Source organism: Panthera uncia, unplaced genomic scaffold, assembly GCF_023721935.1.
Source record: "Panthera uncia isolate 11264 unplaced genomic scaffold, Puncia_PCG_1.0 HiC_scaffold_1566, whole genome shotgun sequence".
NCBI lineage: Eukaryota > Metazoa > Chordata > Mammalia > Carnivora > Felidae > Panthera > Panthera uncia.
This window is the reverse complement of record NW_026058213.1, coordinates 1-52,313: the sequence shown is the minus strand read 5'-3', so window position 1 is coordinate 52,313 and position 52,313 is coordinate 1. Positions and strand designations below refer to the sequence as shown.

Below are 52,313 nucleotides of genomic sequence, written 5' to 3'. Positions count from 1 at the left end.
TTCACTCCCGGCCTTCTCTATTCCACTTCGGCCCCTTCTTTCAGGGAATCTAGTGAACAGCTCACCCAGCTCGCCCCCCCCTCCCGCCCTGCTAACTCTCCACGCCCCGGTTTGGGCCCCCTTTCTCGGTGAAGGAGGTGCACAGCTGACCATGGTGTTTCCAGGGCCCTGACCCACGCCATGCTCGCTGCACGTGCCAGTTCGGCCAACTTGCTGGGGGCTCTGGGCTCCCTCCCCATCCCCCCAAAGTGAAATAACACTGAAAGTAGTGGGGGCGGGGGTGGTGGGAGGAAGGAGATGAGGAAACGCCACTATATCCCCTATAAAAGCAGCGTTGACCCCGGGATGCATTTGAGCACATGTCTGAGCCGACTAGGCTGGCAGCATCTCCACCACAATCCCGCTCCCGGGGAGAAAGCCCTGGCTGGCGGGTGAGGCGTGAACCCCGAGGGGTCGGCGAGGATGCAAGCGAAGGACACTGGGTGGAAGTCTTGGGCCTCCGAGGAAAGGAAGGGGTGGTGTTGTTTGCGCAGGGGGAGAGAGGGGGAGCCAGACCTAATCCCTCCCTTGCCCCCCTCCCCTCCCCTCCCCCTCCCGGGCTATTTCCTAGAAAGCTGTATCAGTGTGGCCACGCTCGGCGCAGACACCTCGGGCAGCTTGTCAGCAGATGCAGGGGCGAGGAAGCGGGTTTTTCCTGCGTGGCCGCCGGCCGCGGAGGAACCAATGGTAGCCCTGCAAACCGGCCCCCCCCGCCCCCCGCCGGCCTGCGGCAGCCCTGGGCGTCTCTCCGCTGCTCCCCAAGGCGCCTGTAGCGCCCCCAAGAATGGGCTGGTTTCTGCTCTAGGGTCACATTCTATCACGTCGAAGAAGCTGCCCCCTCCCTCCTAACACCCACCCCTTCCTCCTCTTCCTCTCCACACACAAATGCGGGCGTGGGGGCTGGGCGGGGGGGACGTTGTTCTGGTCCCTTTAATCGGACTTTTGAAACAGCCTTGCAGTGATCAGGAACTTAAACGTCCGGGATATAACCTTTATCTCTGGATATCCGAGCTTGCTATTTTCTAAAATCGCTCTCCTTATTTTTCACTTAAGGGGTCTGTTTCAACATTGCACGAGCCTACCCCATCTTCCAGTAATCTACCCGTCATTCTCGGATCTTACATACATGGGCAGGAGTGTAAGGATCAATTTTGAAAAAGCCCAAGTTGGTCGTATTTTGGCATGATACAACCTACAGAATGTGCGAAATTAGAGGGACTAAAGAGGAATCGGTGTGGGTTTTTTTGTGGGTTCCCCTATCGGGGCCCCTGGCATGCCGGGCTGGATGGAGGGAGAGGGCCTCGGAGAGCTAAGGAGACGGGTGGGGGGGCGGGGGACCGCGTTTGAAGTTAGGTCGGGCCAGCTGCTGTTCTCCTTAATAACAAGAGGGGAAAGGAGGGAGGGAGGGAGAGATTGAAAGGAGGAGGGGAGGGACGGGAGGGGAGGGAAGGGGAGGAGGAACCGGAGAGGGGAGCGAGGCGAGAGGGAGGAGAACTAACTGCCCAGCCAGTTTGCGTCACTGCCTCTCAGAGCAGAGAAGAGCGAGCAGGGGAGAGCGAGACAACTTTGAAGGGGAGGGCAGGCAGAGTCAGCAGCCCCCGAGGCTCTCCTCTCCCACCGCCCATCCCTTTCCTCTCTTCTCCCCCAGCCTCTCTCTCTCTCTGCCCCATAACTTTTCTCCCGAAAACCCCCTACCTAGCCAAAGGAAGGAGGTAAGGGGAACCCTCTCCCCTCCCCCCTCCAAAAACCCCCAATTTTCCAGTCCGGAGAAAGCAGGGAGCGAGCGGGCACCCGGCTGGCCATGGAGCTGCTGTGCTGCGAGGTGGACCCGGTCCGCAGGGCCGTGCCGGACGCCAACCTGCTCTACGATGACCGCGTTTTGCAGAACTTGCTCACCATCGAGGAGCGCTACCTTCCCCAGTGCTCCTACTTCAAATGCGTGCAGAAGGACATCCAGCCCTACATGCGCAGGATGGTGGCCACCTGGATGCTGGAGGTAGGTCTGCAGATAGGATACTCGCTCCCCCCACCCCACTCCACCCCAGCGCAGGGAACCTAAAACTTGGAGAGGGCAGGCTCCGCGCTCGCCTCCCCGCTCCTGTGCGCGAGGTTACCCCGAGCCCTTTGGCGAGACGCGTGGCTTCATTTCTGTTCCTTGCAGGATGCAAGGCTAACTGGGGGAGGGGGAAGGGGATAGGGAAGGGAGGAGGAAAATCTGGGATAAACGAGGCTGTCCTGGAGCGGGGGTGGGGGAGCATCCCGCGCGCGTGTGCCTGCATGTGGCTGCCTCTTCTTCCCACCCCCAGCCGACCTGTCTTTTGCGAGGCCGCCACTGCTTTCGGTGCAGTGAAGAAGGGAGTAGGAGCGTGAAATCGGGACCCAAACGTAAAAAAAGCCAAAAAGCAGCCCCCCAAAAGCCAGAGAAAACTCGTCCTAGCCTCAGGTCCCCGCATGTGGTCGCGACTCCGCGTTGGCACTTAAGGGGGGGGGGGGGAGAAAGAGGGGGGGGGGGGGGGGAGGAGGAGAGAACCGGAGAATTCAGGAGCCCCGGAAGTCGCATTGAAGAAACATGTGTTTTAGGGGAACCCAAAAGAACCACTTCTTTACCCTTGCTCCAAATCTTTGCCGAGCAAGCCGTGTGCCCACGTATGCACAGCTCTGGACCTGCCGTGGTTTCGCCATGTTGCTTTGCAAACTCCGGTTGGAAAGGCTGGAAAACGTCGCCCGCTCCCTCCTCGCACCCCATTATTCCGGCCACCCCACTTGTAATAGTGCCCTCTTCCCCAACCCCCACCTCAGGAAGGTTACTTACAGTTTGGCTTTCCAGTTTCCTCGCTGCGGAGATTTGGGTGGGGTAGGAAGGGGGGGGAGGAGGTGTGTGTGGGGGGAGATGTCGGGGCACCCCTAAAGGAGAGGTCAGAGTCCCCCGTGCCTCTCTCTGGAGGCTCCCCGTTTCTCGGCTTTCCCCCAGCTCGTCACCACGATCCCCAGTTTCTGCCCTTGTGGGCCGCAGCCGGACACTCTTGCCGCGGCGCTCACCCCTCCAAGTTTCCCCTCGGGATCCAAAGCCCCAGGGGTCGAGATACAGACCTTTCCGGCACCCGAAACCTCCGTTTCGGGAAGCCTGGATCCTCTTTGGGGTTTTCACGCCAAAAGGGCTTTTCTAGGATATTTCTTCGATTTTTCATTATTTTTTGAAACCGTCTCCCCATGCTCCCGAGTCCAGCCGCCGAGGCTGCGGCTCTTCCTCCTCTCCTCCCTCCCCCTCTCTTCCCCACCTCTCCCCCCCCCCCCCCCCCAATAGCGGCGCCTGGGCCGCAGGGACCCCCCCGGACATTTTTTCCAATTGTCGGGAATGATAGAGCAGGGTCCGGGGATCCGAATGAGGCCAAGAAGAAGACCCCCGGAGCCTCCAGAATATTTTTATTGATTTTTTGAAAAGATGACGAAATCCAAAAAAGAGAGTGTGAGCGAGTTAGAGTGAGCAAAGAAGTCAGTAGCCAAAGGGAGCGTCGCCGAGCCGGGCGGCTACTGCGCATTTGTTTGCCTCCTGGCTTCGGATGTTCAATTCACCTCTTTTTTTTACCTTCTTGGGGAATACCCCAGCACGGATGGACTATTTAGATTTACCCCGTTTTCCTTCTCTTTATTCTTATCACATAGCCTACTCCCCTCCCCCTCCCCACTCAAAAATTAAATATTTTTGCTTGTTTCCATAGGTTGTGCCTTTCATTTTTTTTTTTTTTTTTTGTCTTTTCCTGACACTATTCCCTCAACCCCCCAACCCTTCCCCACTCCCATTGTAGGTATGTGAGGAACAGAAGTGTGAAGAAGAGGTCTTCCCTTTGGCCATGAATTACCTGGACCGCTTCTTGGCTGGGGTCCCAACTCCTAAGACCCATCTGCAGCTCCTGGGTGCTGTCTGCATGTTCCTGGCCTCCAAGCTCAAAGAGACCATCCCTTTGACAGCAGAGAAGTTGTGCATTTACACCGACAACTCCATCAAGCCTCAGGAGCTGCTGGTAATGCCTACCTCCTTTCTTTTCTCCCTTTCTGCTCTTCCTTCCTTCTTTGCTCTCTCCTGTCCTGATAAGCTTCTGCCCACTGCTCCCCAAAGGAATCCTTAGGATCCCAAATTACCACATCGTTGGGATTTTCACACTTTAGGAGATACCGCTTTTAATACGAATTTTTTTGTGTTCCTACTGTGTGCCAGCCACCATGCTAAGCCCTGAGGCTACATCCACAAATAAGATCCCCGCGACATTTGTGTTGGGGGAATTCATTTGCACTTGTGTGTGTGCGCGTGTGTGCATGCATGGGTGTGTGTAGGGGAGACTTGGAACACGGTGATCACATTTTAATTAAATTCCAAATTTTCAACCACTGAATTTTGAGAAAATAGCTCAACTTCCCACATGGTAGGCATGTGTTCCCGTGGTAAAAGGGTGTTGTGGTGCGTCTCCTAAGAATCCAGAGTTCAAAGGCAATGTCTTATCTATCTATAAATTTTCAAGATACCTGCACATAGTAGCTGTTCACTAAATATCAGCTCACTGACGTTTGAGCCAAGTCAGAATTTGTCCTTTAATTGGAGGAATCTGAGGCCTGGTTCCCGGGGAGGCCGGCGATGACCTCTGTATGGTGACAGGGGTCCTGTCTTGACTCAGGTTTTCTAACAGCAAACCTTTTCCCCACCCAGTCTAACTCATTTTCCCCACAGCTTCACACTCAAGGCGTCCATGTGGCAGCAGTGTGGAATGGTAGAGTGGTTCCCAAGCCCACCTTCTGTGGTCTGCACACCTTTTCTCCGCACTGTTTGGAAGAGCCCCCTCCCCCACCTCCTTCTGATCGCCCCTCCCCCTTCCTACTGGGAAGGCCTGCACAAAGTCCACAGGGCTAGGACTGGCTCCCAGAACGGAGCTCTTTGTGAAAAGGCCTTCCTTTCTGGGGCTGTGCTGCCATCTAGTGGCAGACATGTGCAAGGATGGGGGAGGAATTGCGGGGAATGTAGAGAGGGGCATGAATGACTTCACCTTTGAACCGCTGCCAGATTTCAGCTGCTTCTGGTTTGGTCCGGGAGGCCCAGAAAGGTGCTTTCTTCTGGGAGATCTGCTTCCTTTAATAATAGTACAAGACGAGTGGTTTATTTCACACTCCCCTGTGAGAAGAAAGGGCTGGAATTTCAAGCCATCTTAGAAGACACTGGTTGTGTAGTAATTTTACCAGTTTTTTTTTTTTTTTCCTCTTTTTAAACCCCAATCCTCTGTAAAAAGCCAAGGGGGACTTTAAAGCATGTAAAGGAAAAGTCGTTAGAGTTCATCACCAGTTTGTTTTTCTCAACGGGAAACCAGGAAAATGAATCTTCCATTTGGCTCATTTGTTTCAACGTGATGGTGGGTCGTGGTGTTCTTTGGCACCCGTTTTTCCAGGACCGGCCAAGCCAATTCATGTTGCTTCACAAGCACCCTGCCTTGTCCCCCTTTCCCTGTCTCTTGATCCCAGAAGGTGGGAGGTACAGGAATCCTCCTATTTACTTATGAGAAATCTGAGGCTCTGGAAGGGGAAGGGAGTCCCCTCAGATCACACAGCCACCTAGTGCTACAGGAGGGGACTGGGGCTCTGGTTGCTGGTGTAGCAAATGGAAGAGAGCCGGGGATCTTAGGGTGAATGGGAGAGTAGCGTGCACTGGCACGGTGGTCTCTTCCTGTCTCTTCTGAAGATGATTAATGGATAGGCCTGTTTTCCCTCTGATCGCACGTAGTTTTAAAGTTTCCTTTCTGGCCTGTTGGACTCTGAACACAATTCCCCAAATGTATCTCAGTAAGGGAGAAAAAAGGATTTTCACTAGGTGGACCAATGGTGAGAAGTCCATGAGAGAGGGGGTCATATTGTCCCCCCTCAGCATTTGGACTGAGGGGTTCCATGACTTTGCCCAGGCACCTTCACTTTGCCCTGTTCAACCTCCAGCTGCAGCATGGGGTTGCTAATGACCATCCTGGTGGGTCCTCCAGTCTCGGTGACAGAGGCCTATGAAACATGTCACCAGGGAACATGTCCCAGAGTGCCAGGGAAAGGGCACTCTCCTGTCCGAATGTCATTTCCCCAAGACTTCTGCATTATGTGTCGAGGGGAAAGTTTTAAAGCTGAGAAAAGTGGCACTTATTGGCACCAATTACAAGTAAATTGGTTGCCAAGGAGTTGAGCCAAGGAACCTTATTTTGAGCTTTATCTGTGTGCATCATTTTCCCCTGAGGATTAAAAAAGACTATTAATCCAGCGATAGAGACCTGTACAATAAATTACTATCTAAGGGCCACAATGACCTTGGCAGTGCCTTGTAAGTTCAGCTTTCTGGGGGGGCGGGGGGGGGCAACAGGACTGCATGGAAGTCCATGTTGGCTGGGGGGGTGGGGGGAGCCGAAGAGGAAAAGAACTAGGAAAAAGTAGAATCTTGGCAACAGCTACCTGGGCTCTCATTATTTTTGGTGGAGCCTCACATTTGAGGCAGAAGAAGAGATGCCAGTGACTTCCAGGCTTTGGGGGGTGGGTGGGGGGCTTGGACAAATGGGCCCACCTCAGGATCCAGCAGCATCCTCCTGAACATCATTAGAACTGGTCCGGACCCCAGCCCCTGGTCCCTGACACCAGGTCAGCCTTTGGGTTTTATACTCTTGTCTCCCTCCCTCCCTCCCTCATCAGGAGTGGGAGCTGGTGGTGTTGGGGAAGTTGAAGTGGAACCTGGCGGCTGTCACTCCTCATGACTTCATCGAGCACATCCTTCGCAAGCTGCCCCAGCCCAGCGAGAAGTTGTCTCTGATCCGCAAGCATGCGCAGACCTTCATTGCTCTGTGTGCTACCGGTAGGAGCAGGCTGGAGCCGGAGGGGGCCTTGTGGGGGGCGGGGACACAGGCTGAAGAGCCCTTTGGGGGGGTGGTCAGGGAGAGACTGATGGGGGTACTAACTGGCATGGGCTTAGGGGTTCAGGAGAGGGGTGGTCCCAAGTAATCTAGAGTACAAGGTTTTCATGCCCAGGCTGTGTGTTCTTTATTTTATCTGAGCTGGTGTATTCTTTTTTTCTACTAAACTCATAAATGGTTTATGAGGACAGGTGTGGTAAGCGGAAAAAAAAAAGTGCCTGTTAAAATATTCTTTATGATGTCTAAAGTGCTCTTTGAAGATTATATATACTGCTCTCTGGTTGTGTTTAAATCTTTAATCTTTTGAGGAAAAGGATGCTTGGAGATAAGGCCAAGAGGAAATTTGGGGGTGGGGGGTGGGGGCAAATATAGGTTAAAGGAACACTGTCTTGATAAATACGCTGCCTGCCCTGATAAGCAGTAAGGGAGGTTGAAGGAGTTCTCTTTACTGTAGGGCACTTACTGCTGGGTAACTGGTGGATGGGGGAGTGAACCTGGCTGGCTCTCATCAAGGACTCACCTTCTGAGCACTAAAGTTCTGCTGCCCTCCCTTTAAGTGCTGCTGTTTTGAATTGGTTGCAGCCTTTACCAGCAAGCGCAAGTGGCTTTTTCATATTAAAAGCTTTCCACCCACCACGTTGATCCCACAATTGATACATAGTTCTTACTGGCCCATTTGCTTTGCATTTCCCTAATAAACTAAAGGCAGTGGTTTGACAACTGTCTCATTAAACTGAGCCTTGGCCAGTTTCTACTATTTTTGTTCCTTGGTAGTGGCCATGGGAGAGACCCTGAAACCTTAGTCATAGGTAAAGACATAGGTAAAGAACTGACTGGGCAGGTCTTTTGTTTTGTGGTGGAGGGGGGGTTGGGGGGGGGGTGGGGGGGGGGGGTATCCAGAGGGTTCAGCCCAAGTTCGCTAAGAGTTGTTGAATTTTAGAGATGGGACTCCTGGGTTACCTTTTTCCAATGTTTTGTTACATGTTATTTGTAAGTATGTACAAATGGATCACACAATATGCAATAGTGTATATGCTCTGTGTTCTCAGTCAAAAGTTCAGGCTTTGCTACTTATCACTGGATGACCTTGGACGGCTGCTTAACCTCTCTGAACTTGAGCTTCTTCATCTGCAAAACACACCTGTTGATACATGATCTTAACAGCCTTTTCAGGGTGGTTAGGAAAACAAAAATCAGAAAGAGACAATGTGCAAAGAGGTACTTTATGAACCAAGGAACGTGTAGACCATGTGTTGTGGTACTAATTGTGAAAATGCCACCATCTCCATGTTTAAGTGTTGCAACTGCCTTAATCCAATTCAACAGGACCCCTTACTCTCTGCCTTCCCTGGCGTGAATGTAGGGTTCCCAGCCACCCCCATTTGATTCTAGGGCTTAGATTTTTTCTCACCGGTTTTCTGTAGTCCTGCCCTTCCAGATCCAGACTGGGCCCATGGCCATGTTAATGTGTCCTGTGCCCCTTTATGAGAGAGTAAGCTGTCCTTCCTGCAGCCCTGAGGAGGCCATTCTTCAGAGCCCCCGTGGATACCTTGCTGACTTTTAGACAGTAGCCATTCTTTTGCTTCCTCGCTTCTCTTGCTGTCTGGCCTGGGGCCCTAGAGGTCAATCCCTCATTGACTTGTCATTTTGTCTCCCAGGCCCTGCTGTCCCTTCGTCTCCATTGTCATGATTCACTGTGGGGGAGGGGTCAACCAGTCCTTTTTTCTCTAGCCCTAGGACCCCCGACCCTCTGACCCGAAGCTCCCCCATTGCCCAGCTGTTAGCCAGAATTCTGCTTTGACCTTGTCTCTTGACTGACAGATCTTTTGGGGTCTGTCCACCCATTCCCCATTCTGATCTCTGATTGGGGTAGGGATGGTAGGTGGAATTATCCAGGCATGGGCAGATCCCCAGCTTCTGTAAAGGCCCATTCTCTAAAATTGGGGGGCCCCATCCCCCCACTTCTGGCCTTCTTGCCCAGATCCTTGGGGTGGCTGCCAACTTTGGGGCCAGAATAAGGAGCTGGAACTCAGGCACTGAGGACAGAGGTCCAAGGAGTGGCACAGGAAGTCACGAAGACTGCCTTTGGGGAGCCATGAGCTAGCTCTGGGCAAGGGCTAAGAAAGGATACAGGGAATAACTCCAACTAAATGAAGACCACGAGCCATGTACTAAGCCTTAGGTGTGGACTGGTCAGAGCAGAGGGGGCTCCTCAGAACTTTCCTGAGTCTAGGAAGGATGGCTGTGTCTCACAAGGCTTTTCTTTCTAGATCTGTGCTTGAGTCTGTATGAATGACCAAGTTACATAGAATCCTCACTTTGTGGAGTTTTATACCAGATGGCCTGATGGTATAAAAGCCCAGATCTACTTTTCTTGGAGGAAACACCTTCCAGTTAGATGAAACGCCTCCTTTTGGGGCCAGGGTGTGACAAATGGTTGAGTGCCTAGGACTGTCTGGCAAGCGGCAGGCACAAGGTAACTGAGAACCAAAGGTAGGTGATACCGAGGAGGTCCAGTTTGCTCCTTGCACCTCACGCCTCTGTCCTTGTCCCCCAATCCTGGATATTCTGCCCTGAAGCCCAAGAGGCACCTGTGGCCGGGGTCTTGCAGACTTACAGTGGGTCTGGAGGAGATGGTAGCCAATCCTCTAGGCTGTGTGGCTAGTTTATGGGATAAGTTGGTTGTGAAAGAGCTGGCAGTAGTTCCTCAGTCTGTGCGGGGAGTGCATGTGTGTGTGTGAAAGGGGAAGAGAGAGCAGGAGAGCAGAGAGGGGCCATGAGAAGGGGAGCGAGGCTGCAGTTTTCCTTAGGGGCTAGAGGGTAAGATGGTGGCAAGGCAGAGAGATGCCCTTCTCTCCCCCCATCCCCCCCCCCCAACCACTCATCTCAAAATGGCTTCTGGCAGGAGAGACTGCCTCCACCTGCCTGGTGTCCCTCTCTGGGCCAGTCATGGTTAGTGAAGGCACTGGAGGGAGAGGGAGACCTTCATAACTGACAGCCCCTGGCATTCCCTTTCCTGGAGCTTTTGATCCTGGGGAAGCAGGACTGGGCCTTAGTGCCCCCCTGGTCGTAGTTGTGATGGTAGAGTCCCCCAGGTCTGCAAATGAGGAAAGAAGTACCGTTTAATACGACTCAAGATCGCACTCTGGCACTGGAGGATTCTTGATGCGGGATCTCACGCTCAACAGATGATTCCAGTTAGTCTAGAAACGCCAATGATACTGAGTTTGAACTTGGTGTGGGGGTGGGGTGGAGGTGCTTAACCTCCCTAGCTATGCATGGTATCCCACATCTCCCTCTTTTTGCCTCAGGCCCCACCTCAAGGTGTTTTGCTTATTAGCTCTTTGCAGCATGCACTTGAGTAGCCCCGCCCAAGGCTCCCCACCCTGAGGCCTGAGCCCTGGAGCCCCATTGAAGCCCCAGTGAAGCCCCAGTGATGATAACTGCTGTATTTCCAGCCTTCCTGGCTTTACCCAAAGGCATTTCATAACCTTCTATCATAAGATAGAATTATAGCCGGGGCCCGGAGAAGGTAGGTGGGTTGGCCCCTTACCCCAAAAAGGTTTGCCCTGGCGGCTGCCAGGTGGGAAGAATTTAAGCCACCTTCCTGTCTCTGTGTTGCCCCCACAGCTGACAGGGCGCGGAGCTGAGGGGAAGTGGCGTGGGCAGCCGACAGTGTCAGTTCTGCAGGCGCATCCCGTGGGGACCAGCAGTGTGGCAGGGCTATCTCACTTCCCTTCTGGCCGGACAATGAATGAGGAGTAGGCTGCTTGCTGTTCTCCAGCCGTCTCCCTCCCCTCCTCCTGCCACCTAGGCCTTTGGAGTTATATTAGTGTTCCATGTCACCGTGGTCCTTCCCCACAAGGACAGGGTGTGCTGAACCTATTCCAGGGGTGGTAGGTGAGGTGTGTGCTGCGGCCATCACCTGCTGGCCAATGAGCATCTGGGATTCTGGCCTTTTAACCTTCCACCTTGCTGCAGGTGGGAGGAGGGGGAGAGATGGGGGAAATGGGAAAGGGGGGGGGCTTCCCTGTTGGTCTTAAGCCTCAGACCGAGTATCTCCCGCCCCCTAGTGGTGGTCAGAAGCAAGGCCATCACTCTTCTGCTTCAAGGCCTCCACATCGTAGCCAAAACAATCTGCACTAAACTTACGTGCAGGGCCATCTAATCTGTGGTTTTAGACCTGCTTAGCTCAGACTCTTTCTTCAGCGAAATTTTACCAAGACCTGCAGATAGCGAGATGATGAATATGGAGCCCTCTCTGCCCTTGCCCAGATTAAGAAGCCCAGTGGGGCCCCCAGAGTGCCTCTGGTGGTCTTGGGAGGTTAAGTGGGTTGTACAGGCCACACAGATCACTGGTGCCATGGCTAGGAGTCTCTGACTCCTGAGCTAGGGCTTGCTTTTGGGGGCTTTTCTCCCACTTCTGATAGGAAAATCACCCTGTGTTCCTTAGTGGGATGTGGGAGGTGGCCTTGAGGAGCTGTTCACATTCTGGTAAGTTATAAAGAGCACTGGGTCTACAGTCCAGAAGTCCCGACCTTAACCCCAGGCCCAGCACTGGACATGGGACAAGTCACCTAACCTCTCAAGAATTCATTGATTCACTTGTGAAAGGAAGTGTTTTGAAACAGATGAGTTTTACGGTTTATTAATACCTCACCACTACTGCTACATGGATGAGTAAGCAACCAGTAGAGCTGGGGTTCCCCCAAGGTGTGCCCCTTGCCTCCACCACCTCCCCGGGAGGGGGGAACATCATGTCAGAGGCTTCCGGTATGTGGGCATTGCTCTTTGGCTCTGGGCAAACCGCAGCTGAGTGGATATGGGGCACATCGGGGAGACCATTGCCAACTTCTGTATTCCATTCATCGTATGGGGGCCTCATTTTCTCCCACTCCTGACAAACCAGCATGAGGCTTCGGGGACTCAGTGAGGTCATTTCTGGGACCCACAACACAAGTGACAGTGAAAGATTCTCCAGGCGGCACAGAGCCTTTCTTCTTGGCGGTCTTGGTGCCCTTGGCCTGCTGTCAGCATCCGCCTGTTGCCCAGGGATGCTGGGCACCTTCCTCCTCTCCCCTGCCGATGCTAAACAGAATCTCCAACAGTCAGAATTCCCCTTCACGGTTCCGTTGGAGGTTCCCGTGGTCAGAATAGTGATGGTGATGACACTTGATAGCTTACCACGAGCCAAGCACAGTGCTTTTACATGGATCATTTTAGTTGAGTCCTCAGAACAACCCTACCGGGTGGGTATAATTATTCTTCTAATTTGCTGGTGAGAAAATGGAAGCTCATAGGGTTCAGGTAACTTGTCCATCTTCACACGGCTGGTAGGTGGTGGGTCATCGGCCTCCACATCTCCATCTTACAGTTCTTGCAGCTGCTTGGCCCAAATCCTTCTCATGCCCTCGGAGAGTGTCCTCCTAAGTATCTTCATGCTCCTGTCCCCTTGACCACCCCCTTTCTTTGAGAAGTTTTTTTATAAGCTACCCATGTAGTATGTACTTAGCCATTTAGAAGGCACCATGCTGTATTATATTACTATGCTTTTCAACTGGGGCGGCAGATTAATCCATGCTGCCTGGAACGGGGAGGAACCCTTTGTGCTTTGTCAGAATGGATCACTGGTCAATTCATTGCCTCTCACTCTGCTGCAGAGGAAGGAGGGTGCTCAGGATGTCACCTCTTACCTTTTCAGGTGGGCAACTGAGGCTAGAGAGAGACCCTTGCCCCTGAATATGCCTCTGCACGAAGATACAACCTGTTGGTATTTTTGACCAAGACATGTAGAGATTTCTAAGAGATTTTTACTTGGTATTTTCTTTTTGCTGAAATAGAATAATATTAAGAGAAAGGATTATAAAATTGCTTACCATTTCTTCCATCTAACTGCGGGAAAGTTTAAAATGTTTTCTGTGAATCCTCCTGCTTCAACCACATGCATGTGCATGTATGTACTTTTATTTAGATGTTTCTGGGAGGTTGTATTCTTGGTCATAGCGTGCATGCCATCTGATTTTTCTGTCCAGCCCCCCTGCCCAAGTGGATCTGGTGAACACTTTTCAAGCCAAAGTTTATGGTTTCCAGGAGTGGCTGAATGGGCTGGGTGAAACCTTCCACGGGTGAGCGTGGAGGTTAGCTAACTAGAGCTAGTACGAGGACATGACCCTTCAGATGTTTTATTCTGGTGTTTTCTTCCTCTGCTGTTTCCCCACCAGCAGAGAGGGGTTGTCCCTGAGCCTAGTCCTGGGGCAGCCCCTGATGCCGTGAGGAACTAGCACTGCTGTCTGTGGAGAGAGATGCCTCGTGACTTTGTTGGCTGATGGAAGCTATGCTCTGTTCTAGTGATTCTCGCTTGTCCTTTTCTCGGGGGTGGCTCTTCTAGATCCTTAAGGAAGAGCAAAGTAGAGCTGGAAGGCACCTGGGAGATGAGCCAGTCTGCTGTCTCCCAACTTTTTGACCTAAGCCGTGAAGAAAGAAAATACATTTTATAACATAACTCAGGATGTACATAAATGTACATCAGACTGATACAAAAGTTTTTCAAGAGGATATTTACTTCTACTACATGATTACTTCCTGATACTTTCTATCTTGTTCTGTTCCGTTAAACAGCAACAAAAACAACCCACAAATGGGTTTCATGACCCAACAATGAGCTGCAACACTGGAAGTCAGAAAAACACCGATCCAACCCCACCCTTTATTAGACAGATGGAGTGTCAGGGACTGGAGGAGGAAGTGACTCACCCAAGGTCCCACAATGTGGATCTGGTTTTCAGTTCTAATGTCACCTCCTTTGGACTTACCCAGAGGAGAGCCTGGCAGGTGCTCAGGAATCTAGTAGGAGACCCTGGTTTGCCACTGTGGTGGGTGGCAGAGGAGAAGAGCAGTGACTGGCCCAGCTTCCGGCAGCTCTTCCCTTGCTGCGGGAGCACTCCCCAGTCTGAGCTGCCAAGAGGCAGCTGTGTTCTTGTCCATGATGCTCCCCAATTCCAGGAGGCAGGGGACCGTATCCCTAGGAGGATGCCCTTCAGCATTTTCCTAGCAAAACAAGAAGGGACATAGAGTCCTTACAGCAACCTTAGCACCTGCTGCACCCCAGGACCACCCTGTAAATACCCCCTGGCTTCCAGAAGTTAATTAGTTTGCTAAAATTGGAAGTGAGTTTTGCGTGCAGCAGCGTGACAAAAGACAGGCATGTATGAGGTGTGCTTCCCGGTCTGAGGCCTGGGACAGAGGAAAGGGAGGGCCAGGGATATCCTCCTGTCCTTCCCTGCCAGATGCTCCCACCCAGGGCCTTTGTGGGCTCAAGGCCATGGGCTGGCTGCCTCCTCTGCATTATGAATGTCACAGGGGGAAGCTAACGAGGTTATTGGGCAGAGAAACACTCCTGTGAGCCCATGTGGAAGAGACCTACAGCAGAGCAGGAGGCAGGGAGGCCGACTTTGGCACCATCCATGGGGCTAGAGAAGGAACTGAAGGGGTTAGTGGACAGCAGGCTTTGGCCAGAACACGGTAGTATACATCCCTCAAGAAGTAGAAATAGTGAGCGAGCGAAGGAAAGAAAGCCAAGGATAGAAACAGACTGACAGGCGGCCAGGCTCGCTCTGTTCATGGGATTCGGCCAACATGGGAGGTGTGTGCGTGGTTCAGTGCTCCAGCAGTGTTTCTGACAACACCAACGTGACGCTGGACAATGGGATCACCTATAAAAGTGCTTTTATGGAATATGCTGGTTGTAATAGGGCATTTACAGTAAAAGGGGAAATGTTAGGTTGAACTTTGTGTTTCGACCTAATGTTTATGCTGTAATTTGAAGTGTGACACATGTCCTCCCTCTGTCCCTCCCTCCCACCCCCCTTCTTGCACTGCTTTGTACAGTAAACTCTCTGGAGTGATGCTAGAACCAGAGGTAGCACACTGGAGGATTTACCCCACTCCAGGACTGACGATAGTGAGTGATGGAAGGAACCTCTTTAACCTATCAACATAAGGCACTGGTGAAGGCAGTTTAAGTTCTCAGAAGTCTGCCCTTTTTTATCCGCAACGTTAGGGCATTCGTGCCCACCGTATGTGGTGGATGTGTGGATTAACTGGGACATAGCCCGGAAGGGACTGTACATGTGGGTAGTTAGCAGTTAGTAGCAGCAGCAACGGGAGTAAGGTGTGGGTGTCCTTGTCTCCTCCTTGATGGCTGGGCAGTGGCTGATCTCGATCCCCCAGCCTGAGAGCTTGTGGGAGTGCTCAGAGGAAACCGAGGCATTTGGTCTCCCATGCTGAGGCCTCACAGGAGCCTCCCCTCTCTTTGCTTGTGGAGAACTGGAAGTGGATGAGGGTTTGAGCTCCTCCGATCGATCTTGGTGTACATCTCATTAGCAAACCGCTCTTTTTCTCCAGCAAGAAAATGCGATCTTAGGGCCCAAGAACCATAAAATCTAAACCAAGTCATCTGTGTGATGCAGTGGTTAATACTGGGTGCCTGCTTTCCCTCCTAATATTCTGAGGGCCCTTGGCATTGGGTTAGAAGCTGAGGATTGTGCAAAACTTGGCCCTCAGCACTGTCTCCTGCATTACTGCTTCTCTCACTTCCCTTTTTTCTTTTTTTAATGAAATCATCTGTTGTTTTGTTATGGGCCATGTCAGTCCCTGTTGACTTGCCACAGAATATGGCAAGATCACATCAGGATTATTGTTTATAAAATGTTACCAACTTACACTTTTCCTGCCTTCCACCGTCTAGATCCCCTGGTCTGTCTCACTTCTGTGGCACACAGGTTACCTTGTCTGGACTCGTCTCAGACCTCCCTCCTCTATTCCTGCCATGACCCCCAGAGGAGACTATGTTTCTTGCCCCTTGCATATGCTAACCCCTCACAGGATTGTGGAATGAGGGATTGGGGGACCTGAATCCTCTGAGAATTCACTGTGCACTCAGATAGGCTTTCTACCGTCCCTGCCTCAGTCTTCCCATTTTAGCTCTGGACCTGCCACAGGGATGGCAAATAAATAAATAAAGGGCATCTTGTGAAGGAAGACTGAAAAGAGACTGTGTCTGTGGGGTAAGGGGTTACCTGTGCAGCTGATCTATCACCACCCTATATCTGAGTATCTTCAAGCTGGGGAGCTCCCAGATCCAGATTCTTCCTGTGCCTTGACCTTCTGCCTCTTGTCCTCACAGACTTTAAGTTCGCCATGTACCCGCCATCGATGATTGCAACTGGAAGTGTGGGAGCCGCCATCTGTGGGCTCCAGCAGGATGAGGACGTGAGCTCGCTCACTGGTGATGCCCTGGTAGATCTGCTGGCCAAGATCACCAACACGGATGTGGTAGGTGGATGCCATCTTGGTTAAAACCAGATGTCTCTTTTCTCAGCCCAGGGAGGGAGACAGTTGGCCTGACGATGATGTGTTGGAGATATTTTTCTTTGTTGGTGGTTTCTGTTTTCCAAGATCAACATCCAAGGTAGTACAAAATCCAACAGATGAGGCTTCCTCTTAAGGGTTTGAAAGCCTGTGTGCCATTAAATAGAGAAAAGAGCCTAGCAGGCAGATAACAAGGTGGGAGGAGGGCTGTTTACTAATTTTCCTTCATGGTGTGGGCTTCCCCATGGGTCTGAATCGTTGCTTCATTTCCATTTATGTACATGTCCTCAGGCTGCCTCTCCCCCACAGTGTGCTGCTCTGCTTACAGCCACTAAGGTGGAGACACAGCATGGAGAGGGGACTAGAGCCTGGCTCTGCTGCACTGGGGGCGGTGGGGATCTAAGAGGTGCCCTGCCACGAGAATGGTGTCTGGCCTTGACACACCTCTCAACCCCACCCGCCTCTCACTTCCCTTTTGTTTAATGTGGTAATGGATTAAAAAGTACTTCTGAAAGAATAAAGAGCCATAGTAATTCAAAGAACTATTATTAGCTATAGATTTTTCCATTCTTGTGCCCCGTGGACTGCCCAGAGGCTGCAGTTCTGCTTGCCAGAATTTGAAGCTCTTTAGAAGAAAGGTCTTGAGAGACCAGGGTCAAGTGAGGCTCTGATTCAGCTGGTAGGAAATTGCAGTCCTTAGAAGGTCCGAGCCGGGGTGGTTCTGGGAGGTCAGCGAGGCAGTTCCTGCGTCTTCCAGTGGGGACTTTTTCCATGCGGAGGGCTGAGGGAAGCAGCTGGGGGTGGGGCACTAGCAGAGCTGGGACTGGACCCAGGAAGCTCAGACTCCTCGCCTGGGAACTCTGCGCTCCACCCTTGTGGTTGCTCCCAAAGCTTTTTGTTTGGGGAAGGGCCTCTGCTCCAAACCAACTCCGAGAGGTGTGTCAGCTCAGAGGCCCTGGAGAGTCCACACGAAGATGCCCCCTCTGGATGTTCCAGGGAGATTCCGAATGCCCTGCTGTGGGAGTATATTGAGTTAAGAGAGAATGTGGTTTGTGGGCCTGTGGCTGATGCCCCACAGGGATGCTGAGCAGAAGGCTGAAGCTCAGAGAGTGTGAGGCTGCAGCTTCCTGGCTTTCTCACCTACGTATCTGTATTTTGCCTTGGCCTTTATCACCATCTCAAGGAAGTAGTGCAGGGAGGTGTTAAAGGGCCTCATGGAACCTAGGGGCCTGCTGTGAAGCAGTTCTTAGGCTTTTAAAATTCTAGGTCCAAAACATAGGCTTTAAAAACATGGTTTCCAAAATAGAGATTGAAAAGACCCCTCCAGGCAGCTTCACGTGCAGAATGCTTTTCTAATCCTCCAGAGACAAATCGTGGACAGGACCTAACATTTATAGAAATGAGAAGCTTCCTTCCTTTTCTGAATATCTCCTATTAAGGCTGCCTTACAAAAAGGAGTCCCGAGCAGCAACCAGCTTAAGACCAGCTCTTCCTTCACCCCCGAGAGACAAGAATGTCAGTGACAACAGTTTGACCCCAGGCACTGTAACCTCTTTAAGATATTTATAGATCTGCTCCAATTGGCCGGTTGCCCCATGGGTCTCCCGCCTTCTCCACATGTCCTTTTATCACCCCTTACTGGTTTCAGATGGACAGAGGTCACTCCTGAGGTGCCACTTGGGGTGCTTTTCAAGAGTCTCTTGGGAGTCTCTTGGGAGTCTCTTGGGGTGCTTTTCAAGACTGCAAATCAGTTTCTCAGGGCAAACTGGAGAAAGTGCTTGCCCCTTTCAGATACTATGTAGCCAGTCCATCCAAGTTAGCTGTCAGACTGAGTTAAATGGATGCAAACCTGCTCAGAGGTCTCTTAGAAATCCCAGCTGTTGCACTGGACTTGCATGCACATGTTACATGTTTACCGGTGGGCCCTCAGTTACATATCTTAATATTTAAAAACCAAGCATGAGGGGCACCTGGGTGGCTCGGTTGGTCAAGCTTCTGACTTTGGCTCAGGTCATGATCTCACAGCTTGTGGGTTTGAGCCCCGCATCAGACTCTCTGCTTTCAGCGCAGAGCCTGCTTTGGATCCTCTGCCCACCGTGCCCCACCCCCCCCTCCCCCCACCTCACCCACTAGCACTGTCTCTCTGTCTCTCTCTTTCTCAAAAATAAAATAAAAATTAAAAGCAAAAAAAGCCCCCAAAAAACAAAAACCAAGCATGAGCAGAGGAGAATGTAAAATCCATAGCACTTTTTCAGGTAACCACTTGAGCCCTCCGTGAGTTCTGCTGGGTCTCCTCCCATCTGTCTGCCTGTGCTGTCTGAAGTGCTGAGGCTGAGAGTGAAGGAAAATGAAAGGAGTGGCTTTAGAAAGCATTAGCATTTGGAGGGAGGCAAGTTTTGTTTCCTGAGCTCATTTACTATTTCATGAGTCGAGAGGTGGGGTGTTTGAAGCACTTGACTCTCCGTTCATTCCTGGGAATGTTGACTAAGGGCTCACTAGCCGCAGGCTTGCATTATGAGGAAAGCCTGGATGGCTTGGAGGTAGAAGTGGAGGCAGGTGGGTAGTGCATGGAAGATGAGACCTGATGTTCCTGGCCTGAAGGAACTTAGCGATCCTAAGACAAATCGAGAGTGAAATGTGCAAAATCCTAGCAAATTAAGATCGTAAGGAAATGAATGCTACAGTGTTATATACTCTAAATGTAGAGGAAGGAGCTTACTAGGCCTACTGTAAAATGCAGGCCTCCTGGCAGAGTCCACTTGATGATAGAAAATGTCCTTGGAATGGAGAAACAAAATGTGGTATGTATTCTCCTTAGATGTGTTCTCCTTAGTGAGTGCAATGGAATATTAGTCAACCTTACAAAGGAAGTGTAATGCCAACACAGGCTACAATATTGAAAACATGCTAAGTGAAATAAACCAGACCCAAAAAGACAAAAATACATGATTCCACTTTTGTGCCATACCTAGAGTAGTCAAGTTCACAGAGACAGAAAGTAAAATAGAGGTTACCAGGGCCCCGGCGGCGGGGGGAAGAGGAAGTTATTTAATGGGTATGGAGTTTCACTTTGGGATGATGAGAAGGTTCTGGAAATGGAGAGTGGAGGTGGTTGCACAGCAAAGTAAACGCACTAAATGCCACTGTACACCCAAAGAATGATGCAGATGGTAAATGTTACATTCAGCTTATTTTGCCACAATTAAAACACACACACACACACACACACACACACACGCACACAATGCTCTCAGACCCACACTGTGAAATGCCCACAGGTTTGTGTTGAGCTCTCCCATGGAGAAGTCAAGTACACAGCACCACGTTTTGCACATGGGCTCTGGTGAGATAGGACAGACAGGAGTCAGAAAGAGCTGACGTGTCACGCTGGAGTCCCCACAGTGGTGCACTCGCCAGCGCACCTCGTTATTTGTGATGTCTTCAAGCTTACGGTGTTTTCTGTCTGTGCATTGTCAGGGGTCAAACTGCTGAGAGCACATCCCCCCCACAACCCCGATTCCTCTGAGACAGCCAGTCCCCCCTGATTCCTCTGGGTCACTGGCTGGAGGCAGATAGCTTTGACAGGAGGGACCCATGCAGCTCTGAGAAGGTTGGTCTTTGTTGCTCCCTCTGGTTGCCAAAATAAACCGGAACGCTTCATTCCAAAGAGAAAGCTGAGTGAGAAGCCTGACAGTTTTACAGGGAATAAAAGTCTCAGAGGGTGGTATATTTTAAGTACTTTTTCCTTCCAGTTATAAGTGTTGCTAAAAACAGACGCCAGTCAGCGAGGCAGTGCTGGCTTTGGGGGAAACTTCTACCGGGCCTTCCGTTGCCAGGGGTGAGTTTGAGAGGAGGGACCGAGCGTCCCGGTTCCCCAGTGGACCTTTCCCGGCTTCGCCAGGCAGACTTGGGGATCCTCTTCCGTCCCCTCCGCGCTCGGCTCCTGCTTTGTGCCAGCGTTTATCTCTCTGTTCGCTTGTCTATAGAGCCTCTTGAACAGGACCCAACTTTTACTGCGCTCTTTATCCAGAGCCCCTGGCAGAGTCTTGGGAAGGATGCTGAAGAGAGGGAGGGAAGCAGGAAGGAAGGAACGGCAGACAAAGGCCAGGCAGATGGGCTTCGAGTGGGTTTCTAATTCTTTGGTCTCCCCCAGGTCTTTTGGAAAGCCTGAGATTTCTTAGCACTAATTACATGTCAGGGTCCTGAGCAAATCACATCACCTTCACGTGACACGGTTTTACAAGTCGCCTAATAAAAAGGGCAGAACTTGGGCTCCCGGGCCATGACGATGCTGTGAAGCTACCCAGAGATCTTTAACAGAAGAAGATCTAGACGCTAGTCACCTGATCGTTAAGGTCATCCTTTTCTGCCTGGGTTACAGCCAAACTCTGTCGCATTCTTAAATATCACCCAGAGAAGATTCTAGAACATCCCTTCCTTAGGGTCATCCTGGCATGCTAGGATCTTGGTTGTCCGAGAGCTATTAAAAACCCATCAGCTCTGCTGTGGAAGAAGTCTCGATTTTGGCTACATGCTCTTCACAGGGTCCCCAGCATCGTGTCTTTGTCCTGCTTAGTGAGAGGCACTGACACCTTCACAGCACCTTCTCCTAAAGACTCCTGTAGGACTGGGGCTCTGCAGACTCCACAGGGCCTGTGGTCAGGAACCCTGTGAAGAGTGGCTGGAAGGGAGGCTGGGGGTGGGGAGGGGGACGGGATAGAAGTGGAGGCTGATGCTTCCCTCTCCTGCCTTATTTTTTCTGCGGGCCTCATTTGGTATGCAAGGAAATAGCCAAACAGCCTGTGAAGAAAGGAAGAATGAGATAGTTTCCTAAGTTGTCTCTGCCTGAGTTGGCCGCGGGTCTGGGGTTCATTCAGCCCTTTGTCCCCCTGTTGAGTGCAGTGCGTGTGTGGTGACAATGGAGTGATGCAGTTACACTGAGGGCTAATGGTAGGAGTTCCGTCAGCCCATTCATGGAGGCTGAGGAGGGTGCAGGGCGCGGAGCCCGAGCCAGCAAGCAGAGGAAGTCGGAGGCCCGTGTAACGAGCTGGAGATCACAAACACTGCTGTCAGGGCTCTGGGGCTGGGGGGGGAGGGGGGGCATGCAGGGCCAAGGGAGGGGGCCTATCATCATCGAAGTTGGAGGTTTGCCCGACCTCCAGCACTGTGGAGTGCCACCTGTCCGGGCTGACAGACGAGCATTATGGCTTTCCTTTTAATCAGCTTAATTTGGGGCATCTTAACACAATGACTGGTGCTTTCGGAGGCTGCCGGAAAGCAGAGGTCCCGGAGCCGCTGCACTTTGCATGCACGTAGCATCTTTTCACTGGAAGCTCTGTTGGTTCCCCCCCACTCGTGCCCCCCTCCGCCTCAGCCACTTGGGCTATGACTCCCTCTCTTGGAGATTCTCTGCCCTATATGTCTTTACTTAGAGCTGGGAAGAAGCACAGGGTGTCAGGGGAAGCAGTTCTGAAGCTGGAGGCTTGCCCATTTAAAGCCAGGCTTAGCTTTTAACTAGATGTAACTGGGGGACAAGCAGGCTTTAGTTCTGTTCTCTAGCGGCAAAATGAGGGCATGTGGCTGTCTGAGCTCCAAAAGCCCTTCAGACCCCCAAATTCCCCGATTCTGTAATCGCCTGTGTGTGTTGTCCCACAGTTCTGCCCTTTGGAAATGACCTTAGTTCTGCTCCTCTCCGGCTCTGCCTCCTTTTTCTTTCCAGGCCCCGCTGGATTTGTGGCAGGGTACCCCTCCCTTCAGGTCACCACTTCCCCCACCCCAGGCCCATGCACTGTCCTGCCCTTCTGCTCGGGAGAGCAGGGGCTCCTTGGGCAGGAGTGTGTGAAGTAGGCATGTCTGGCCGCAGGTAGTGGTGCCACCACACATTTTCCTCTTCATCAGCTCACTGGAAGTCCTCATGCTCTTTGCAGGCCCAAGAAGGGCTCCTAACAATATGCTAAAGGCAGGCATTAAAAATACAGAGAGTGAGTTCTGTGTCTGAGCAGGAGGGTGCTGATTTCTCTGTTCCCACCATCACAGACTGTTCGACACTGTTCCTATGAGAGGCTCTTGCCCTGAAGTTTTTCATCTAGATAAGGGTGGTAGTATCTGCAGTTAACAGTCAAGCTGGTAACAGCCAAGTTGTGAAGAAGGGGAACCTGGAGCAGGGTTAGGCAGAGGCCCCAGAAAGCTTTCCAGGAGCGGGGACATGAGTGGCCCCAGAGACATTTAACTTCCTGCTCTGTCCCAGGTGAATCTAGAAGAGAACAGGGAATGGGGTTCAGGGTCCCTCATTTCTGGGATAACTGCTGTAGTCATTACTTAACTCTTCAAGTAAGAGGTATCAAAGGTCAAGAGCTGGCCATCATCAGTAACAGTATAGATTAAAATTAAAACAGGGTTGAAGAAGTGTTTTATACGAAAACTTCCTTCAGTTTATTCGGGAAAGCCTATACACGTGCTTTTGGCTGGAACTTCTATAAATGTGACACTTCATATCTTGAAGGCCCTTGGCTCTGATGTCCAGTAGAAGTGACTGCCAAATGTCCCAGCCTTCCCTGTAGGATTTTTCCAGAACTTTCTTTCCGGTTTCAGGCCGCTGGAGGGGAAGACTAAATACCAGAAACAGTAGAAACATTGGTGACCCACAAGGGAAGACTCTGTACGGCCTGAAATCAGGTTCTTTAGCTTTCCTGAGCTCTGTCTCATTTGGAGGACGATCTTTCTCAGGGATGCTTGGTGTGGCCAATGCAGTGATGATCATGGAATCCTGAGATGGTCGTACCTTGGGGGTGGAAGGTGTGCTGATCCTGATTACCTCCCCATGGCACCCAAATACAGGAAGGAATGCTGGACAGGATTGGCCAGGGGGCATGAGGTTTCCTGGGGAGGGGAAGAGGGGGTGGTGGTGTGGGCAAGGTTTTCTACACAAACTTGACATCAGGAAATCTTCAGCAAATGGCTGTGCCATGGGAAGCCCTCTTTTTAAAGAGGCCTCATTCCTGACACCTGACAGGCATTTCTTTTTTAATTTAATGGCTCAGAGCTATTGTCTGCCCCTTCCCCCTTCTCAATCAGTTGAGAATCCTGCCGTCCTCCTTAGATAACAAAAGCTCTTCACTTGATCTTAGCCGAAAGGCTGAGAAGTGAGGATAACAAAAGCTGTTTTACACTATACCTGCAACTAATATGACACGGTATGTTAATTATACTTCAGATTAAAAAAAAAAAAAAAAAACTCTTTATGCCATATGCTTTGGATAGGATTTGTCTTCCATGGAGGCAAACATATGGTTACCATCCTTATGGTGTGGAGGGGTTCTGACTCATTCTCCCTGCCTCTTAGAAAAAAACTTGTTTATTTTTTTTTTATTTAGAGAGAGAGAAAGAGCATGAGTGGAGGAGAGGGTCAGGGGAAGAGAGAACCCCAAGCAGGCTCCATGCTCAGTGTGGAGCCCGATGTAGGTCTTGATCCCATGGCCCTGGGATCATGACCTGAGCCGAAATCAGAAGTTGGACATTCAGTCAACTGAGCCACCCAGAAAAGAAACTTTTGTACAATAACCTTCAACAGCTCCTGAAGGACCTCTGTAGTGGAGGGGCGTCCCATAAGAACTGGCTAGATTCAACTTCTTATTCTCTGCAAGGAAAAAGAAAGAGGAAATTAATACTCATTTAAATTCTGCCACCCTGCATTTCTGAATGAGGAGGGGGCTGAAGGAGCCGGAGATGTGAGACGGGGTGTGTGAAGATGGTATTATGCCAACACGGCCTTTAAGAACAAGTCAGCTCCTTCAGATGGTGCTCAAATGGAGAACAGAGCAACCTAATTCCAACTTTGGAAGGAAGACTGGCAGAGTGGGCCCTGCTCTCCATCTCTGACACAGAACCTTCCCAAGGGACAGTCGACCATGGTTTGCTGATGGTCACTTGTTTGCTGTGTTTATCCCCACACTAGCTTTGACTTTATTTATGATCAGTTTTCTTTAGATTGTGTGCCTTTACAGTGTTCAGAAACCCTCACTGAAACATAAGTGCCCTTAGAAACATTATGCCTTTAGGGGCACCTGGGTGGCTTGCTCAGGTCATGATCTCACAGTTCGTGTGTTAGAGCCCCCGCATCGGGCTCTGTGCTGACAGCTCAGAGCCAGGAGCCTGCTTCGGATTCTGTGTCTCCCTCTCCCTCTGCCCTTCCTCCACTCACGCTCTGTCTCTGTCTCTCTCTCTCTTTCTCTCTCACAAAAATAAATAAACATTAAAAAAAATTAAGAAACATTATGCCTTTGGCCTTCACCCCCAAGCATGTTGGGCAAGTGGTAGGTGACCTGGGAGCACAGCCCCTGGAGGCTGAGTCTTGGAGGAGGAACAAAGGGAAGGTAGAGAGGGTCAGACAGGGTGGGGGATGTGACCATGCCACAGAAGTTTGAGAGAGGTTGCTGGGTGCTTGGTTGCCAGTCCCTGAGTCCTCAGCTTGTTTGGGGTGGCACGCAGACCTCTGCAGCCAAGTTCTGTATGTCTTGTGGCGCAATCCACCTCCTGTGGCAGACGCATGGTGCTCCCTTTACCAGTCTGAAGCACATGCTTCTCTGTACCACATCTTAAAGAAATCTAAAGAATTCTTCCAGACTCCAGGCCTGGAATGATCTTCATTCCATAATAAATTGTCATCATTTACTGAGTTTAACAACCTATATATGTGATCTCAGTTGACCTTTACCCTGTGAGCATTTTTTTTTAAATTTTTTTTTTTAACGTTTATTTATTTTTGAGACAGAGAGAGACAGAGTGTGAACAGGGGAGGGGCAGAGAGAGGGGGAGACACAGAATCTGAAACAGGCTCCAGGCTCTGAGCTGTCAGCACAGAGCCTGACGCGGGGCTCAAACTCACAGACTGTGAGATCATGACCTGAGCCGAAGTCGGACGCTTAACCGACTGAGCCACCCAGGCGCCCCTACCCTGTGAGCATTTTTGATCCTTACTTTACAAGTGGACGAAACGTAGCCGCTGCCTACAAGTGCGGTGTGTGGTCGCAAATATTACCGTCCCTCTTTTCATTTTTCTTACATTTTGGGGGATAGCTGTTGTTCCTAACCTTCATTTTCGTAAAAAGCTGTAGTTTGAAATGTGGGATGGACAAGATACGAATGGAAAATTTGGGGGGTATGGAAACCGTGTCCCTGAGTAGTTAGTTCCAACTCTATTTTAGATCTTCGGAAAATAAAGATAATGCTTTTGTGCTTGGCAAACAGTAACTTCTGGGCAGTGAAACTTGCTCAGTGAAACAAACAGAAGGGAAGCATAGATTAAGCTGTGGAAAGACCCAAGCAGAATCCAGTTAACGTATTTTCCATATGTATATGCTGCTTGAGTGCAGAAAAGCAGCCTTGCAAAGGAGTGGGGGAAGATGTCTGGTAAGAATGATTTCTTTAGCTCACACCCACCCCACTTGCTGGAGCAACCAGCCCCTCCCTAGTGACAGCCAGGAGTCGCCTTGGCCTTCCAAGGCACCCGGCTAACAGAAGCATCTGCCTGGGGCAAACCCACTCTGAGTTTTCCCTACCAAATATAGACTATAATATCAAACAATGCTGCAAATTCTTACTTATTTCCAAATTGGACAGTTCAAGTGTCCGGAGTTTTGTAAACATTCTGTGTTGCATTTTTATGAGAATTGAGGGTGGTAAGTAAGCAGAAAAATGTTTTTTTTAAGAACTTAGACCTGGTTTGTGTGAGTACAGTTCAATCCATTCTCTTTGTATCCATTCTTCCAGTGCTACCCTTGCCTAGTTCTGTAGCTGTCTGTGGTGCTGGCCTTTCCTCTCTCCGTCACCTCCCAGTGTCCACAAGCAGAAAGCATCCAGTTGGCACCTTGATTACCAGGTGCTGCGTGTCCATAAGTGTCTCGTCACCTTAGCCAGGTTCTCATGTGCATTCGACTCTCCTGGCCTTCTGCTAAAACATGGATTCTGTTATAGGTTGATCAGGAGTGGGCTGTGATTCTGCATTTGCAACAAGCCTCCCAGGTGGTACTGACGCGGCCGGCTGGGGACGCCCCATGAGTCAGTGTGGTCCCAGGGCACCATGGGGACACACATCTCCTTTACTTCACGTTTCTTACCACTGGGAAACTAGCATGCAATATGCAAGGCTTACATTGTGTACATTTTCTTCAGAAACGCTCTGCACATTGTTGATCTTGCTAACAGCTCTGGTCTGACCCGTTCTCCTTTTAGGACTGCCTCAAAGCCTGCCAGGAGCAGATTGAGGTGGTGCTGCTCAACAGCCTGCAGCAGTTCCGTCAGGACCAGGGGGATGGGTCCAAGTCGGAGGATGAACTGGACCAGGCCAGCACCCCTACAGACGTGCGGGATATTGACCTGTGAGGATGCAGTCGGGCCGAATGGGAGAGACACGTTCACATCTGCTCTCTCCTTCTCTCTGGTTGTGTTTTGTTCTTTATGTTTTAGGATGAAACTTAAAAAAAAAAAAAAAAATTCTGCCCCCACCTAGATCATATTGAAAGATCTTTTAGAAGTGAGAGAAAAAGGTCCTATATAAATGGAATAACTAAAAGCATTTGGTGCCTATTTGAAGTACAACAGAAGGGAATCCCTTGTATATGCGAACAGTTATTGTTTGATTATGTTAAAAGTAATAGTAAAATGCTTACAGGAGACCCTGCAGAGTAGCTAGAGAAAAATGTACGCCTGCAAATATGGGAACAAATTAGAGGAGGCTTTTTTTTTTTTTCATGTTATGAACTAGCACGTACACACCCCTTTTAGGATAATTTCAAGGAACTGCGTGTGCCATTTATGGCGTCATTAGATTGCGAAGCAATGAACTCAAGAAGGAATTAGAAATAAGGGACATGATGGAGGCAGGGAGGACAAAATCTGTTAACGCGGTCGAACCATTTTGGACGTGGAAGCACCTTTGCTCTCGACCACCTGTTTGTCACTAAGTCAGGAGCATAGCTGAATCTCTAGTTGCGAACTCTTGCTGTCTACAGTAGCTGCTACCTAAAAGAGGAGGTTTTATTTTGCCAGTCGGACGCAGGTGATGGGGTCCTGGGTTTCACGTGTCTTTTTGACATCATGCTTCTTCTTCCAAACATGGTTCGTGGCAGACACCACCGTGTTTTTATCAAAAGGGGCAATTTCGCTTTGGGCCATAACCAAAACTCCTATGAAATGGAGGCAGATGGAGACCGAGGGTGGGATCTGGAATGGAATCTTTTCTCTTAATGTATTGAAGAGGGTAATGTGACCTTGGCATCCTTTATTAAAAAAAAAAACAACTGATTTTTGGTGCTGATTGGCATGTCTGGTCCACAGTTTAGCATTGTTATAAACCATTCCATTCGAAAAGCACTTTGAAAAATTGTTCCTGAGGGATAGATGGGATGGTTTATGCAAATCATGCTGGATAGACTCCTCCCTTGTCCTGTGCCCCTCCCCCTCCAGCCCTCAGTCAGGTGACTATTCACTTCTGGTATCTGACATTCTTTGGTACACAGTTCTGGTATCCCTACCAGGACTCAAGAGACACCCCTTTCCACCAACATCCCTGTCACAACATTCCTCCATAAAGCCTACAAACAAAAAGCTGTTACATTTTGATGGCACAGAAGGATCTGAATTCCCACCTATATACTTCTCCTTTGGACATGGAAAGAAAAGTTATTGCTGGTGCAGACAGACAGCTGAATATGAATATCAGAGTGTGGCATTGTGTTCCCTTTTCCGTTTTTTGTTAATTTCATTGCAAAGTTGTATTCAGCGTACTTGAATTTTTTTTTCCTCTCCACTTCTTGGAGGCATTCAGTTAGCAAAGAGGTTGGAGCAACAACTTTTTTTTTTTTTTTTTGCACAATTATAATTGACAGGTAATGAAGCTATTAAAATATTTGCCTTTTTGAGTAAAAAAGAAAAATCAGAACAGGGCTGCTTTGAAGAATTATTTTATACACAGATTCTGCCTTGTTTCGTAGTATGAGGGTTGAAGATGGAGAAAAATCTAAGGGTCTCTTATTTTTCATTTTATTGTGTTCAGTTTTTTATTATTATTTTTTTTTTTTGCGCTGCTAAGAAGCTAAGATCATTCATCCTTATTCACATTAACAGTACCTAGCTGTAATGTTTCACAGAGTGTGCTGCTATTTTATAAACATTTTTATAATATATTATTTTACTGCTTAAATCCCAAGTCCTGAAGTAGATGGTTGAGATAGGAGTTCTTCGTACTGGAAAAGCCCTTCCATAGTTTATTTTCTTCTGGTAGCGTATTCATGGTTGGTTTTTTTTGTTGTTGTTGGTTTTTTTTTTTTTTTTTCCATTTGGGTTTTTTGTTTTTGTTTTTTTTTTCCCTCTCTCTCTCTCTGATCACATTCTTCAAAGACAGAACATTCTTTACCTCAGGTTTACTGGACAAAATCAATAGCTACAAAAGAAAATGATTCACATTTTTGTTTTCATAATACCTCACAGCCGCATAGTTTCTGCTTGGGAGCCATTAGTGTGGGGAAAGAAGTCGGGGAGGAGGCTTCAAGCCCCTCTCAGTGGAGGGTAGGGTGGTTTTGGGTCCTGGGTCTCACACCCAGGGACCTTTTCAGTCATGAAGGTCATCAGGCTTCCATTTTGACTCCGGTATCCTCATCATGATGGAAAAAATACAATAGAACCAAGGGATTTCCCTTCCCCCTTCCCCCCCAAGGCAGACATTCAGCAAAACCTTTATGCAGTGAACTAGGAAGTCATAATTTGCACTTAGGTACCAGGTATCTGGAGACAGATTGAAAAGAATTCCAGCAGGCTATTTGGAGACCCTCATCTTGTGGCCCTTTCGTAAAGCAGGGCTTTCATCTGCTTAGGGTCCTTTCATCTTGAAAGCTTCCCCTCTAGCTTTCCCCTTCCCTGACATGGGCATCCCCAGTGTAGGATAATCTCAGAGGCTCTTCTAGATCTGAATCTGTGGGCATGTGAATCTGCAGCATGTGGTATCGTGGGGGTTCCTTCTCCCCTACCTGTCTCAGACTGCGGCAGGCTGGCACTATGCACAGCCAGCCCCTCTGCTGAGTGGCACTACATGGACTTCAGGCTTTAAATTGCATTGAATTGGCAAGATTGGGAAAATAGGTCAGATAAGTATTGGATTGGTAGTGGAAGGGAGGTGGAGAGGCTGTGTCTCTACAGAGATGCCGTTCCAGAGGAGTCAGTCTCTCTTGAAGTATGTTTGGAAGGGTTCAGGATTTGGTGAGTTAGCATGACCCTAAAATTCTAGGGAGTTTCTGGTAGGGCGGTGAGTTGTGAATTCTGAAGTTTTGGAGAGGAAAGCTGAGCAGCCAGTGTTTTGTCAAGAGCTCACTTTGCACAGGATACTCTTTGGGGCCGTGAGGAGTAACACGGGATGGAAGGATACGTGGTCCCTAAAGTCCTTGGGAGTATTGGAGCCTAAAGAAAGCGAGGTATGAAGTCACTTAACAGTGACTGTCCCTGGCTCAAACAGAAGCAGCAAATGAGAGAACCTGATGAATAAGGAAGGGAACAGGCCTGCAGACTCTCCCTGCAGTCTGTAACTTCCTGGGTGCCACTGGGGTGATCTTTTTCTCCTTCTTGCCCTCGGGGCCTGGTGTGATGGGAGGTGTGGTGTGGCTGATGGGGAAGGTGCTAGTTTGTTTGGCTTTTCTGCCTGCTCCCTCCTTAAAAGAAGGAAGCCTAGATTTGTTAAAGTAGCTGATGCCCTCTCCTTAGATCTTGGTTTCCTTGGTAGGAGTTTTTATGTGACGGAGTTCAGCTCTCCCCCACAGATTTTTTTTTTCCTCTTTCTCACCTCCCACAAATGGGGTTCCAAACCTATTGGTCTTTTTCTACTTTGTTGTCTATCTGTTCTTCCTCCTCTCTGTTTCAGTTTTTGTTTTTTTGTTTTTTGGGGTTTTTTTGTTTTGTTTTTTGGTTTTTTTTGGTCATTGCTATTACTGTTTTTCTCCATCAGTGGGGGCTAAGTTGTTCCCCTAGCCTGCCAAATTTTATTCCCTCCCCTAGTTTGGCCAAATCCCGGGGGCGGGGGAGAAATCCTAGTATGCCAAAAATATATGCTAAGCATAATTCAATTCCATGCAGGTTTGTAACAGCCAAGAAGCCCTGCAGGGTGGAAGCTGGGGACAGGTCCCTCAGTAGAATGTCTTCCCGTGTTGAGAGGAGGGCTCCTCAGAGCAAGGAGCTTGTCTTAGGGGAGGCTTTATTAGGAGAACTGCCCCAGGACCCCACTGAAGAGTTCACCATGTCTTAAAGCCAGATCCCCTTTGGTCTATGTGCTCTGTACAAGAGGCGGGTCAGGTAAAGCAACCCTCACGCTGTCGTCCCTTCGCCAGCAGGATGGGCTCCTCTTCATGGGGAACTGTCGCTTTCCTGCAGTCTGGCACCCTTGGGGCCTTCTACACTACCCCAGGGGCTCTGAGGATGAGGTTAAAGAGCATTAGGCAGGATTGGATGACTTTCTCAAAGAAGGTGGGGGGAATTTTCTCTCCATGGGCCATAGGGGGCAGGGCTGGGAGAAGAAATAGACTTGCACCTTATATCATGTAAATAATGATTTTCTAGTTCAAGAAGATAATATTGGTAGTGTGGGAATGGGAGGGAGGAATGGGGAGGAAGTCTGAGTAAGCCAGTTGGCTTCTAAGCCAAAAGGATTCCTCTTTGTTTATCTTTGAGACAGTCCAACCCTGAGTATAGCTTTAAAAGGGAAATTAGTGCTGAGACGGTAAAGTCCCCTTAAGCCAACAAACTGTAGCTATAGAACGAGTGAGCGCAGGCTTCTAGTGGTGTGGGCTCGGAGCAGTTTTTAAGAGCTACTTGTGCTGTCGTCCGTTTGTACAAAATAGGGCAGGAAGATTCAGGAGGAGGTTTATGACTTTCTCATACCACGTGGCTTTTCACGGTTCTGGATTCTAAACAGCCCAGAACAGTCCTTTCAGCCAGACATTTGTGTGTCTCTGCTTTTAGACTTGGCTGGACTATCAGACCCGATTCTTGGCTCAGGTTTCAAGAAGCCATCAGCAACTGTATCCGTGCACACTGTAGCTGCAGCATGCCTTCCTCTGCCTGCAGCCTACTTTGGGGAAAAAAGTGCCTTACTGACTGTAGACATTACAGCATCCAATGTATTTTGACAGGTGCCTGTCCTTTAAAAAAAAAGTTTTGTTTTGTTTTGTTTTGTTTTTGTTTCTTTTAATTGGGTTTCGTTCTTACCGTTGGCCAACTCTTAAATCCCCAGCAAATCACTGGGCCATTGGATTTTTTCCATTATGTTCATTACCCTTGTACCATGTACCTCAGATCTCTTTCTCTCTCAGTTACAGTTTCTCGTCTTGGACTTCTTTTATTATTATTATAATTTTTTTTTTTTTTTTTTGCTTTAAAATGAGTGTGATGCCATATCGAGTCAATGTTATTCTCTCACAATGTACTCTATAAGAGGTGTGGGTGCTTATTTGGTCAGGATGCTAGCAAGTGCTAAAGTAGCATGATCAGTATAAACAAAAGGTTTTTTAGGAAGTGTGGCAAAAGTGTTTTCTTGGTTATGATGGTGACATGGTATAGTCAGCTGCCTTTTAAGAGGTCCTGTCTGTTCAGTGTTAAGTGATTTTTAAAAATAATGGCCTGTTATTTTGACTAGCTTAAAGATGGATTTGCAAATGGTTTTGGATGCAATTAGGTTATGCTATTTGGACAATAAACTCACCTTGACCTAAATTCTCTGGCCACTTCGACTTATTTCTAGACCAGCAGTCCTCAGAATAGAACATATCTTTTCTCATGTCAGAACTCTGTTGGCAACAATTGGTAGTGGCATAAAACACAAATCTACATGTGTCTGTATTATCACAAGACAAGTAATCTTTTTTTCCCTTTTGGGGCCCCCGTGTAGCCATCTTACGCACTAGATGCCTCAGCCCACCTTTCTTTCCTAAGGTGGGTAGGTCCCTGCTATCACGACTGGGCTTATCCCTGACTTCTGCCAGCTGTTCACTCCTGTTGTGAGTGAGCATCCCTGCCTTGAGAGGCACCAGAGGCCCTGAGTGCCATCTCCAGATTCTATTCTAGGGGGGATGTGAAGAACTCCACCTCTGTAGTTTTCTTGACTCCATTCTGCTACTCTTCGTGGCGCCCCACTGATAACTCTCCCAGGAGGACTGGGCCATAGATACCCTTTGGCGGGGTGGGGTACGGCAGAGCCTAGGAAGGGGGTGAGAGAGTCCACACTTTCATGAATTGCCAGGCTCTGTTCCTAGCTGCTCCTGGACCACAGCTCCTCAGACCAGCTTCTGAGGGTAATGCAAAAGGCAATGGCTTCATGGCCATTTTGATGTTGCTATAAACACTCATGCTCTCTATAGATCCCTGTCTCTTTCAAAGTGACTAGAGGCTGTTTTCCCGTTTAATTCTGACCTGAGTTGCAATTGGTCATTGGGAAAGTCCAGATTAAGACATTGCCAGTTATTCTCCACCAACTCCACTTAACAGGATTTCTAATCTTACAAGGACCCTAGAAAATTCCCTTTGTCTCCATTCCCCCACTGATAACCACCATTCTTGGAGACAAGCAGGGATAACTTTGTTCTTGGGTTTCTGCCTAGTGGAGTCCGTAAGGCCTCTTGGGAGTTTCCAAGGACCCCAGTTGCCACTCCTAACCATCCTTGGAATTCTCTTCTGCAAGACCCGTTGTACAGCCAGGTCCCTCCCTCCCACCCCTCCCCCATCTGTTTGTCCTGCAGTGTCGCCGTGCCTGTCTGTTACAGGACAACACCACTCCTTCCAAATGCCTTCCAGTAACCCCGAGGGCTTCTCCAGTTCAGAACTGTGGATGTCTAAGTGTGGGAAGAAGACAAGGCAGGCGCTACATTCCACACAGCTGGCTATTGATAAATCTAAGGTCCCCTTTACAGGTTCTTTCAGAGCCATTTCATCCTACACTTGAAAAATCTCTAACCTGAGACACAAGTGCCCTTTGTGAAAGTGGAAGTTTGTGATGGAGTGAAGAACCAGAAATCTCAGGTCTTTTGTGCTCTGGTGACTACTTTTGTATTTCTTATGACTTTCCAAAGATCTGGAAGTTTTATGCAGGACACAGAGGTAACACCAGAATAAACTGTTCCAGTTGGCTTAGTAATCTTCTCAACACACTGTCATGAAGCGAGTATTCAAAACTGAATATTGCACCAGACTGTTTCTCCCCTGCCCTTACAGCAGTAACGACAGCAAAACAACTGGTGACCATGAATGTGAAGGTCCAGCCTATCCGTAGCCAACACTTGTGCAAGGCCTATGCTGAGTCTTTAAGGAAGAGCAGAGAAAAAACCCGTGCCCTGCGGCTAAGGAGCTTTCAATGGGGAAACAAAACACATAGCCGATAAGACTGCGTGGAGCTCTAACAGCAAAGGCCAGGGCGCCCCAAGTGTGGGAGGGGACACTTTCTGAGATGGGACAGGTTTCCTCAAACAAATGAGGTTTAGGAAAACAGTTTTGGTAAGACGCAGCATAATTTGGAAAACAGTAGAAACAACAGTTTGGCCTTTTCCAAAAAATAAGGGGATGGGAAGAGAATGAGTAACGCACATTAAAATATGAAGAGAAAATATTCAAAAAGCTTAAGAACACATATAGTGAATTTGAAATGCCGTAAACAGACGCTGTCCTCACGAAACAGGATGAACATGGCAACAGACACTCATTTTTGAGTCCTACCTACCCAATTTCTCCTAGGCTTAAAGAACTAAGGCTGGCACTTTGAAGATGATGGACTGGAGGGTTTCATGCTCTGGGCTCTGAGGGCCTCCCCAACACGGAGGAGGGGCAGAGTCTATCAGCTCTGACCCAAGGCTCAGTCCAGCAGAACTAAGTTGCCTGAAAAAACAGCAAGACAGAATTCCGCTGGCCCCTCTGGCCCCACCTCAGTATTCCCACTAGAGCCTTGAGTTTCTGCTTATCCAAAACATGGCTTCCGTTTCATGTGTGGTGATTTGCTTTGGCTCTGGCTTCAACTGGTCACCCCCTGACTACTTCAACTGGTCATCCCTGACTACCCTCCGGCCTTTGTAGGAGTCAACATACAGGTCTAAACATGCGGTGCTTCCTGGGAAATCCACAAGGTGGCACTAATACCACAGACAGGAACAACTTAGAAAAAAATGCTTGTGTGAACAGGTGTAGGATGACTGCCCAGAAGGAACCCCTGTTTCCGGCCACCAGAGGGACCAGCAATTCCCTCACCTGCTTCTCTGTTACTACTACATTCTGACTCCATCTGGAAGGGGCTGGTGTGATTCATGACTTCTGACTCTCTTCAGTGATTGGCAAACTGGCAGCCTGCAGACACATTTAGTTGACTCTCACCATGATTTAAATTGCCTTGGACTTACTTGCCAATGTAAGATGAGAGCTTCCACATAAAAGTCAGGATTTTAACTACTCTTGCTAAATCCACGTCCCGGCAACGACAGGCCCAAGGGACAATAAGGGCTGCAGCCAATGATGGTCTGACCCGTTTTCTGCCCCCTAGCATCCACTGAGCTTGACTCACTCATTGATGTCACCTGCCTGTCCCCTACTGTGTTTGCCACTCTGCAGCCTAAAATATGTCAGTCTTAACCTCTCTGCTATGATGTAAGACCCCTATAAGTCCCAGGTGGAACAGGCCTGGGATCCTTAGTCCACTTTTCTGCCCCAAATAAAGACCTCTACTCCCCATGAGCCTTCAGAATTGCTTTTCTCTCTTTATGGGTTTTTAGATCAGATAACCAGGGGCTGGGCCAGATTTTGAAATTCCTTTGAGACCCCTGTGCTCAGTCCACACTGGGGTCTGCAGGTGGGCCAGGTGGACAGGGTTCAAGATCAGCTTTTTCTTTGTTTGTTTTTGTAGGCTCTTTTCATTTTCATGGTACCTCAATGACCCCATGAGAAGATGCACCTGTAAGATTTTTCAATCTGTTGAAATAGTACAGGGGCTCAGTCAGAGGAGCATGCGACTCTTGATCTTAGGGTCATGAGTTTGAGCCCCACGTTGGGTGTGGGGCATAAATAAATTTACTTGAATAAATTAATTTTTTACAAAAAGGAAAAGCACAAATACCATGGCTGTTTCAGTATCCTGTCCCTTAAAATGATGACTTTTTATCCCCTCCTTTCACATGTGGGGCTCCTGGACACTGCTCATTCCTCCAACAGACTGCACGGGGCTGGTTAGATGCCAGGCATTCTGCACCAAACACTTCATTCAACAGATGTTTCTTCAGTACCTGCTTTTCCAGGAATGACGTCCCTGCACTGCTTGGTCTCGGTGGTTAATGGCAGAAACAGAGAAGTCACACAATGGCTGCTACTTGAGCGTGGTGGCAAAGAAGAGGGTGGTCTCGTGGGCTGCCTGCTCTGGAATCCCCATTGGTCTACCCACTAGCTTTGTAGCCTTGGGCATGTCACTTTTCCCTTCAGTGAGTCTGTTCCCTCATCTGTGAAATGGGGTGAGATAATAACAGTACCTCGTGAGTTAACTCATTGGAGCACTTCCTCATGCCTGGCACACAGCCAGAGCTTGATGAACGGTAGCAGTCCCCAGGCTAAAGTGGCATATGAGACAGGCACCTAATTCGGTCTTTTGAAAAATTAATGTCACAGGTACCAATTGTTTAGCTACTCAACACAGCCAACATAGGCACTGAGATGAGGGAGGCTTTTAGATAACTAGCAGCTAAGTGCTTTTTGTGAGATTTTAAAAGAGCTTTTCATGAGCATCCTATGTAATCCTCACAACTTGCTATGCATCTGATACTTCATTTTGTAGCTAAGTGACTTGAGGGTCACACAGCTCACAATAAGGAATCAGAGTAGGACCAGAACCCGGATGTGGCTCACTTAGATACCACATATCTCCTGCCACGCCGGGCTGCTTGACTTATTTGTATTTTGCTTACTGAGGATTGAGCTGAGAGAGTGAGACTTTCAGCCGAGGTGGGGTGGATTGGATGATACTGCTTGTTGAAATCGCCAGGTGGAATGTCACCTTCAGTGAAGACAAGGTCCAAGAAGAAAGAAAAGGGCCTTACGGTCTAAGGAGAAGTTTTGGTGGATTTATATCCTGGAAGTAGCATTTTCTTTCCCAGCATTTTGCCTTGCTTCTTGGTTATTCTTCACAGTGATTCTGTTCAGGTTCCTCTCAGTACATGTGGTTTATACAAGTGTAGCCACTGCGATTGTCAACCAGAGCTCACAGGAGCAGGAATGCAATAGTTTTTCCCTAAAACTAGTTTTGACCGGAAGACTCTGCCTCTCAGGCCGTTCTTAGTGTGCTTTCTGCCTTCCTAGGTTTGCATTCTTGTTTGGGTTTGCCTAGCCCCAGCACTCAGGGTGTGATGGAGGGGTGGGGTGGAAGTGATCCTGAGGCCTCCAGTTCAAGCCTGCAGAGCCCCTTCGGGATCAATGACTGCATACAGAAGTAAGTAGATTCTCAAAGTCTTGGTTGATATTTGTAGCCATTAAAAAATTTTAAGTGTGTGAGTATTGGCCACTCCCTTGCAACCTTGCTATCCACTTACAAGCAAACCTTGGGCTAAATTTTGCAGCACATCCATGCAGACATTTAGCAGACACACAGAAGGCCCTAAATGCTTCACACCGTCTGTCCTCCAGTGCTGTAACAGCACAGGGTTCTGTCTCTACCACTACCTTGCATGAAGGTTTCATTCCTCTAGGTAAATGTTCCAAAGGTAGGATTATCTGACCTTTAGAGTCAGCAAAAGGAACCAGAAGGCCTCCTGATCCTATGGCTGGACAGAGGGCTATTTAACGTATGAGGTTCCATGACACCCTGAGGGTTTAGGCCAGTCCCCCTAGATCCCTCATTCTGTTTATTCGGAGGTGAGGAGTGTCTAATATACCTATTTGGATTTCAGTGAGGCCCATAACTAACTTGCACTGTTAGAGTTGACAGGCTGCTATTTTCACCAATACAATCTCATTTCTGAAATTCAGGATATTAATTAAAGTATCCATTATAAATCAAGACTCAGATAACTGAAGTTCTTGTGGACTATGGTTCTTCTGATTAGGATACCTGTGGACCAGGGGCATCTGGTTGGCTCAGTCGGTTAAGTGTCTGCCTCTTGATTTTGGCTCAAGTCATGATCTCATGGTTTGTGGGTTCGAGCCACACATGGGGCTCTGCACTGACAGCCTGGAGCCTGCTTGGGACTGTCTGTCTCCCTCTCTGTCTGCCCCTCCTCTGATCTTTTTGAAAAATAAATAAATGAACATTAAACAAAAAAAGGATACCTGTGGACCACCCCTAGATTGTACATCCTTGATTAGGATGTGTTATGAACTAAATGTTTGTGTCCCCCCTCACCCCCAAATTCATATGTTGACTCTTTATCACCAGTGTAATGGTATTGCAGGTGAGGCCTTTGGGAGGTGATTGGGTCACGGATGGGATTAGGGCCCTTGAAAGAAGAAGCCAGAGGGCTAGCTAGCTCTCTCTCCACCTTGTGAGGATACAAAGAGAAACAGGTGGTCTGCAGCCCAGAAGAGGGCTCTCTCCAGAACCTGACTGTACTAGCACCCAGCCCGGGATGTCCAGCTTCCAGAATGGTAAGAGATCAACAACATCTGCTGTTTAAGCCACCCTGTCAGTGGTGTTCTGGTACAGCAGCTGGAGCCAACCAAGACAGAATGCTTGTGGTATCTGGGTTATAGCTTACCTGAATCACCCATACAGGCCATATATTCTATAATGTTTAAAGAAAACTGCAGACATTGCAAATGGGCCTTTCTTGGTGACGTTTTGCTGCTCTTGGATGTAAAAGAAATACTCTGCTGTTCCCACATGATGCTGGGGCTTGGAACTAAAAGATTATTGTGGGCTCTGTCCAGGGCACTGCACAGCTACCGCTTCTCTGGGGGTCTCTCCCCCTGACCTGGGGAGCTCCTCCTGGGAAAGGAGCATGGGATCCTTTCCCCCCAAGCCCCAAAACTTATGTCATTTACAAATCACATCACCATGGAGTGCCTGGGTGGCTCAGTCAGTTAAGTGTCTGACTTTGACACAGGTCATGATCCCACGGCTCTTGAGTTTGAGCCCTGCATCGGGCTTGTTGACATGAATGCAGAGCCTGCTTCGGGTCTTCTGTCCCCGCCCCTCGCCGCCTCCCTCCTTCCCCCCTTGCTCTCTCTCTTAAAAATAAAAATTAATGAATTAAAAAAATCATGTCACTAGTTTGTCCCTATTTCTCAGGGACCCACCAATATGGAGAATCCTAGTTCATTCAGGGAAGGGAGCCTTCTCATCACCTTTGTGTAAGCCTTTGTTTCTGTCAAGATTATTTCATTATCCTTGGGGGAGAGATTCTTTTCCTAGGCTCTTTATTGTCACTTTCCCTTTCCTGAAAAAGGGGACACAGGATAAAGTACCAAAAAATGCAGGGGACAAATACTGGAGGAAAAACACTGAGTACTGTTTCAAAAAATACCATCCTACCAGGGATGCAGGAGTTGGGGACCCTCATGGGTCCATGACACTCTTAGGTTAGGGTTGCCCAGCAGGGGAGGCATTGAAGTGGTCCAAGAACTTGGGCTTCTGCAACTTTATATTCATGGCTCAGTTCAATGAGCCTCTGGGCATTTTGGTCAATACTTTCCTGGAAGGTCTTGATGCCTTAGATATCGTATAAGCAATCATTCAGGGGCACCTGGCTTGTTCAGCTGGAAGAGTGTGTGACTCTTGATCTTGGGGTCATGAGTTTGAGCCCCATGTTGGGCGTGGAGATTACTAAAAAAAATAATAATAATAAAGGAAAAGAAAAAGCAATCATAACTTACATTTTCCATATGTCTCTGTAAAATCAAAATGAAGACACTATGGAAAATTTGCTTTGCTATGGCATTTTCTACTGCCTTACTTGCTTCACACTCTACATCTTTCTAGATACTAGGACCAAGAGACCAAGATTTTAGGGTCCTAAGTCTTCTCTTTTTCTTAGCATTTTGTCCAGGCTGTGGCAAAAGCAAGAGCCTTGACCTTCCCACTCGCCACCTCCCTAGTACTTCCTATTTGCCTGGAGTACTACTGACTGTACCATACATTTGTATGTTTCATACAGACTGTCATGTGTATTGTGATGGGGAGAGTCAGGGTGCCATAGTGGAAAGAGTCTCACTTAAGCAAGAAGATCTGCCTTTGGATCCCAAGGCTGCCACTGTATGAGCTCTGAGACTGTTCTTTTATAAAACAGGAGACCTCGCTGGATTAAGAGGATTAAGTGAGGCAGTCTGTGTAAAGTGTACTACACAGCAAGAACAAGAATGGGCTAGTCCGGGGGCGCCTGGGTGGCTCAGTCGGTTAAGCGTCCGACTTCAGCTCAGGTCACGATCTCGCGGTCCGCGAGTTCCAGCCCCGCGTCGGGCTCTGGGCTGATGGCTCAGAGCCTGGAGCTTGCTTCCGATTCTGTGTCTCCCTCTCTCTCTGCCCCTCCCCCGTTCATGCTGTGTCTCTCTCTGCCTCAAAAATAAATAAAAAGTTAAAAAAAAAAAAAATTAAAAAAAAAAAAATAAGAATGGGCTAGTCCGATACATGCAAACACATCAATACTGTGTGAATTGTTTTTAAAGGTGTTATATATGCATATGTTAATTTTTCAAAAGGTCAGCGGTGGAGGGGGAAATGTTGTTTTTCTGTGGATCCTGCTAGAGGAGAGTACTCTTGATACCATAGCAGTGAAACTGTAAGCATTTATAACCTTCATTGTATCCCCTCCGTGCTGCTGCCATTCTTCCAAATAGCAATGAACTTGGGCTTGGGGAGACTTCTTTTCCCCACTAAGTGACAGGCTCAAAGGCAAGGCATGAAAAGGGATTAGTGGATACATGTATTCAAATAAAGGGGAGTTCCCCAGAAGCACGTCAGGCTGAGAAGGCATCCTTCGACTGTCCATCAGTAGAAAAGCTATTTGACTGACAGATATGATTTTTTGGAACGAGCAATAATGGAGAACTATGGGTGACAGATGTCAGATGCTGGCAGAGCGGCTGCCAAAACAAATCTCCCTCCACCTTCAGACATCAAGCTGATGGAGGACTGGGCACAGTTGGACTGGCAGCCCCTTCTCACTCGGATCATCGGTCACATTATTATTTCTCAGTCACTGGACAAAGCAGATGGTTTACCATGTATTTGTGATTTTGTGTTGGCCTAGAAATTCTGTGTTTCCATCAGGGTACAGCATGTAATCAATTATGACAGTGGGTGGTGCAAGAAAATCCCTGCCAGTAAAAGTTGAAGACTTTCTCTTTTATTAAATTTGCATAAACCACTATAATTTCCAACTTGAAAGCAATAGTGGGACAAAGCAAAGTAGTGTTGTTAGAAATAACTTGGGTAATTGCAAAACCACAATTCTCAGTTGGTCCTGGAGTCTCTCAGTTCGTACTGATATCTGATGTCAGTTTTGTCTGTCCAGTTTTAGTCTTAAAATTTTCTTGTCTCTATTCTGGTCTTAAAGAACTTTATCTTAGAATCATAAAGTGACATAATCAGAGCCAAAGTCTGTAAAAGTAAACAGAATAAATCAAGAATACACATACCCATCAACTCAGATTTCTTTTTGAATATTCAGCTCTACTCTATTAAATGGTAATAATACTAAATTGGCTTGCCTTAGCATGTGAGTGGCTACATACAAAGAACAATATATACATTCTCTCTCATCTGCCCTCTGAATAATTTTCTTTGTGAAAGACCTCTCACATATATTTATGGAAAAAAATCCTTTAGTAATAAAAGAGCACAAGAATTTTTAACATTATAAATATTGCCTAGAGAAATCTTTGACACAAATAACATGTTTCTTCTTGTCTTTTTTTTAAATGCCTGAATTTTTTCTTATAAAATCAGTCTCAGTGAATAGTTTTCTATCTTACCCTTCCCGCCACCGCCCCCACCTTCCATTTATTCACCTATCAGGGGAATGTTACCATATTATTAGATATTCTTTAGGAACATGATTTCCAATGATGGCAAATATTGTTTGAGTTCGTAAATTGTGTCTGGCACTGTTCTAGGCACTGAAGACATGAAAAAGAACATGATAGTCCCTAGCCTCAAGGAATTTATATTCTAGCAGAGACAGGTGATAAACCTGTAAAAACAGTGAATAAGTGATATAGTTCCAGATAAAATACGATGATAGATGGTGACTGGCAGGCTACTTTGCTTGAGGGAAGCCCTCTTGATGAGGTGACTTGAGTTAGGATTGGGAAGCTGAGAAGGAGAAAAGCACTCAATGTCTTGGGAAAGAACTTTGTAAGCAGAAGTAACAAAAAATGCAAGGACCCTGAGACATGAGTGAGCATGTCATGGTCTAGGAACAGAAGCATTATAGCTGGAGCTTGGTGGGGAGGGGGAGTGAATAGGGAAATGAGTTTAGAGATCTAGAGGGGACCCAAGTCACCTTGGCCTTGTGGGAGGTTGGATAAGGAGGTGGGACTTTATTCTAGTGGCGATAAGACTCCATTAGAGAATTTTCCAGCAAGGGGCTGGCACGATGTGATTATAAAGATATCACTTTGGCAGCTGAGTAGGAGATGGTGTATGGTATACAAGAGCACAGGCAGCAGAGCTGTGTTAACAAGCTCTCACAATCATCCAGGCAAGAGACAACGAAGCTCAGGACAGGATGTAGTAAGGTCACAAGGAAGAGGGAAGAGTGATGGACTCAACACATAACTTGGTGATAAACCCCATAGAAATTTTTTTTAAGTTTTAGATTTATGTATTGACTTATGAAGATTTGAACAACACAATAAATAAACTTAATTAGACATGCAAAGAGCTTTGCATCCAATGACGAGTGAACCCATATTCTTCATGAGCACACATGAGACATTTACACAAAACGACCACGGACTAGATGACAAAAATGAGTCTCTAAAGTTTCAAAGATGTGCATCTTCAAAGATCTTTGAAGTACTGTAGATATAAGTCTATTACTTTTAGTGTTAATCTCAGAATAAGAAAAGAAAAACCCTTTAGTTAAAAAACTTATAAACAAGAAGAATAGAAATTTCATGACTCCTATTAACCAACAGGCCAGCATTTGGTACCAGTATAATTAATTTCACCCTTAATGCTATTGTTGAAAGTATTTAAGTGCCTGGGAAACCCATGCTCTCTTTCCTCCCTGATCTTACATTCTGAGTAGATCAAGCCCTTTCACACTTGGCGCATCTTCAGTGAAGACTATAATTAAATCTTTATTTGAAAACATGACTAAAAGTCCAGCACTCCCTGCATTACAGAGGCTACAGGAATTTGTGGTGAATTTGATGGGGAGTGTTAGGTTAAGGTATAGAATCAAGGATTACATGGGCAACTGGGTACTGCCATGAGATGAGAAAAACTTGAGGAGTGAGTGGTCTTAGGAGGTAAACATTAAAGATTCTGTGTGGGAAAAGTTAGCCCCAGAGGCCTGTTGGAGCTCCAAGTGAAGATGCTGGGTGGGTAACTGGACAAATGTAGGTGGAGATTGGGGGAACTTGCAGACTAGAGAAATAAATAACATCTATACACTGGATAGGATCACCTAGGAGACTGCATAGTTAAGGAGAAAAAGAGAGCTAAGGGCAGAATCCTGGGATACGCCAACATGCACAGTATTTATGGCATTGTCCACTTGCAGGCCTTTATGTGTTCCCCACATTTCCTGTCACATTTGCAGTTAAATAGGGCCATGTCAATAGCTCTGGACAATGCATGGAGGAAGCATCTAAGAACTGGTTCAAGACCTTCAGTTGTTCTCCTCTCCTGCCCCAGGAATCATGAATCTATATGTTGCAACTGATGTCTGTCAGCCATAATCTCTGAGTAACTACATGGAACAAAGCCCCTTTCTGATCCATGTTAGACATGTTACATGACAGAGAAACTATTATTATGTGTTAAGCCATGGCAAACTTCAGGGTTAATTTGTTACCTCAGCATACCTTGGCTGATCCTAATTCAGAATTCCGTCATATGCCATACCATAACAAAGCACTATTTTTCATTAAAAAAAGGGGGGGAGCATATGTGATTTGATAGGTTGCCAACAAAAGTATATCAGTGGTTATTTAAAACTTCTAGCAAAACAAAATTTAAACAAATTCCTTGTTCATTTTAGAAGCTGAAGAGCAATTCCAGAACTGTTGAGTGAATAATGCAAGATTATGTCCATTCTTTCCAAGATCCTCATCTCTCACCTATTTTCTTTTTCTGATTCTTAAAGTTTATGAAACATTCTTTTTATGCACATTTCTTGGAAAATTCTTTATGTTAATATTGGTGCTTTATAATTTTCTAAATTTCTCCTAGATTAATACTCTCCCATTCATCAGCTAATTTTTTAGATGTATGATTCATTTGACAAATTGATCATAACAAATATACCTCATTCATTCATTTAATAAATTTTAATTTAGTCTCTATTGTCTTTTAAACATTTTGATAGGAGCCAGGGAGAGAATGAAACATGGTCAGTACTTACTTTATGTCATGATCTCATAGTTTGTGGGTTTGAGCTCCGTGTCCGGCTCTGTGCTGACAGCTCAGAGCCTGGAGCCTGCTTCAGATTCTGTCTCTCTCTCTTTCTCTGCCCCTTCCCTGCTCGTGCTCTGTCTCTCTGTCTCTCAAAAATAAATGTTAAAAAAAAAAAAAAAAAAAAAAAGAAATGTACTCAGACTACCTTAAAGAGAAAGAGATTTTATTGTAAAAATAGAACCTTCAAAGTATCTGGTATTATGGCAGCCTGCGGGACTAGGGGCCAGGTAGTCTCCGTGTTACACACTTATGTCTACTTCTGTCTTTTTTTTTTTTTTTTCTCTTTCTGATTTCTTCCATTACCTTTGCCTGTTCTTACTCCCTACTCTGTAAATCTGTTCTCAAGCTTGTATTATTTGTGGTTTGTTTCTTCATAGCTTCAATCTGCATGCTCCCTTATAGTTAAATCTTATGGTTTCTCTACCTAATTAATTTCCTTTTTCTAGTTCAAACTTCCAGGAGAATCTGTTGGACTGCTTCATTCATTCATTCAGGCATTCAGAACATTTATATGAACTACCTACTATGTGTAGGCAATGTATCCCTATGGTAATTTGGGCCCCCTTTTAGAACTCTGAATTATCCCTCCTCTCTCATTCCAAAACTGACTGTTCCCTGGGATCTTGCTAGGGATGCTGAATTTGGCCTCCATTCCCAATCTACTAAATCAGAATCTTATTTTAAGATGATCCCCAGGTTATTTGTATGCCCATTCAAGTTCGAGAAGCACTGTTTTAAAGTTCTAGTTCTCAAAGCTGGCTGTACAGTGGAAACATTTGGGGATTAAAAAAAAAAAATACCGATGCCTGGATCCTTCCTGCAGAAGTTCAGATTTAATTTTCTGGGGTGCGGCACTCAAAAGGTGCTAGATGATTCCAATGTGTAGGCAGGTTTGAAAATCTCCGAATCAGTCCTGTGTCACCACTGACCAACTGTAAGCCTAGAATAATTGCTTAGTTTCTCTCTAGGCCAGATTCCTTGTATCTTAAGTGAAGATACCCTGTTTACCTCAGAGTTGTTCTGAGAGACAAATGTGATCACACATGTAAAACATTTGAAATGTGTGCCTATAAATCCCATGCATCACTTAAGTTCTTTAAACCCAACTTTTCATATATAATTGGAGAGAAATGCATTATCATATATGAGAAGTTAAGTAAAAATGCATGGAAAACAATGTAAAAGTTAACATCATTAAACTTTGTCATTGTAAAGCTAACACGAGTAAGCTTTACCTGTTATCCCATTTTACTTATCATATAACTGAGAGAGAGGTTAAGTAGCTCTCTCAAGACCCTGAAAGCTGTAAAAGAAACATTATTCACCAGATGCTCTTCAAAAATGACAGGGGAACCTTAAGACCATTGCAACTGGGGTCAAGACTATTGCAATGTGTCAGAGAGACTGAATTCAACTCCAAGTACAACAGGCACCAATAGGGTTTATTGCCAGGGGTCAGGGCGAGGGAGGGAATGGAAACTTATTAACAGGAAGTTGGTTAGATATCAAGGTTGAGGGGGAAGAGGAGCTCCATTAAATACCAAGGGTGGAGGAAGAGGAGCTTGATTAGATACTAAAGGTAAGGGGATTCTTGATAAACTGGCTTCGCAGAAGTCTTTGGTAAAACCGGGCTCAGCAGGCCAAGAATGAGGCCCAGTCTGGAAGAGCGCTCAAAAAAAAAAAAATCTGATTTCAGTTTGCTGCAGGACTGTGCCTGTCGAGGCGGGGAGAGGAACTAGGTGGATCTAAATCCGCAGAACTTGCTGACCCTACATCCCCAGTATTACGGGTTAACAGTAAAACCTCATACGACCCAATGTGTCTGGCGCTGTACACTCCGGAAGTAAGACTACTAGCTGCATTCCTGCTTCAAATGAAATCAACTCCACATCCGTGCCCCAGCTCACCCTTCTATCCGGAGTCTCCAGGATCCAAACTTGCCCGGGCAAGAACCGCCTCCACTGCGGACTCCAGGGCTGGCCCCGCAAGCACCTGCCGCGCGCCAATCACAGGCCTGCGCGCAGGGGCGCAAGCGCCACGGCCCTGGGCGGGGCCTCGTTGCTTACCATTCTCCGCCGCCCTGTCGGCCTCTCGCCGCCCTGATTGGCGCTCCTGGAATGACGTAGACGGCCGCCTCGGCCTATGGTGGCGGAGCCGGCCGGCCGGCAGGTTTGGCGGAAGTGGTGTGGGCGAGGTGTCCTGCAGTGCGGAGAAGCCTCGCGCCGGAGGGTGCTGGGCACGCGAGCTGCGCCGGGGCCATCACTTCCCCTCCCTCCGGGCGCCCGGAAGATGACCCGCTTCGCGCTGACCGTTGTGCGGCAGTGAGTATTGCCGTCGCAGGGTGCCCTTGTCGCCTTCTCGTCAGGGAGTTGTTGAGGAGTGGGTGAAGAGACCGTTGACCTGTCACCCCTCCTCTTCCCTGCTTGCTCGCCCTTCGGAGGGTTGGACCCCTCTTCCCCCGGCGCCCCTGAGCCGGGAAGGCGGGTCGTAAATATCTGGAGTCCGGCGTTACAGATGAGCACGCTGAGGTCCGGAGGAGTAAACGGCCGAGGTTCGCAGCCACTTGGCGGAGTTAAAGCTGAAAAAAGCCAGCCTTGGCTCCGGACTTCGTGCGCCGCTGGTTGCTCCCCCCCCCCCCCCAACGGATCCTAAAGAGTTTGCGGGATAGCTCGTCCCAGGCCCGTATTTGTGTGCTGGCTGCCTTCCGCCGCTGTCTCCCTCCATCTGTGCTGCACCCCCGCCCCTCGCTTGCCAGGGCAGCCGCAGGCGTGGACCTGAGATTTAGTTCTTCCCTCCCGAGATCACACTGCTGGCGGCGGCGGAGGGCCTCCACCCTCGTTTCTGCAACCCGCATCACTCCGAACAAATATTTTTATCATAACATTCCACGGTGGAGCTGAAAGCTGCTACGTCTTCATGTCTCTTATCTTTTTCCTTCGTAACGCTTCTTTGCCGACTGTTAATGGAAGTGCAGTGCAGGGTGGTTAAGACCACAGATTTTTCAAGCAGGATAGACCTGGGTTAGAATCCGGGCTCTGGTTAGGAGGAACCTTGTAACCGCGGCTTCCGTTAACGTAATCTTTACGACGTCAGTTTGCTAATACATAAAATGGGGGTAGTGAAAATACCTGCCTCACTAGTGTGAGGCAGAGTGCATAGTGCAACGGAGGGGGAGAAATGTGTCTCAAGAACTAAATAACTTCTAATTCTGTAAGAGCATCTGTAATAAAAATGTAGTCAGTCCTCAGGATGTATGTATAATTTTATCAGACCCGCATTTTGAATATGTGCTAGGTGCCCGTGGACTGGATTATACAGGTAAATAAGATACGGTTTTTGACTTCCAGAGTTCACAAGGAACAGTAATAGGACTTAACCTTGTCGAGCTGACTTTAATTGGTATCTTTTTTTTTTTTTTTTGTCCTGTTCTTCCTTTATGGGAGGATAATCTTAGGAATCATCAGAATTATCCCTGTAAGACTCACAGGATTTTGATGACTAAACTAGAAATTGAGTTCCTCTCTGTCTCTTCCCCACCCTTCCATTTTATAGACTGCTTTATGACCATTTGATGACCTACTTAAGGTCATGTATAGCTCATTGGTAGCAGAGCAGGAAGTAGAGCCCTTCTTTTCCCAGTGTTTGAGCACCTTATGGATGCCTGAACTCAGCCAGTACTGTGTCTGACATATAATTGAAGTTCACAAGTCGCAGGAAATCTGGATTGAACCATCCCTTGATAGTAAGGTGATTTCTATTTAGATTCTTATGGACAGTAGTTACATGAATTTGGATTTTGTCTCCTCCGTGCTTCTTAAAAAAGGGCTTGGTTTAAAAAACTGATTCCTTATAGAAATCCTTTGAGGAATCAATTTAAAAGTAAGTCTTTATACATTATTATGTGCCAGGCACTGTTGTAATTAAGTTCTGACAGTGCAGTGAGGTGAGGACTGCTTCTCAGTTTGCAGGTGAGGAAACAGGTGCAGAAGTCCTGTAACTAGCTTGAAGTCACATGGCTGGTGGGGTGGTGGAATTGAAGCAAAGGAGCTTGACTCTACAGCCCATCCCATCCTCTTAATCACTGTCCTCTCTGCCTCCTTTTTTATTGAGTTAAAACCTAGTGTTTGTAGATTGCTTGAATATCACCAGCCATTTTAGTGGCTACTTTTTATTTCTGCTAATATAATTGTGAAGAGTGTTAAGAATAGTTTGCTTTGTTCTGTTTTATTCATGGGAAAGTGGAGTTAAAGTGTTGAAATAATTGATAGGGTTATGGTGAGCTGCCTTTCCTGCCTGAATCATCCCTCTTTCCTCTTCCAAATTCTCCAAGCTAAGAATTAATGACGCTTTCAGGAAACGAAACGATTGCAAACTTGATTAATAATCACCATAGTTAAATATAATGAATCCACAGGGTTGGGTCATTTAGCATAATATTGGGGATAGCACTTGACTTTTCTATTATCTGATTCTGTATAACTAAGATAGTCCAGTGCTTTGAAACTGATAGCATGATCGGTATTTTTAAAGAGATGAATAATTTTAGTGAACAGTGCCTCTTCAGATAATTCCAGAAAGCTTTTAAAATGCAAGTTCTGTAAGTTCAACCAAATCCTTTATGAATCTTATGCTGTAACTACCTGTGCGTTTATCTTCGACATACTTGTGCTCACAAGTATCATTTTGGAATAGAATATCCAAGATTGCAAATTTCAAGTCTTTTAGTATTATTAAACTATAACTTCTGATCTTCTAGTCCAGCATTGTTGAAAACCCCAATATATGTAGATTGGGAATTCCATCACCTACATAACCCATTGAAGGCCCCAGTTCCTTGAAATATTATTTGTGTCTGTTTGCAATTAGTTGCCTGGAAAACCATCCCATTTCACTTCCACTTTTAACTAGCTCTTAAAACAAAAAATTTTACAAACCTCATTTAATTTGCTTTTAATGACCTAAAGATGATAAATTAGTAAAGTTAATGATAGCAAAACTGATTTGCTTTTCTTTCTTTTTTTTTTTTTTTTAAATTTTTTTTTTTCAACATTTTTTATTTATTTTTTGGGACAGAGAGAGACAGAGCATGAACGGGGGAGGGGCAGAGAGAGAGGGAGACACAGAATCGGAAACAGGCTCTAGGCTCCGAGCCATCAGCCCAGAGCCTGATGCGGGGCTCGAACTCACGGACCGCAAGATCGTGACCTGGCTGAAGTCGGACGCTTAACCGACTGCGCCACCCAGGCACCCCAACTGATTTGCTTTTCTTATGCTACCTCTATTGGCAGTTACTTTTTTGTTGAATGCCAATAATTGTTCTGGTCATAAATAAAGCAAGCAAAGTAAGTGTTAGGGCACCTGTGAATTTTTATAAAGATACATGTTATGTTACTGTGATACTTGTTTTCTGAGAATAGGATTGATCAATTGGGAGAGCATTTACCACTAGGACTGACATATAAATAAAAATATATCATGAGTTGGGTGTGTTATGTCCCCCACCCCCACTCCGACCATCTGGTGACGGTTTCCATGTTACTAGCCCTCGAAATCTTCTATATTTTCGAGTGAATTAATTGGTAGAGAGGAATTAAGATAAAGCTGTATTCTTGATTAAATATCAGGTGAGGCTTTGCATTTCCATGTACACTGAAGCATATCTATTTTGAAAACATGCCCCAAATCTGTACTAATTTCCCATGATTTGCCTTGGTCTTGTGGCAAACAGTACTCATCTATTGAATTTGAATTCTTTAAAAGAATATGATCGGGAAATTAAGCTTTCTAAATGACTTCTAAAGAAATGCCATAGAATATAAACGAGAACTAACAAAATAAAATCTTTTAAAGTGAAGAATAGTGTAATAACCTACAAAATGAATGATGCATATTTGTGGGACCTATAAATGGCTGGTCATAAGACTTAACTTCTTGGCATAAGCATTTAGATTCTTGCAGAGTCGGGTGTTCTGTTTTGGAAATGGATCACACTGGAGATTTTGAAAATGAGTAGTGTTATTCCTGACTCTTTCAAAATATATTCCTCTGACCTTTCAGCTCCTTCCACCTTCTCTGCCACTATCACAAGCCACGCTTTGGTTAAGGGAAGTAGATTAATAGTAAAACTATTTTAGCCACCTAATTTTCTTTCCCACTCCCAAAACAAACTTTAAACAGTTGCCTAAAGGATTTATACAAACCTCTTGATAAAGCTGATAGCTGTAAAACTAAATATTTATGAAAGTTTTTGGGAAAAAATTCTCTTTCTAGATTCCTGCTCTGCCTGCTTCGGATTCTGTGTCTCCCTCTCTCTCTCTCCCCGTTTCTCTGCACCTCCCCTGCTTGTGTGCTGTCCCTGTCTGTCTCTGTCTCTCTCTCTCTCTCTCTCTCTCTCTCTCTCTCTCAAAAATAAACAAAAAGAATTTTTTTTAAACGGCAGTTTCTCTATCATCACCGTGGATACTTTATCTGTCTGAATGGTAGAGATTAATACCCTCTTTCACATCCACTGTGTATGATTTCGAATGAATTTTGGAGTAAAAGACATATTTTATTAATATCAACCACAATGATGACAATGGCAGATCAGTGGTAAATAGTTATGAAAATCTTCATATATTTGTCATACATTTTTTTAAAGTTACATCCACATGTTTAGAAATCAGAACAATTCTTATATATCTTTCTGGTGTTTGTGTGCACATGTGCACGCAGGTCCAAATGTTTATTCTTATTTTCCACCTTTCTAAAAAGATAGCATTCTTTTTAGATTATTCTGCACTTTGCTTTTGCTCTTTAATATATTTTGGTAATTTTTCCAAACCTTTCCATAAATCATTCTCTTTTTTAGGGGACACAATTACCTAGTATTCCACTATGTATATATGCCACCATTTATTTGTTAATGTAACCAGTTCTCTGTTAGTGGATATTTAGGTTATTTACCAGCTTTTGCTACTAGAAAAAATATTGTGGCAGATACTGTTTTAAATAAGGTTGAATGCAAGTATTCCCAGTATTATGGTTGCTGTATTAAAGGGCAAACAGATTTATTATTTTGATTAATATTTCCAGATGACCTTCCATTGGCAGAGTACGTACACTGAGGTTCTGTTATTTCTCTGGGTTTTCTCTAGGCAATGAGTATGTTAGGGCAAGGCAACCTCTGGCTGTGCCTTTAAGGAGCTGGAACCTGGTTAGACACACATCTAAAAAGGTTAATTAACATATGGGTGGTAACTGACAGTACTGGGGGGGGGGGGGGGGGGGGGGTGGGAAATGGGAGTGTAGCCTGGGTGTGTTTAAATGGGATAGGTTGGTGGGGCATGGTGCCTGGGAGGGAATGCTTCCTCAGGGAGCAGGCTGTTTGTATTGGGTCTGGAAGAGTGAGAACATATTGGTCAGGTCCAGTGGTCTCTGTTTTCATTAAGCTCTCCAGGGGATTCAGATACACTCTCAAGTTTGAGAAACGCTGTTCTAGGCAGAGGTTGGCAGACAACTATTTTTGTAAATGAGGGACAAGGTTCCAGGCAGAGGCCCGGGTTTGTGATTCTGACTCTTAAGATTTGATGGAGTTCCTTTCTAAACTGTGTAAATCAATCCATGTGAAGGCTTTTTTTTTTTTTTTTAAACTAGTGCTTTGTTTAAAACAAAGCAGGGATGATGAGCCTGAGCCTTCACAGTAATCAGGGAAATATAGTCAGATAAAACTGAGATGAACTGTTCTGTGCCAAATTGGCACAAATGGGAAACTCTGACATTACTGAATGTTGGAGAGGATGTGGAACACTGCTGGGGGTTGTAAATTGCTGTGACCACTTCGCTATTGTCTGATAAATCTAAATGTTTGCATACTCTGTGGCTTAGCAATTCTAGGGCTAGGCCTAGATCACTAGGTATGGCTTTGCAAACTTAATTAAGGGGTAGGAAGTAGCTTAGGCTTTACAAGCCATGCACTCTGTCTGGACCGCTCAGTTCCATTATTATAGTGTGAAAGTAGTCATAAACAACATGTAAACAAATGGGTATGATTGTATTCCAGTACAACTCTACCAAGATCGTGTGCCGGTCTTTGAGTAGTTCTCAAACATGAATGTGCATCAGAATCACTTGGTGGGTTTATTAAAACAGATGAACTGGGCCACAACCTCTGAGCTTCTGATTCGGGAGTCTGAAGTGGGGCCTGAGAATTTGCATTTCCAAAAGGCCCCAGGCAGTGTCAGTGATGCTGGTTCAGAGGCCCCACTTTGCCACCCACTGCCCTAGAGAATCTGATGCGCTCTATACAAACATGTTTATTCACAGCAGCTTAGCTCCAAACTGGAGACAATGTAAATATATCAACAATATAAATAACACTGGGAAATTCTTGA

The 52,313-nt window shown here is 47.1% G+C and overlaps 1 protein-coding gene and 1 long non-coding RNA gene across 2 annotated transcripts; one reads left to right on the top strand and one right to left on the bottom strand.

The window, feature by feature from the left end:
* The first annotated feature begins 1,548 nt into the window (after nucleotides 1-1,548).
* On the top strand, nucleotides 1,549-32,078 carry LOC125917183 (G1/S-specific cyclin-D2). The gene is made up of 5 exons (XM_049623447.1): nucleotides 1,549-2,035; nucleotides 3,846-4,061; nucleotides 6,742-6,901; nucleotides 16,144-16,292; nucleotides 26,559-32,078. The coding sequence occupies exons 1-5, from the start codon at nucleotides 1,841-1,843 to the stop codon at nucleotides 26,706-26,708; spliced, it is 870 nt and encodes a 289-aa protein (XP_049479404.1). The 5' UTR covers nucleotides 1,549-1,840; the 3' UTR covers nucleotides 26,709-32,078.
* LOC125917184 (uncharacterized) lies at nucleotides 22,735-46,550 on the bottom strand. The gene is made up of 3 exons (XR_007456105.1): nucleotides 45,849-46,550; nucleotides 23,890-23,964; nucleotides 22,735-22,936 (listed from the first exon to the last, which is right to left on the bottom strand). It is a non-coding gene; the product is annotated as an uncharacterized LOC125917184 (long non-coding RNA).
* Between the last annotated feature and the right edge of the window lie 5,763 nt (nucleotides 46,551-52,313).

What these genes read in the sequence shown, in the direction of transcription:
- LOC125917183 (XM_049623447.1), top strand. Translation starts at nt 1,841, where the DNA reads ATGGAGCTGCTGTGCTGCGAGGTGGACCCGGTCCGCAGGGCCGTGCCG. An exon ending in TGGCCACCTGGATGCTGGAG is followed by an intron (nt 2,036 to 3,845) that starts GTAGGTCTGCAG and finishes CTCCCATTGTAG; the next exon opens with GTATGTGAGGAACAGAAGTG. An exon ending in CATTGCTCTGTGTGCTACCG is followed by an intron (nt 6,902 to 16,143) that starts GTAGGAGCAGGC and finishes TTGTCCTCACAG; the next exon opens with ACTTTAAGTTCGCCATGTAC.